At 41.8% G+C, this 72,089-nt stretch overlaps 2 protein-coding genes across 2 annotated transcripts; both read right to left on the bottom strand.

Moving 5' to 3' along the window:
* Window positions 1-25,743: 25,743 nt before the first annotated feature.
* On the bottom strand, window positions 25,744-46,685 carry RRAGC (Ras related GTP binding C). Its single transcript, XM_065421731.1, has 7 exons — window positions 46,422-46,685; window positions 37,212-37,415; window positions 35,441-35,640; window positions 34,358-34,472; window positions 32,374-32,516; window positions 28,871-29,019; window positions 25,744-27,418 (listed from the first exon to the last, which is right to left on the bottom strand). Exons 1-7 carry the CDS (start codon window positions 46,683-46,685, stop codon window positions 27,270-27,272), a joined length of 1,224 nt encoding a protein of 407 aa, XP_065277803.1. The 3' UTR covers window positions 25,744-27,269.
* A 2,253-nt stretch (window positions 46,686-48,938) lies between these two features.
* Window positions 48,939-63,886, bottom strand: MYCBP (MYC binding protein). The gene is made up of 6 exons (XM_065421679.1): window positions 63,863-63,886; window positions 63,389-63,471; window positions 63,123-63,195; window positions 54,655-54,703; window positions 53,827-53,956; window positions 48,939-49,031 (listed from the first exon to the last, which is right to left on the bottom strand). Exons 2-6 carry the CDS (start codon window positions 63,401-63,403, stop codon window positions 48,987-48,989), a joined length of 312 nt encoding a protein of 103 aa, XP_065277751.1. The 5' UTR covers window positions 63,404-63,471; window positions 63,863-63,886; the 3' UTR covers window positions 48,939-48,986.
* Between the last annotated feature and the right edge of the window lie 8,203 nt (window positions 63,887-72,089).

The following is a 72,089-nucleotide window of genomic DNA, read 5'->3' as shown; positions in this document are numbered from 1 at the left end:
CTTTTATTTGTACTCACCAACCATGTGACTTACAGAAGGTTAGGAAGCCAAGATCTAGGCCAAAAGCCTCAAAAGTAGAGACCTAAAGTTAAGCTCCTAAATCCTTATTTAGGCACGTGGGGGAAAGTAAAACCACAGAAGTTAAAAAGCTTAACATTTTTAACTTAAAAAGCTTAACTTCATTTAAGGCTTAATCAACCATAAAGCATAAGTAAAGCAAACTGATCATAAAGCTATCCTGCTCTTTACCCAGTTCTGGGGCGCAAACAGGCTGTTTCTATCTTCATCAACTCCATGTTGGTTTGATCTGGTGAGGGGCCTGCATTGCTCCACAACTCCTCCTTTTTTAAACAAGCATCCTTTATATATCTTGTTTCGCAACATCACACTGGTGCAAATTATGAAAACTACCTAATCTATAAATATTCTATTCAAGATATATTTTCATACACACTAACCCAAAATCCTTTTAACGGATGCATTTTTAGTTATCCTGATAAAACTCTAATTGGTACCTCCCTATCTTTATTAGTCATTGCTATCCTCCTCTTTACTCATTTTCATTGCTTTCATGTATTTCATTATTTCTTACAACAGTTGTCTTATTCTTACTTATCTGTTTCTTATTTGCAGTGTTGTTGTAACTGTATTGGCCGCAGGTTATTAGAGAGAAAGTGGGTGAGGCGATATCTTTTATTGGACCAGCTTCTGTTGGTGGAAGAGACAATCTATGACCTTGAAGTTACTGGCTGACTAGTTCTGCACAGTCAATATCCATCCTCCTTAATCTGTCAGACCAGTGAGATCTACACCTGGCTATTAAATCACACATTTGTCCGATTTGTTTTGCCCTGTTAATTACACAAAGATAAGCACAAACCAACTCTCTGATTTTTACAACATTTGAAATTGTTTTAGCAGAGTTTTAAAAGCTGTGTCAACAAACACTTACAGACAGCAGAAAAGTTCTCTTTTATATTTTCTTATAGCACTCTTAAATATATATCTACTTCTCTAACATTATTTAATATACATTTATTTTAGGGCTGTCAAATTATTTTAAAAAATCGCAATTAATCACAAGATTAAAAAATAGTCACACTTAATCACAGTTTTAATTGCACTGTTAAACAATAATAGAATACCAATTTAAATGTATTATAAATATTTTTGGATGTTTTTCTACATTTTCATATATATTGATTTCAATTACAAGAATACAAAGTTTACAATGCTCACTTTATATTATTATTTTTTATTTAAAATATTTGCACTGTAAAAAGATAAACAAAAGAAATAGTATTTTTCAATTCACCTCATACAAGTCCACTGGGTCCTAGTTCTTGTTCAGCCAATTGTTAAGACAATCAAGTTTGTTTTCATTTACGGGAGATAATGCTGCCAGCTTCTTATTTACAATGACACCTGAAAGAAAGAACAGGCATTCGTGTGGCACTGTTGTAGTCAGCGTTGTAAGGTATTTACGTGCCAGATATGTTAAACATTTGTATGCCCCTTCATGCTTTGACTTGTAGGCTCTAAAGTTTTTGTTTTGGGTTTGAGTGCAGTTATGTTAAAAAAATGCTACATTTGTAAATTGCACTTTCACAATAAAGAGATTGCACTACAGTACTTGTATGAGCTGAATTAAAAAATACTATTTCTTTTATCTTCTTTTACAGTGCAAATATTTTAAATAAAAAGTAATATAAAGTGAGTACTGCACACTTTGTATTTTGTGTTGTAATTGAAATCAATATATGTAGAAAAACATTCAAAAATATTTATAATATATTTAAATCGGTATTTTTATTAACAGTGCTATTAATCACAACTATTTTTTAAATCTAGTTAATTTGTTTTGCATTAATCACATGCATTAACTGCGATTAATTGATACCCCTAATCTATACCTCTACCTCCATATAACACTGTCCTCAGGAGCCAAAAAATCTTATCGCGTTATAGGTGAAACCGTGTTATATCGAACTTGCTTTGATCCGCCAGAGTGTGCAGCCCCCTCCCCCCCCCGAGCGCTGCTTTACCGCGTTATATCAGAATTCGTGTTATATGGGGTCGCGATATATCGGGGTAGAGGTGTATTTAACACAGTTCATTAAACATATCTTTACACACATAAAAAAAGGCTGATTTTCAAAGTGCTGAGCAGCCAGAAGCTCCCACTCATTGCACTTTTGACAATGAGGCCCATTACTTTCTGTGCCTAAATAAGGACTTAGGCTCCTAACTTTACACTCCATTTTTTAGAATTTTGGCCAGGGCTTTATACCAGGCTCATCACCTATGACTCTGGTACCTGCTCCATAAAGCTCACCACATAAACAGCAGTTGTATCTAAATGTGTGTAGTACAGTCCTCCCCCTTAAGAGATATTTCCACACAGTCAGAGGTCTTTGCTTAGGGAACGGGAGCAGACTGGGAGTTGGCAGATGGCGATACACATTGTCCCCCTATAATCCTGTATAAACTGGAAAAGATAATAGAGCTCCAACAAGGGCGCATGTCACTCTGGGACTGACATGCTTTGAGGACTTGGACAGGTCACAACTGCTGTTCTTCATTCTCACCATCGATAAAACACACATAGTGATATTTAGATATCCATCTACTGCACAGAGGCGTTGTGAGGATTCATTAGTTAAAGCATGAAATAAGTGCTAAATGTTATTATAAGCACTTAAATACCAAGGTGATCAGTGCCTTAGTAATACCCATAACATATGTAGTCACAACAGCTCTGTAGTGTGGCTCTGAAACCACTGGCTCTTTTCATATAAACTCTTGAATCATACTTCTCTTAAACCTTCTTAAAGATCTATTTAGGGTACAACAATCACCCTCTAAGAGATCATTGGTGATAGACAAATGTCCACAGGAATCAAGAGTTAATTTAAACCTCATATTTGCAAAATCAAGCCAGAAATCTTGTGAGAAAATATTCTGGGACCTCCTGTTTCAGACTGAACTAGAAATATTGCAAAAACAATCTCTCATGGTATTTTTTTCCATTTCCAGTCAGAGCTAGAAAAGGCAGATGAAGGGAAAAAAATAATGAGAGGGAAGGAGGTTAAGTAAACTAAACTTATCTAAACTACAAAAAGGTTCAATTTTAATGTAGGTTCAGGTAAGTTTTATTCTACATGACGTGGGCTCCCCCATCCAAAGTCTACGTGGGATGCTTTGCCGATTTTCCTATAACCGACAACCACATCCAGAGGGTCCCCTTGAAGATGTGTATTTGTTCTATGGTCTGCATTAATTTTAAGTGGTACAATAATATTTTGTTGAAAATTAAATCCAAATGTTTTAAAGTAACATTCACTATCAACTTTATAGTTAAAACTGTTTACAGATTTGGCAATATTTTCTCTTTTTTGTTCTAGGTTACATTATATCCATGAGATAGATGGAAACATCTAATATAGAAAATTAGGGTGACCAGACATCCCGATAAAATCGGGACTGTCTCGATATTGAGCAGTTTGTCCCGCATCCCGACTGAAGTACGGTTGGGACGCCATTTATCCCGATATTTTGTTTCGGGCGCAGCGGCCTGTTTTTATTTTGTTGTTGTTGCTTAGGCGGCGATGAGAGGCAGGGGGAGCACCTTTTCAATTGTTACACTCACCTGGCACGTCCGTGTCTTCAGCGGCATTTCAGCAGCGGGTACTTCTTTGGCGGCAAGATGTATTACCCGCCGCCGAAATGCCACCGAAGACCGTCAGCGACTGAAGGACCCGCTGCTGGAGTGCCGCCGAAGACCCGGACGTGGTGAGTGTAACAATTGAAAAGGTGCTTCCCCTGCGGCGGTCCCGATAGTTTGAAGTTATCATCTGGTCACCCTATAGAAAATCCTGAAGAAACTTATTTTTTTATTTTGTTTGTTATCAGGAAACAGTCATTGCCTGGAAAGAGAGGCTTTTAGATGGAATTGGAGATGACACAATGATTAATTCATCACTCTTTGAGCTATGAAGAACCAGGTTCGAATCGGTCTGAGATTCCAAATAAACTATGGTTGGCGGTCTCTGCAGTTTTTGGCAGCAAGAACATTAAGCCAATGACTAAAGGGGACAATATTCCCACTGACAGAAAGCTTTTGTATAATTTAAATCCAAGAGAAGAGGAATTCTATAAGAATACAGCCTCACTGCTTACAACAGGTGAGGCTGTATTCATTCATACATACCAGGCCCTTGGTCCAGCCTTACACAGTACAGGCCTAGCTTCACGTAAGTGACTTGCCTCATTTCTCAGTGCACATAATTGGGAAGGTTAAATTGTAAATAGGGGCCTGACAAATGGTACACTGGAGTCAGGCTGTCTGTGCTAAGATAAACAGCAACACCCTGATGCTAGGGACTATGGACAAGATAAACCTGGAATGTAAAGATCAAGTTCCATGTGAATGGCACATGGACAGAGCATGCTGTACAGGGATTGGTTCCTGCAGAGTGACCAAGCCAATTCAAAAACGTGTGATTTAACCTATAGAAAATGCAATGTAGTGTGTAAATGTATATAAAGCAACAGGTTGTCTGTGTAACTTTGGATGTGTGGTACACCCGATACCCACACCCTAAGTTTGAGTCTGATCAACTCAGTGTAGGTTTGCTGTATGCCAAATAAAGTAACCTGAGTGATGAAATCCAGAGTCGAACTGAGTGTTTTGGATCCCAGAACTGGACAAGGTGTTCTGGATAAGCTGAGTGGCGAAGGTCTCAGAGGAAATCCCAACACACAGTTTAGCAGAGTTGCCAAGCTGCTCCAATTTGTGTCTCCAGATAAAGAGAAGAATTTCTTAACACTTGGATGAAGAAGTATTACCGCAGTTGTCCAGGTTGTTAGAACCATATTTTTGATCCTGGATTAACAGTTGCCCATTTTCATTATTGTCATAGAGTCAGCCACCACCAGAGCACCCTCTTGTGGCCTGAGGTTGCTCTGCAGGCCCACTGCTGTCAATCTTCCTCCTTTTCAGGGCTCCCCAACTAAACTCAACACAGATCAGTTTCTCGGGGCCTTCATCTCTGCCCTCAGAAGTGTCTCCTCCAAACTACTGCCAGGCTTCCTGTCTCTGGCAATCCCTCCCTTTCTCTGCAGTTCCTCCCAATCTCTGAGCTCCACTCATCACTTCCACTTCCTGCTACTATTTACAGGGAGACTTGGGTGTGCCTCTTTGGTAACCAGGGTTGGCTGGGCCAAGGGCTTTGGCCATAAAAGGTACAATTACAAGTACTGTTACAATTATCATCACTGAAAACATACTTAAAAAACAGAAAACATTTTAAATTCTACAGTGCTAGGTAGGGCTTTCCCCTGAGTAGTGACACACACAGGGCATATCTGCTGACATCTGTCCTCAGCAAGGTTACAATGGCATGGTCACACATACTATATATTCTTATTTGTTGTAAAGATGTGGATGGCTAGAAACTTATCTCTGGCCCTACTATCCTATGTAAAACAACTTTGCCTAATACACTATGAGAAGAGAACAAGACAGCCATCTAGAGGGCAAGCAAAGGAAATTATCATCCTCCCTAAATCACAAGTGATCCCATTAGGACAGTGGCCCTCAAGTTACACCTCACTTAAAACCTACTTGCTTACAAAATCTGACATAAAAACACAAAAATGTCACAGCAAACTATTACTGAAAAATTGTTTACTTTTTCATTTTTACCATCTAATTATAAAATAAATCAATTGGAATATAAAATATTGTACTTACATTTCAGTCTATAGTATATAGAGCAGTATAAAGTTATTGTCTGCATGAAATTTTAGTTTCATACTGACTTCGCTAGTGCTTTTTAGGTAGCCTGTTGTAAAACTAGGCAAATATCTAGATGAGTTGATGTACCCCCGGAAGACCTCTGAGTACCCCCAAGGGTATGTGTACCCTGATTGAGAACCACAGCAATAGGAGCCCAATTCACAACTGAAAAAGATTAACAAGACTAAGCAGAAACAGCATTCATGTGCTAATCCCATTTGAAAGATTTTAAGAGGAATCCTACAAGTCTTTTTTTTCCCTTTTTAATAGAAGTTAAGGTAAACAACTTTCAAGCTGCCAGTATCTTTCTATTTCATTTTACAAACCTTATCTGCTATGTTTAAATAAATTGTTTGATACCTCTCAGTATACGTGTTAAAAGTCGAACTACAAAGTAATTGCAGAAAACCTAGTTTGAAATATTTAGACCTATAATTGTACACATTATAAAATACTGTGGAAGAAAAAATAAAGATCCAACAAAAAGAAATATGAGGGAATTCACTCAGCTTTGGTGTCCATTTTTAAAAGTGTGTAAGAGAATAGAAAATTTAAAGAATATCATCATTAGCTATACAAATTGAAGTAATTTCTAAATGATCTTGACAGATTCCCTAAATAAACACTTAACATTAAGACTTTTGCACATTATTAAACACTTTTTAAAACAACTCAAACATTTTAAACAAGCTTAATTAGTATACAAAAGTGAGTAGATGCTCCACAATCAATGGCTCTAGGAATTATCATAAAAATACTGAACATTTTTAATTAGATGCTTTACTATCTTTTTTTGGATTCCCCTCAGCACTTCTGCACCAACCCCAGTAAGAGGACTACTTAGTAGTACATGACTCTTCTAAAATAATCTGCAGCAAAACCTTGCCATTAATCCATCCCAGTGATGCATCTCAAAATATTGGGGCCCACATGTCTAAGGGTTCACGGCTTGGAAGACAGTGTCAGTAACCAAATAATAATTTCAACAGGTCATAGCGAGGTGTGTAAAACGGTTCTTTGTAGCATTCAACCATCAAGAAAACATTAAATCAGATTTACACAAAAGCTTGCAAACCTATACATAGTTTAAAAACATATGCACATTGCTGGGAAGGAGAATTGTACATTGACGTTTTAAAGATTTATTTGCATTTAGTTAGTAATGTATAAGGATAGTAAGAAAAAACAGATTATATATAATGAACATAAGGAAGAATTTTTCAGCTTTCACTCACAGGTCGTTTATTGTAAAAAAAAGCAACTGGATCCCTGGATGATCACCTCAGCAGAGAGGTTACAGGCTTAATAGGCTAAGTGCTGAAACCCCAGGTCACTGCAGAGCTGAAATGAAGCACAGCGCTGGTGGCAGTGGCAGGTGTATGGGAATCTTCACAGCTGCTTTCTATGCTTACCTATCCAGTCTACCAGACTGTTAATTTGGCACCCTTCAAACAGGATTAAATCAATTGAATTTCATTTATTTAAATGAGAAGATTCTTCTCTCTCATTTACTGGTAAATTGTAGAAAACAGATTGTTCAGGAAATGGTTTCTTTGGGTAATATTTAAATGCAAGATAAACTGTCATCAAAAAGGAAAAAACCTAAAAAATACCCACTTAACCCTATATAATTACCTGCTCAGGTGCCAAAAACCTTAAATTTCTAAAACAGTGTTGTCCTCACATGGACAATTATAATGGGTTTAACACTATTTGAGCCAAAGTGCTGTGGCTCTCTCTCAGAGAGAGAATGTTTTAACAGATAGTCTCCAAAGGAGGCAGCCAAACTGAATACAGTAAAAAACAGCTTCATAAAGGCTCTGACAGACACACATCCATGTAATGGACGACACTTGGCAAACAAAAAACAAATTATAAAAAAGAAACTGTGATCCAGTGGTGTAAAGTGAAATGATAGGCATCTGACTGAAAAGGATGTTAGAGTAATACTTTACACACACAATAAAAAACCTCACTTATGTGCGCATTATGTATGTGCATGTAAGATTTTAACCTGTTAGTCATTAAACAGAGCAAACTGGGTTATGCTTCTCAGTTAATTAATGCTCCTTTAAATCTTATTTTAATAAATACCTGTAATGCCTTTTTAAAAATACGGAACATAAAAGGTACCTTTCAAGTTACTTTCCAAGGTAATCTTTTGCTTGTCCAGAGTTTGTGACCTATGGTTCCCCTTCGCCTAGCACATTTGGGGCTCATTTTAAGTTCATTTCATGTACACTAATCACATTTGTTACACTTGACAGTAGTTTACTAGAAAATGTATAGTCCCATGGATTAAAATTATATTTATAATTCTTAGTTTTTAATCCACACTATACAAATATTTAGTTTACATTTGAAATAAATTATTGATAGAATGATCTAATTTCCCTATCAAAACTGAAAAAAGCAAACTACAGAACAGCTGGTGAACTCTGATATGGCATTTGTTTGAATGGGACACCTCAAAAACAAATCATACATATATAGAGACCTGTGCAACCATAATGCCAATCTTTCTTTGCAAATACAATTTTTAAAAGATAATAAAAATCTTAAAAACCCATTGTATTAATCACTGCTTTATATAGTAAGTTGTGTTTGTCAAATGCATAACTTGCATTTAGTTTCTCACTGATGTTATTGCATGAGAATCTAAACTTTCATTCAATAATACGTGGGGGTGGAGTGGGGTGCGGGATTTCTAGCCCTCATGGTGGTAGAGAAAATCTTGAAAACTATGAAACTAAAAGACAAATTAAAAGAGCACCTCATTTATATATTTATTTTAATGTGATTTTTAGGACCTAACTCACGACCTTTGAACAGCTGGTTTTGGCAGTGCTGACATTACTGCTGCTGAAGTGTCACCCATGCTTTGTAAACATATGGTACATATATGTCCTCATAATTTTTAGAGAGTACATTTTACCTTAAAAACAGTTAATGAACAATGCACTAATTCCAGACATTCAGACGGGAGATTAAATTTTATAAAACAACAATGCACTTAAATCATCAACCAAAATGCTAATCAAACCCAACCCTTTTATGAAATTCACAGTAGTATGGCTAACTCTTACCTGTTAATGTCATGCACTTTCACCTCCTGGGCAAACCAGGAAATGCAAACATATAAGCTGATCTACTGTGAGAGTGGCTCTTTTGAAGAATTTCTGGTACATTCAGAACAAGAAAGTTCACGTGAATCAAAGGGATGCAGGGAAGCACCATCTAATTTCTTGTGAATTTATATAAGCCAAAACTTTCTAAACTATTTAAGTTCACCCATCCCCAGTATTAATCTACTAATCAGTATTGAAAAGAAAATACTAAGATCAAAAGAAAATTTTAACATACAATCAGTAAATTACAATCCAACACAATTTTCACATGAAGTTTTCCCTGCTCATAGAAAACAGTTGAATTTAATCAAAAGTATGTCAAAATCCTATACTGTATTGCATAATCCAAGAAGACATGATCATTAACAGAAGATTAAATAAGTCATAACAAAACACACCTTTGCAGAGATATGAAATTAAAAAAGAACACCAATTTTGTTTGTCTCCCCCTATAAAAACACTTCCACTCAGTCTTCTGGATCTATGTGAATTTTTTTAGTTCTCTTATTTTTATTTTTTTTAAAACCTTACCCTTTCCAAAAAGAAGTACATCACTGTATTCAGGAAATTAAGAGCTACAATTAAGAGTTATAACTTGCAAGACAGCATCAGCTATTTTTCAGATTCTACATTTGGATTTAAATGAACATGTTGCATGTTCATTCAAAATCACATTTTAGTTTATTTTTATTAAGTTAGTTACATGTTTCTAGGAAAACTTCATGCCTATGTATTAAAGTTCAATTTGTAATATTATACACTTTGACAAGGGGTCTTATACATTCTAGAAGCTACCTGACTCAAGGGAAAGGTGAGAAAAAGGCATACAAAATAAGGGACTCAATTCTATTCTCAATTTCTCCAAACGCCAATTAAAACAAGAAACTTAAGAGGAATATATAATAAGGTCATTGTTCTATTATTTGTTTATTAACTCACAGCTGGAGGTGGTAGTTTTATGTTGGTAAAACTAATACTTTTAAAAACTAATTCAAAATGTGTCACATTTAGATAAGGGGAATGTTCCAACCTACTATACTGACAAATGAAGATTTTAAAGGACAAAACCCTTCAGGCCTTACTCAGTCTGAACTCTCAGACATGTCAGCAGGAGCCTTGACTCGGTAAGAACTGAAGGTTCAGACCCATAATTAGGAACAAAGCAATCTGTGGTATCAGTAACACAAATATGTTGGTCATCCGTTCCCAGTTCTCTAGTACTGGCACTGGTGCACAACAAAATACAGCACAAGAAGAGACATAACTACAAGGAGAGTGAGCTTCCCAGTCACAGTACTCTAAAAGACCAACTGTGGCTTTAGTTCCTCTAGGCAGCTCATTAGTAATATGATGCATAAACCATAAAGTAGCTCATAGGGGTAGGAGCTATGACTTGTGCAATTTATGCATGCAAGTGACCACTGTCACATTTCTTGCTGGTGAGATCCAGAATTACAGTCCTAGTAATGAGTAGCTATTTCTAGACACATCAGAGAACTGGACAGTTTTAGGGGCTAGTGGCCTTTGGGAAGGGAACACTGTGTAAAATTTTCTGCTCATGCCCCCAGATCAATTGCTGGCATTATGGAAGCTTAGTGTAATTTTATTGGTATTGCTGCTTTCAAGCAGATGTTACAGACCAATAAATAAAATGAGGAGATGGAAAAGAAAAAAATTATTAGTCCCACAGAGTATGGAGAGAACTTCTCTAGAGTCTGATATCAGATTTAGAACTTGCTTGACCTGCCAAGACCAGAAACATTCACAAGTTTTTTCTTGTTCCCAGCAAGTTTCCCTTTTTTTTGCTCTCACTTTCTCTTCACCTACTATCTTTTCAGACAGCTAAAAGTTCTAAAAATAGTGAGAACATTGTGGCTACTGCAAACTCTGTGTTTTGAGCTTACTGCAGGTACCCAGCCCATTTCTTATTTTTAAAGGTGTAAGGTCAAATATATATGCAAACTCTCTTACTTCTCATGCCATTTCCATAACACTGACAAAAGAATTTATAAAAACAAATTCCTATTATATAGTCCAGAATAAAAGAATAATGTATAGAAGATTGTATTCATTCTGAAGTAAGTATTTCCCTTAATTTCTGGATTCCTGTATGAAGCTAAAGCATGCTTCCTGCCTTGCCTTTGTTTCATTTCAGAGAGCTGAAACATATAGGGTCTGCTTACTGATACTAGCAAGATATAATTGTTGCACTAAGCCCAGAAATGCTTTTTAAAAGCTTCTTTTCACTGATCTTCTAATGATGACCTCTTCCTTAAATTTGTGATGGTTTCAACTGGCTTTTCGATCTTCTCTGTAGCTATAAAAGGCAAACCACCTCCTCCTAACCCCATTAGGATGAAAGCTGAGGATTTTATTATTCAATTTTAATAGGAAGAAGCTAAAACTCCCTTAAGAAGTGTAAAAGGTAGGTTCTTGATATATCAGATACTGAGAGGTTGCTACAAAGTCACGCCTTTCATAGGCAGTCTGATAAAGAGCATACTTTGTAAGAGAAAGAGAGAGGTTGTCTTTTTTTCCCTCGTTTTTAAACAAAAAATAATTAAATTTCAATTTGATAGGCCTAGTTTTATTCACTCTTATTAGTCTGCTGGACAGTATTTAAACAGAGGATGTACCATCAACCTAAAATACAGCAAAGTGTTCAGGCCAAGACATTGTCTCATGATAACTATCTATTAAACAGTAACATCACACTACATAAAGGTAACTAAATATAACATATCCCTCCAGCATTCTGTAGTTCATAATTGCAAGAAAACCCCTGCTGCAGAGAGTGTCATTGTCCAAAAGACATTAAAATCAATATTAGTATCAAACACCATCTGACAAAGGAGACTGCAAACTGGAGCAAAAACTAACTGAAAACCTGGTCGGCATAGTGGCTGACTGGCAATAAAAGGAGATTTCAAGAAATGCTGCCCTGTAGCTGTTATGGAAGAGGGCGATGGTCTGAGATGCTGAAGCACAGCATTGTCTGAATCCTTTTTTTCTCAGCCAGGGGTTGCATCCCTCAGGGGAGTCATGAAAGGCATAAGGCACTGAAACTTAAAAATGAATTACAATCTGAAGCAGAAAAAAAAACTCAGTCCCCCCACACACCCTTACCCTTCAAGTATTTTCTGTCATCTTCTTGAAATGCACACAAACAAATTATATAAAAGTATCATTATCATTTGATTCACTTTTTAGTAAGGGTGAGTGAACATTTTTGACTTTGAATAATGGATCACCAACCTGAAAATGTTGAGAAATACTGGCCTAGAGTCAAAGTCACAAGCAGAGTATGGACAAAGCATTAGAGTAGCTTAATCTCTTCATGTGTGAAAGAAAAAAACAACAGACAAGAAAAAATCAAAGTCTAACTCTACTGACTATTGTTAAATGGCAATTCCATTAACTTAATTATACATAGGCCAATTACAATTTTATCAAAGAAAACATATAGATTAACAACACCATTGCTAAATAGTTACAAAAATGTGTGCCTACATTTAGCTCCATACATGCATACTAGGCACATAACTAAGTGGCCTAGTTTTCATAAGCCCCGAGTACCCAGTAGCTCCCATTAACTGCAGTGATCAGTCAGGGGAGGTGCTTGAGCCGGAGACCTTCGCTGTAAGGAAGAGGTTTTTGGAAGGCCATTCTCCAAGAAGGCTCTATGAGTCTGAAACCCACTTCTCCCCTTGGTTCACCATAGCCTATAATCCAGTCACGTTATCTGGTTATGTCCCAGGCATTTGAGAAGGGGATGATCTGTAGGAGCCTAGGGGCAGAGAGGAAACAAGCAGTCATTGTTATATGGGACAGAGTTGGGAAACCGCCAATGTCAATTGTTGTTTGCAGTGTTGTTATAGCCATGCTGGTCCAGGTTATTAGAGAGACAAGGTGGGTGAGGTAATATCTTTTATTGGATCAACTTCTGCGGGTGAAAGAGACAAGCTTTCAAGCTCCTTCTCCAGATGAGCTTCAAAAGAGCTCTGTGTAACTTGAAAGCTTGTCTCTGTCATCAGCAGAAGTTGATTCACCCAACGCACAGTCAACCTGTGGAACTCCTTGCCAGAGGATGTTGTGAAGGCCAAGACTATAACAGGGTTCAAAAAAGAACTAGATAAGTTCATGGAGGATACATCCATCAATGGCTATTAGCCGGGATGGGCAGGGATGGTGTCCCTAGCCTCTGTTTGCCAGAAGCTGGGAATGGGCAACAAAGGATGGATCAATTGATGATTACCTGTTCTGTTCATTCCCTCTGGGGCACCTGGCATTGGCCACTGTCGGAAGACAGGATACTGGGCTAGATGGACCTTTGGTCTGACCCAGTATGGCTTTCTTATGATTCAATAAAAGATATAACTTCACTCACTTTGTCTCTCTAATGTCAATTGTTGTAACGCTGCCCAGCATGCAGGATAGGCCCGTTAATGGAATTACAGTAGAACCTCAGAGTTACGAACTGACCAGTCAACCACACACCTCATTTGGAACCAGAAGTACACAATCAGGCAGCAGCAGAGACAACAAAAAAATAAAAAAGCAAATACAGTACACTGCTGTGTTAAACGTAAACTACTACAAAAATAAAGGGAAAGCTGCATTTTTCTTCTGCATAATAAAGTTTCAAAAGTGTATTAAGTCAATTTTCAGTTGTAAAATTTTGAAAGAACAACCATAACGTTTTGTTCAGAGATACAAACAACCTCCATTCCCAAGGTGTTTGAGGTTCTACTGTACATTGTTTATAAATCTGAAAGAACATATTTAAAAAAGTATCAGTGGCTAGAAGATGGTCAGCAACATCACGAGATTAGGTGGCCTGATACCACGGTGATGGGTACCAAGGAAGAACAGAGAGATCAGACAGAGTATAGCTGAGATTTTCTCTTTTCACTTAGAATTTTTCCATTACGTGGAACTCTCACAACAGTAAGGTGTCAGGCTCCACAGCAGCTCTCACCAAGCATCGCAAACAAGTGAAAAAGAACTTCAAAATGACTGAGTCATACTGTACTCCAAGTTCAGCCACTAAGTGCTGGGAATTCCAAGTGTTAAAAGAGCAGTTTCCCTGTATTCACCCACCCTCCATCACGGCATGTGCTCACGAATATCCAGCAGATAAATATTTTCTGACTGCTACTCAGAAATATTTAGCTCAGTGAACACAGACAATCTTCATGCTATCTGGGATGCATCCAGAATTAGAAAATAGCCTTTTCTTCCCTGTATTTGTACACTACATTGTAGGAAGTATTTCATAATTTGTTGTGTCACTAAACATTGGGCTATATTTCATTTGTTCTACTTATTTAATACAGCTGACATTTTCATTCTGAGATCAATATGGTCATAACTATGTTGAAAATTATGCTGCAAATTATAAACTATAGTAACTTTATTTACTTTTTTTTTTTAAGTACCATAAAAATTATTCTCAGGCAGGACCTAATCAATGTTCTAGACTAAAAATATGCCACTCTGCATGAAGCTATAAAAAGATTAATGTACTTTTTTTTGGCAAGAAATTAGTAGCTTAATGAAGTGGATAAAAACGCTGTCACAATTTTTATTGGCTCTAAATTGCGTAGTAGTGGAGGTACAGTAAGTGCCTAACACATAATGACATAATGAGTCATGACTGGAGCTGGAAGGCTAATTTGCCCTTAACTGACACAAAACCAGGGAATTAACATCACAGTAGTTTCAAGCCAATATAAGATGCATTATTTAATTTCACAGCAGGTTTTAAACAGAACTGTTAAATGTAGGAATATTGATCTATTCTTCTGTGAAATTATGGAATTGGGATTTTTTTTAATGTACATCTTAAATTCTTGCTGCTGCAATGACATTTCTTTTCACAGCATCATGTGTTATAAGTGTATTCAACACGCCAAGTTTGGATATGAACAGTCCCTGTGCATCAGTCATTATTCAGACATAAGAGGGTTTGCTCAAAAACAAAAAACAAACTAATGCTAAATTTATGAAGTGAATACTATCAAATATCCATGAGTCTGTTATAAACAACTTCACGCCAAAGACTATCACTTGAAAGATACCATATGTGAACAAAAGCCCACTTATGAGCAAAAAAGTGATAATTTTCAAAATAAGAAACATCTTGTCGAACAATTGATGAGAGAAGGAAAAACGGACAGCAAAGGAGCTGAACTTCCAAGTAATAAAGCAGCAAGTGACATTTGGTTATATAAACTCTGTCTCAGGCCTCACTGATGTTTCTTATTTAAAACTTCTTTATTCACAAACAATCTACTTCCTAACTGAATCTGGGTCTATGAATATTAAAGCAAGGGTATCTGGATTCTGGATTCATATGTCTATCACAGAGCTATCTTCTGTTTTACAATGGCTGCATCATTATAAAATTGCTATTTATAAAGGTGTACAACTGGAGAGAAAGATACAATAGCTGACACCATATATACATGGATAGTATGGGTTTCATTCAGGACTTATCTGCTACACCAAGTTAAGAACCATTATTTGAGTTTAAATCTGGCTTAAGTCACAAGTAAAATTAGCAGTTTTTTCATCCTAGCACATAGTGGACATTTGTCCACACATAAAATAACCAAATAGTGCAGCATGAGTGGCAATGAAACTCAGGAGTAGTCAAGAACTGGAATGACAAAGGGTTAAACAAGTCCAGACTGAGGTGTGTTAAACATACCTGTGGTTGTGGGGGGAAGAGCTTGACAGATTTACCTTATTCTAGGTAGTATTACAACTTCTATACTTTAAAGAGCATAAAATTCACTCATTTAAAATACTACATATGCATTTTGTACCCTTAGAGAGCCTGATCCTGTAAACACTTGTGCACAGAAGTAACTTTATTCTTGCAAGTAGTCCATGCACTTACTTGTGTCTTCGTTTATGGCCCAGTTATCTCACACTCCTTTGCAGAAAGATGTTTGTTGAATCACTTACAAGGATTCTGACCAAAAAAACCCAAAAAAAACAAAAAAAACACCCCACCCACACAAAAAACACAAAAAACAATAACAGAAGCCTAAATAAAATGGTCCAGAATAACTTACAGAATTATAGACATAACATTAATGTTAATGGGGGAAAACATTTCCGAATACAAATTGTATAGCACAGATCAAATGTCCGTTTCTAATGTGCCCATCATCAAGCTGTCTGGATTCTCTGTCCCCACTGACATTCTCTCTCATTCACAGTTTGTGTTCAGTTCAAATCGCAATAGTGCACCTGCTGTTTATAGAATTTTTTCTTCACTGGTAGCCTTAGAAAAATTTGTTCCCGTTTACACATACAGTAAAAGAGAATAAAAGCTTAAAAGTTATGGCAGATACTTGTAGTTGCAGAACAAGGATGATGAGACATGTTCAGCACAAGGAACTGTGTTGGGATCTCTAGGCCATCTAAATGCTTTGTGTCTCCTTTTATAATGCAGAGTAGAAAAGCCTAACTAAGAAGGAAACTTTCCTTAGGCAAAACTCTATATTAGGGCTGCCAAGCGATTAAAAGGGTCAATCACACAATTAATCGCTCTGTTAAACAATAGAATACCATTTATTTAAATTTTTTTGGATGTTTTCTACATTTTCAAATATATTGATTTCAATTACAACACAGAATACAAAGTGTACAGTGCTCACTTTATATTTTTTATTACAAATATTTGTACTGTAAAAATAAATGGTATTTTTCAAGTCACTTAATACAAGTACTGTAGTGCAATCTCTTTATCATTAAAGTTGAACTTACAAATGTAGACTTATGTACAAAAAAATAACTGCACTCAAAAATAAAACAACGTAAAACTTTGGAGCCCTAAAACTTTAGGGGTCTGCAGCACATGACTTATGAGGAGAGGCTGAGGGAACTGGGATTGTTTAGTTTCCAGAAGAGAAGAATGAGGGGGGATTTGATAGCTGCTTTCAACTACCTGAAGGGGGGTTCCAAAGAGGATGGAGCTCGGCTGTTCTCAGTGGTGACAGATGACAGAACAAGGAGCAGTGGTCTCAAGTTGCAGTGGGGGAGGTCTAGGTTGGATATTAGGAAACACTATTTCACTAGCAGTGTGGTGAAGCACTGGAATGCGTTACCTAGAGAGGTGGTGGAATCTCCTTCCTTGGAGGTTTTTAAGGCCCGGTTTGACAAAGCCCTGGCTGGGATGATTTAGTTGGGAATTGGTCCTGCTTTGAGCAGGGGGTTGGACTAGATGACCTCCTGAGGTCCCTTCCAACCCTGATATTCTATGATTCTATGATTACTTGTTAGGTTCACTCCCTCTGGGGTACCTGGCATTGGCCACTGTCGGTAGACAGGATACTGGGCTGGATGGACCTTTGGTCTGACCCAGTATGGCCGTTCTTTTGTTCTTATTCCAGAGGGCATGTTTCCATGCTGATGATGGGTTCTGCTCAATAACATTCAAAGTAGTGCGCACTGATGCATGTTCATTTTCATCATCTGAGTCAGATGACACCAACAAAAGATTGATTTTCTTTTTTGATGGTTCGGGTTCTGTAGTTTCCGCATCGGACCGGTGCTCTTTTAAGACTTCTGAAAACATGCTCCACACCTCATCCCGCTCAGATTTTGGAAGGCACTTCAGATTCTTAAACCTTGGGTGGAGTGCTGTAGCTATCTTTAGAAATCTCACATTCATACCTTTTTTGCATTTTGTCAAATCTGTAGTGAAAGTGGTGTTAAATCGAACAACATGTGCTGGGTCGTCATCCAAAACTGCCATAACACGAAATATATGGCAGAATGCACGTAAAACAGAGCGGGAGACATACAATTTTCCCCCAAGGAGTTCAGCCACAAATTTAATTAATGCATTATTTTTTAATGAGTGTCATCGGCATGGAAGCACTTCTTCTGGAATGGTGGCCAAAGCATACGAATGTTTAAGATACCTGGCATGTAAATACCTAGCAATGACAGCTACAACAGTGCCATGCAAACACCTGTTCTCATTTTCAGGTGACATTGTCAATAAGAAGCGGGCAGCATTAGCTCCCGTAAATGTAAACAAACTTGTTGGTCTTAGTCATTGTCTGAACAAGAAGTAGGACTGAGTGGACTTGTAGGCTCTAAAGTTTTACATTGTTTTGTTTTTGAGTGCAGTTACGTAACGAGAAAATCTACATTTGTAAATTGCACTTTCAGGATAGAGATTGCACTACAGTACTTGTATGAGGTGAATTGAAAAATACTATTTCTTTTATCATTTTTACAGTGCAAATATTTGTAATAAAAAAATAATATAATGTGAGCACTATACACTTTGTATTCTGTGTTGTAAATTGAAATCAAATATTTGAAAAACATCCCAAATATTTAATACATTTAAATTGGTATTCTATTGTTTAACAGTGCGATTAAAACTGCGATTAATCGTGATTAATTTTTTTAATTGCGATTAATTTTTTAGTTAATCGCAAGTTCTGTGATTAATCAACAGACCTACTTTATATACACGCGCTTGCGATCGTTTCTGACAAAGAAGTCGTCTGTAGCAATGTACGTTGCTATAAGTGATCAAGTGCCATTTCCTCCTTGCCAAATCATGTGAAAGCAAATAATAAAAAGTGCCTACTAATTTCCCAATACTATACATCATAAATTCTTAACCCTTAGAGTGATTTTTCTCCTACCTGAGAGATGACCAACTCTGAAGAGTTTTGTGGAAGCCAGTAAGTGGTATGGGCTGAAGATCATGGAAGACTTCTGGCAAATGGGAGTCAGGCTGGGTAAAGATGCACTACAACACATTCTCAGCTTCCATAAAACCCATCTCTTTCTCTAATCTCCCAAAATGACCCCACACTCCCACCGCCTTTTCTTGCTACCAGATTAGAATCCTCAGGGTGAAAACTTGCCGGAAGGGGGGAAGGGGGGAGGAGAAGTGAGGTGTGCTGGGATTCAGGCCAGTGGATGAGGAGGTACTGGAATGGAAAATAACATCAAGGTGGCAGGGCTAGTGGAGAGCAGCAATAAGCAATTGGGCCAGGGTAGGGAATGAGCAGTAACCAATAACGGTAGAGAAAGGTCCTGGAAATAATTTTATTCAGCTGCACAGTTATAAGGATCAACATATGCACCGAGGAAAACTTACAGACACTGCTGAGCTGATCTTTTGGTACATCAGCTTAGTGTGCAGATGGCACTGAGAAAATCAACTTGATGCAGAAAGCGGAGGAGGACAACTTGAAAAAAAAATTACTGGAAAACTCATAGACATACTACAATCGTGCCATCTAGTGAGAGAACAAGGAACAGCAAGAATAACTCCTCAATCAAAGCAAGTAATAGTGTACAACATCAACTGGAAGTAGTTAGAGAACTTAAGACAAATATTTCCCATCATGGACAAAAACTGGGATTATAAAAGGTTGTATCTGTGATTTTTAAGAATTTGATGGACGGTCTGGGGTATGGAGGGAATGGAAAGTTATATAATCAATATATAAATATCTATATCTACATCTATATATCTATAAATCAAATCTATATCTATAAATCAAAATAAGAACAAGGTCCCTTTGACTTATTATAGAACCAAAGCACAAATTATTTGAAGAGTAGTCATCTATGCCTTTCTGCAGACACACTTAAAGAGATGGGTGGACGGTGAAACAGTGCATTTTTAAAAAATAAGATGAGACAAGGACATGCATTCCAACAAGAGGACTTTGACATATGTTTAGACTATGAAATACTCAGACTGACAGGACCTTTTCAACAGACAACTTTGTAAAGCCAATGAGGTCTTAAACTCAGAACAGGAGGCTAGAACTCTTGAGTTTTAATCCCAGCTCTCACACTGACCAGATGTATGCCTTTAGCAAATCAACTTCTCTGACTCGGTTTCCTTACAAGGGTGAGGGTCCAAACAAGGGTTGGGGTGAAGGCACGGATAGTGAGATACCACATATCTGTCAGGGTGTTGTGAGGATTAAATATTTGTACAATGCTTTGAGCTTGCCAAGTGTGATGTAAGTGATTAGAATTATTAGTAAAATAAACACATATGTGATGGCTGCTACTGTCAAAACTTAAGTGTAAATAGTGCATTTTAGAATTAAGTACTGCAGAAATGGATTAGGATGAATGGCAGCAGTTCTGGCCACCGGATGGCTAAAGCATTTGCTAGAATGCTTTTTTATTTTTATTTTTTTTAATTCTGTATATTAGATTTTAAAAAAAAAATCACAAAATCAGTGCTACAGTAGTAATGACCAATAAATATGTGGGCAACCAACACGCATCAGTCAGAATATACAGGCAGTAAACATATCAGCTATTTTATATCAGCAGCAATAATCATTTAATGCAAGTGCACACAGTATTTAGTGCCCAGACACAAATACATGCCAGATAAGTATATTTGCTCTTTAGACTCCACATAAGGAAAAAGCAAACTGCTGTTTTTTCTAGTTCTTAGTGTTCTTGTTGCAGGTTCCTTTCAGCTTCCTTAGTGAATGCAGGCCCCAAGCACACTCATTTAATTCTCTCTATTAAGTCCTCTCAGTTATGTTTGCTTATAATTTACTGCCAAGAAACAACAATAATTCAGAGTTATGGTTGCCTAACATTGTCTTGTGCCATTCCATAATATGGAGGGTGGCTGAATTTAACTCTCTGAACACCAGAAAATATAATCGTAACTTTGTGTCTCCCACACCCCTTACAACCTCAACTCAACCTCAGCCTTTGAGCAATGCCCAAACCCATGCCTGTCAGATATCACAAGACCATAACTTTCCTAGACTCTTTGTAATATTGGCTGCACTTGAGGTAAAACTTCCTAAAGAAGCCCCTAAAGAAAGCAGGCTGACTGAAGTAATATGCACACCAAATATTCTCAGAAATCTGCCAATGGCAGGACTTTAATTCATACTATTTGGTGGTGCTCAGGTTTGCAGTTTATTGCTTGGTTCTCTAAACCACCGAGTGACTCTGGTAGGGTCTGAATTTCTCTACACCATAAGCTGCTACAACATACCAGACTTGAGAAAGCATATGCACAAAGTGCACATGAAGTCTCAGGGCACATGCACAAATCACTCTGACATGCATCCTAGATGAGTGCCAATTTACAGAGCTGGACAGACCCTCTAATAGCTTCTCTGATGTGAAACTGGATGCTGGGCACTAGCAGAGATCAACGCTAATCAAGTAATCTCAGTTTAGTGTAGATCAGTCCCATAATTTGAGCCACAAGTCTGTGCACCCCTCCCCCCGCCCCAAAAAAAAAGAAAAAAAAGAAAAAAGAATGATACATTTTACTGACAGGTCCTTCTATGTCCGGAACTCCTTGACTAAATGCTGCTAACCCTGCCTGAGATCCTGAGGAGGCACACCAATTTACAAGGCATGTGAATTTAAATTAAAGCACTATGAAAAGTGTTTTAACAAAAAGCTCTGCTCAGTGTTAATTAGAGTTGCTAGCCCTCCTCCATACTTCTGCGACTTCCCTGATATTCCTATACAAGCAGGGCTGCTCCTACAATTTCTGATGCAGTGTAAGGATTTACAGGTATCTGGGAGGAGCCCCACCTCTATAGACTCTACCACTTTTGTCCAAAAACACCTCAGACCTTCCACCTACATTAAAAAGCCTCCACCCCATGCACTTTTCTTAAGACAGGCATCTCTCTCATTCTTGTGTATTGCTACCAACCTCACAGCTGCACTCACTTCAGCCTAAGTACCATGTGTCCAGACTGAAATATGGAGCCATGTTGGTGTTACCTCCCTTCTTCCCAGCCTTTCAATATATTTTTCCACCCCTGCTCACACACCTCAAGCGTACTTTCTTTGACTCCATCCAGCCCCTTTTTGTACTATACACCCTGGTCATCCTGGCTTCAAGACCAGCTGCTCTTGAAGCCTCACCCTCTCCTCTGCCCTAGTAAATGCAAAGCAACAGTGACAACTCACCTTAGAAGCCTGTTTTCATCTTCCTGTCTGGGCAGGCCAGCAAATCTTATTGTCTCTTTCCCATCACTTCCAGCAGGGATGCCTCCTGCCTTAAATCAGTGGGAATCCCCAGGTTAGTGACCAGGCTGCAGACCTGCCAAGATTAGGGCTGCTCCGTCCACGCATGAAGCGGTCTAGGCCCTGAACAGAGGGACCCTGGGCCTATTCCCCACATCCAAGGACGAGAGGCAGGAAGGCCCTTCCACCGGCCCACGGGGAGCCCCCCTCTCGGGAGGCCTCAGGACACGCGGAGGAAGGAGTCTGGGTCTCCTGGCTAGGTGACAGACCTGGGGCCGGTGCTGGGGTGGCTTGGCAAGCAGCTCCCCTCACCTGGTCTGCCTGGGAGCCAACCCAGGAAACAGAGAGCAGGGAGGGGGAGGTCAAGGCAAAGGGACACTTAGTCAATGGCAGAGCAGACTCCCTTCGCCTCTGGCGGTGGGGAGGAGGTACTACAAGCAGGAAGTCCTGATGCCAAAAGCATGGGGATCATACCAGTGTCTGATGCTTGGCATCTCTCCAAGAAGAGCACAAAACGGAGGCACCTTTACATGGCTCGGGGTTATCCAGCGTGCTAAAACACTCAGTGAATTAAAACACTCTGGCCTTGTCTGTGTTGCAGCTTCCCTCACTGGTTACTCCACTGCAGAGACTCACAATTTGCCTGGTGCACAAACCCCTTATGGCTGCTTTGCTTGCAAAACATAGCTCACGGTGTTACTTTCCATGGTGGGTCAAGGGAATGAAGCAGCAGCTCCCTTGGTCTACTTCCTCACTAATGATTCAGGGTGTCAGACTTCTTGTGGGTTAGAATGGCAGTTCCTAAGCACAGCAGGCTGTTTGTTATCTTGCAGAAAGAGAGATGGGAGCTGGAAAACAGAAAGCCAATGAGCAGGGCTGTTAGAGCGAGGGAGGCCCAAAAACCTGCAAACCAAGATGTGAAATAAATTGGCTTAATTTACACTTTGATTGGAGAAGTCCACTGCCTATTTGTAATGTTACAGAAATTGTTGAAGTTTGTATTGCACATTAGTAAAGTGGATAGAAACCATGGAGGAAGGGAAGGATGTGGTACTCTCATGACCAGCCTCTTGCACTAATAGTTCAGGTATGCAGAGTGGGAGACTAGGTTGATCAGCAAGGAGAGCCTAGAATGACCTCAAAAGGCTGACAGCACCCAGCATATTAAACAAATTGGCTCAAGTCAATTTAGAAATGTTATCTGGCCTAACACTGTTAGAAAGAAAATAAACACACTAATGTGAACACTGTAATGGAGGTCTCATGGAAATTAGAGCTGGAGTGTAATCTTATGGATAAGGCACTGGAGTGGGACTCAGGAGATATAGATTAAATTCCCACCTCTGTCAGAGACTGCCTGTTGACCTTAAGCACGTCACTTCACCTCTGTACACACCAGTTCCACATTTATAAAATGGAGAAAAGTATTTTTCTTTCTACCACCCTTTTTCTCTTTTCTCTATTAATCCTATATGGTCTTTGGGGCAGGCACTGTCTCTTACTATTTCTATATGGCACATATCACACTAGGGACTTTAGGCACTAAAGAAAGTTATTAATTCTCAACAGTGGCCTGAATTTTTTTTTTTGTATTTATTTATTTTTGACAGCTCCTCCACCTCTCTCTCCAACCAAGCATTAGATTGAGTCTCAGAGGTTTTTAAAGGTGTCTTACACTGGCGTCTCCTCCTCCTGTCTACCTGCCTTTTCCTCCCTCATGCTCCTCCAGCTGTCCTATCTTCTCCATTTTCCTATTTCCTCTGCTACCCTGTGACTCAATTTAATCCACCTTGCAACAAATTATACACTAGCTCCTCCTAGTTAGTCATTAGAAACCACATGGTCTGAAAACCTCTAAAAGCAGGGCTTGAAATTCAGGAAAAAGGTACCTACCATTAAATACAAAGCAATTAATCACAACAGCAGCATCATTCCACAAACCCAAGGCATCTGTCCCCATGTAGTCTGACTGCTCCATTTTCTCTCTCCCGCCAGCCCCTGTTGAACTTTAGTACTTCTTCCCCCTGCAAGAATCTGCAAATCCTGTTACCCTGCAGTTTCCCTACATGGCATCTGTCAAAGAACTACAATTAGAAAGACAAAACAAAACATGAAGCACAATCCTGGCTTCAGTTTTCTTCCCGTCTCTCCCCCTTCATGCCTGTTTACGTATTTCAGTCCAATTTTTTAATGTATTCTTTCTCACGTTTTTTTGATTGGAGCAGCATCCCAATCCCCTTGTTTTCTGTCACATTGTTCCTCCTCAGGGCTGTTGCTTCCCCACCCTTTGCTCTGCAAGATTTCTCACTGCAGCAAGCCAGTGACGGGGAGAGATGTTGGTTCCCAGAATGGGGGAAATGGAAACCTTTTATTCCTTCACATTGGGGAAGATGTCAGTGCAGGCAGAAAGGCAGACTACTGGCATTATAGCTAAAGAAACTGCAGTTCCAGAAGGAAGCCGGGCAGCCACTTGCTCAGAAGCAATCTTATTAAGCCTGTAGAATTGCTGGACTTGTAGAGTGAGGCTGGGCCTAAGGAAAATACATTCGTGCATTATCTGACAGCAGCAAGAGAACTTTTGGAGCATCTGAGATTGGCACAGGCATAAGCTTTTTGTATATTTTAGCAGGAAAGGGGTGATTTTATTTTCTTTGATACATTTATTATGCCAAACTACATTTCACCATCTTGGCTAATTAAATAGCCGAGTATGTTCAAGAGCTCAATTACAATTCTTACAGCCTAAGGAAAGGGGGACAGGACTAGAGAGCAACAGAATTCTATGTGCAATTTGAGATGTTTTAGTCTTATTAACTCTTTGAGTAAGAGTAAACAAACTGATTTAAGCAACACCTCTGTACTGATAAACATGTTTTAGAAAAGCAACAGAGGGTCCTGTGGCACCTTTAAGACTAACAGAAGTTAGTCTTAAAGGTGCCACAGGACCCTCTGTTGCTTTTTACAGATTCAGACTAACACGGCTACCCCTCTGATATTTTAGAAAGGTTTTGTCAATTATTTTCTTCATTAGTTGTTAATATTAACTCAGAAGTTCAGCACACACAACAGCTCACTCTACATTATATTCCATCCCTAATTAAGATACAAATAATTAAGAACATCCTCTTGCACATAATTCTGTAGGAAACAGTCCTTATCTCTGGAAGCTGCATTTTAGAAATAAAGTATTTCACACTGTTTACTGGGAAAAGCACTAAAGCACCCTTTCTTCTTTATTAGGTCCAGTTAATTTTGACAGTTAACTTTTTTAGTGGAAGCAGTGTTTACCCTCTGTCAAAGGAGGGTGCTAGTGATAAAGTGAGAGATGACAACGAACTTATTTGTGCAGCAAGGTGGAGAGATCAAAGGAGAGAGGTGAAAAACATCTCTCTGATTGCACTGTTGAGAGACCAGCAAACACCCTGGAATGATGTCAGCTACCATGCTCCGTTGCTGGTTAAGTGGGCTGCTAAGCCTGACCGTATGTACACACCACAGTAATACAGATGAAGGATTATGTTGTAGTGCTCTGCTGCCCGTCAAACCACTTACACATTCTTCAGAGTCAACTGCACCCCCACCTAGGCAACTGCAATTCTATTGTCAACATGCACCCAATATGATTTTGGCTGTTTAGAAGCTTACTAATGAGCCTGATCTAAAGCCCATTGACTCCCTCCGTCCCTGATTCGAATGGGCTTTGAAACAGATCCCTTTATAAAAATGCACGCTGGGCGCAACATCCCTGAAGTCATGAGACAAGGTAAACTTCATATGCCAGATAAACACTCACTGGAGTAAAGGCATTTACTTATACACATTTTAAACAGTTCAGGGAAAAGGGGTTCTCTCCCCTTGATAATTTGCAGAAATCATTCAAGTCACACTTAAGTATATAGAACTTCATATATACACATTTTACAGTGGGCAGTTGTATGTTCAAAAGTCACTGGACCAGTTGAGTACACAAGCATTGAGTATTAGGGGGGAAAGAATTGAAGGTAAGAGGGAGAGGGCTTACCACTCATTACATGACAGATAAAGTTACACACTATGGAAGTCTGAAGTTATCAATAAATTAGATTAACAATTCACATATGCTGGTTTTCATACTATGGAAACTGTTGAAAAGATCAAGGAGACACTCAGTATTTAAGTAGGTCTGAGGCAAAAACAGTATCATAAGCTGTTTATTCTGGAGGGGTGTCAATACAGGAAATGCTCAAACTGGCACTGTCATGGTCATTTGTGTCAATGTCATTGGAAATCAATTTTCCATTCCTACATAGATTGTGCTTATCGCCCCATCCTCTAATTTAGAAACGGGATGAACTGTAGAAAATCCACAGACTCCTGACATCAAAAGGTAAAGGATTTAGGTCCCGCCCCCCCCCCGGAAAGTAGCTTTGACAAGTATAAAAATGTTACCCTAAGTGCTAGATATTATGCTAGACATTTATAATTTTACAGTTATTTATTTAATTGCTCTCATCACTGGGACTGAGTAATCAATTCAAGGTTGAGAATGTTTTAGTTTAAGCCTCTTCGGATAAAAGCACAGTGAGAGTTCTTGCTTTTCTTTTCTTTTCAAATATGGTGAGAAATGGTAGCATCATTTTTTCCATCTGAAAGCTAGGAAGGTAACTTGTCTAGAACAAAGCTACAGCTCAGTCTTTTAACTGGACCGGAACACATGAGAGCAGGCAAACCTTGGCTTTACCTCCATTTACCAAGATAAGGAATTTTCTGGGATATTCTGAAGAGCAATGCAAGTATATCAAAGGAATTTTATGGAATGTTTGGGTTTTACTGAAGTTATAGGCCACAGACCTTTACAAAAGCAAAAAGCATGAATTTAAGATGTTTCTACATAGTGTCCACACCACCAACTTCTTTGAAAGGCAAAAGGTTCAACTTAAAGAAAACTGGATATTTTACAGAAAACTAAAAATGAAGATGAGCAACTCACTGCAGTATTCCACATTACACTCAAGCATTTGTAAGCTCCACCAAAAGGGACATTTCTCCCATTTATATTATATCCAGGCTCTTAAAATAGGACTTTGAACAGGAAAAGCCACCATGGTCAGCTGGTTTTCAGTTGACAATTCTAACTCCACTGAACTTCAAATGTTTTACAGTAGTTTCAGTAGTCCAACATCAGTTAACAGGCTGCTCTTCCTAAGTTAGTGTTGCTCTTCTCTTGTGGAACACACACACACCAGACTAAGACAGTATTCTTATCCTGTTCTACAAAGTTAAACTTTGGAGTGAAGAGCTGGTAAAAGTTGGTCCAACCAGTTTTTAATCTTCATCTAGACTGCATTTCTAGGTGTGCCATTGTGAGTCACTGCTTTCACGTTTGGGGTGGTTGCTTGATTGCAGGTTCTATGGGAGACAACACCTACTTCAAAGACTTCATGAATAGCTTTGCGAAAACAATGGAAGTTGTAGTCTATCAAACCTGTGGGGGGTTGGGGGGGGGGGGAGAAAAAAGGTTCTTCAGTTCAGTATCTCAAATACCCAATGAAACTTAAATTAGCATAAAGTAATTGTTTAATTTATTAAGAGATTTCTGAGCAGTGAAAGACTTTGTAGAAATCAAAGGAGTCAGAGGTAAGTTATTGTGCAGAATATTTAATTAAATAGTGCCAATATTTATTTACGCTGTTTCACTTTTTAGTATGTGAAGGCATCTGTTAGGAAAGTATAATAAAATATGCCAAAACAGTAGATCATGATTGAGTCAAGAATCTACCTAAGAATCCTTCAAAGACCTGTTTAAAGCCACTGTCACTTGTAAAGCAGTCTTCCTCACCTATGTTAGATCTGTTTGGTCACTACTTCAGCATTACTATTGGGGGGGGGGGGAGAAGGAGTGTTAGCAGTGATTTTTATCGACTGCTAATAAAAAGATCTTATATGCCACAATTTACAGGCAGCCACAGAGGTGGGATAAAATGAAGATGAACAGTGTAGGAAAAGGAATCATGTAAAATTAAATATGGCCAAAAACAATAGTAAAGTAGAACTTCAGTTACAAAACAGACCAGTCAACCACACACTTCATTTGGAGCTGGAACTATGCAGTCAGGCATCAGCAGAGACCAAAAAAATAAAGGGAGAGTTTAAAAAAGATTTGACAAGGTAAGGAAACTGTTTCTGTGCTTGTTTCATTTAAATTAGGAGGTTAAAAAGCAACATTTTTCTTCTGCATAGTAAAGTTTAAAAGCTGTATTAAGTCAATGTTCAGTTGTAAATGTCTGAAAGAACCATGTTTTGTTCAGAATACCAAACATTTCAGAGTTACGAACATCCATTCCTGAGGTGTTCGTAACTGAGGTTCTACGGTACACTACAATTCCATCCCTAATACTGCTTTTGAACTCCAATTCAGTAAATGATGTGAAAACTGTTTAAATCTAAGTTCAGATCAAAAGGCCCAAATTGAAGAAAGAACAAAGAACCACTAAACATTGTAATTATTTTCTAGCATAAATACCCTTACACTATGAGTGAACATAAACAGTAGCTCCTCCTATTGCTGTTTTTCCTCTGATGTAGTTGTTACAGAGGCAAATTACTCAGCCAAAGTTAGGCTATCCAGCCCTTATATTAGTGGGAGGAGAGATCAGAATTAAAACGGTTTTAATTTATTTCCACATACTGCAGAGAGAATGAGATGTCTTTACATTCATCTCTTTTGGAAGAAAAAAAAAAAGTTAACTCAAAGAATGCAAGGCACAAAGACATCCAAGGTTTATCTTATCTGAAGGAAGGTAATGATGGTCAAGTTGAAAATCCTTTTTAATTAGACCTTCAGTTGCTTCATAAATCAACATAAGATCTTTTAAGTGACAAAATGCTTTTTCCTATATTGAAAAAAGAAAAAAGCTTTTTCAGTCCAAGTGCTTACCTTTGCGCTCAAAGCTTTCTTCTCTAAGAATGCAGACAAGTGCCAGAAACTTTGTCACTTCCTTTAAATATAGGACAGTTGTATTATTGAGTTTGATAATCGCCATAGACTCTTTATCATAAGCACTTCCACTGCCATCTTCCTTTAAACTACAATAATGAAACAAACAACGAACCATTCAATATACACTGACAATTTAGATAGCTTTTCAGAAAAAGAACACTTTGTGAATGCTCTACCCCACATGGCTTTATATGAGAATGAGACATGAAAAGGGGAGAAACTCGGCAGCAAATACATTTAGCAAACCCTGATATTCATATCTCAAACCAGATGTGGGCACAAAATTTCCTTAAGGTCAAATCAGCAACATTGAATCATACCTCCAATCAACATCCAGTTAAGAGAGCAGGTTTGAAGCTAAGCATTTCATTTTACCTTTGTATTAGGGAGATAGGGTGGTCATGTCTCCATAGTTAAGGTTGCCATTCAGATCCATCAGCTACCTGTAACTTTGGCTAGAACTAGTTTGGTATCAAAATTGCTAGTTTCACTTAGTCAAAGAAAATTGGTCAAAATGCAAGTTCAAACATTAAAATATTGAATTTTGTCTCATTGGCTCTTCTCAATCAAAGGCTGCTTGTTACTACCCTTTAAACATACCATTAGTTAAATCTTACACACAGGCTACATTTGAAGAAGTTGTGTGTTGTAATTAAATAATAATTGACATATATAAGTGTGTGGTGACTACAGAAGAGAAGTACAGAGAGGAGAGGTTAAGTTTTAAGACCCTGTGTGGACATGCAGCATTATTTCACTGTCTCACCCTGATAATTAAACCAGATGGGCCTCAGAACCAACACAAGAGAAAGGGCTAAAATGTCCCTGCTTCTAGCTTTCTTGTCTCAGAGCCAAGAAGTCTCAGAGAAAAGTCCTATGAAGAAACTGATTGAGACGACATTTAGGCAAGGATATATGGAGAACTTTTCACAAGTACAGCCCTGCCTCACGACTGCTTCTTACATTTAAGCCATAGAATAAATGCATCTCTCATGAAGGGGTGAAGAAAGGAGTTTGGACAAGACTACTGGAAGTGTGGTATTGGAGTCAGCACAGGACCCCACTTGGTCTGTTAGAATTCCCCCTCCCACCCCCAGCTTATGACATAGGGTCCTTCTACAGTCAAAAGAGCTTCCTTTAGCTCAAGTAGTAGAGGCCTGTGCTTTGAACTGAAATACCAGGGTTTTAACCCTGTATTTACAGAGGATTAAGGTTTGTTAATTTGTAGGAATGAATTCACTGCAGAACAGCATTCAAATGTGTTTTCTTGTATGAGGGGGAAAAAAAAAAAAAAAAAAAAAAAAAAAAAAAAAGAGGACTGTGGGGTTACAGATAATTAAAGGTTACACTCATGGAACTACTCATTAGCAGCCATCACTACAGAGCTGCAACTACAATTCTGTGATAAAGTTCTAATTTAACATCTGCTAATTTATCCCTGGAAAAAAGTATTTTCAGCCATAAAATTGCATATTTGTAACACACTGTATACAGTTAGATCTTAGAAAAATCGAGAGTATAGGCCAACTTAAACTACTAGTGGCTTTGCCATCACAACCTACTTATTTGGTATAGCAAAGCACACTTTAAAGAGTCTTCTGAATATCAGGCCATGTAGCACTGAGCACATCAACTTCACTAGAAACTGCTGGGTGTTGGAAGCTCAGAACTCCTGAAAACCAGACCACTTATTTGGGAGTCTAGATATAGACTTACAAAATTAATATTAGATCCTTGTTTCTGGAACTCTTGTGCCTATATTATGGAAAGACAGTTAAGGGAAGGAAGATGAAGATATTCAAGTATTTAGCTACCTTAAAATGGCAATTTAATTAGTTAAAGGAGCTGAAATGGAGAAGGTGTAACGTGTTGATACATTAGAATTATAATGAAGCCTGGATGTCAATTTAAAGGCACGTGATTAAGAAAGCTGCAGTTAAGTAAGTTTTAGTTGTGTGTACTTTTACCCCTTAGTGTTTAATAACAGCATGTATGTACTCCAGAATATACTTCATTTGCTCTTTTCTCTGTTGAAAGTATTTAGAGCAGTGGTGTCCTCCACCTAGCCCACTCGCTGTATCTATATGTGGCCTTGCATGACAAATTCGGGTTCTACAATATCTCACTTTTAATTTAAAAGCAGGGAAGTCTCTTGTCAAAGAAACACCCGTGTCAAATTTGGGAGGTTAACTCATGCAACACTGTCTTCCTGGTTGTGTAATAACTAAGAAAGTGAACACCCCTGCCCAACAGTTAGTCTTGTGTATTAACTTTTAAGTCTATTGAAAACATAAAAAGCCAAGAACTAACTAACTATTTAACTGCTTCACTGTTGAGTGGATGGAATGGGTAGGGAGTAGGAATCTGGAGTTGTGGCATGGAAGGAAATCCAAAGGGGAAGAAGAAGAAGAAAAAAAAAAAAAGAGCGAAGAAACAGGAGAGAGGATGTAGAAGAAAGGAAAGAGGGGCAGAAACAGTGGTCCTATTTGTGAGCCCATTTTCCCATAAATGATGCTGAATGTAATAAGGTACTGAAAGAAATACTATATTCTACTCGATCTACATAAAACTTCACATTGATATCGGAGGAAGATCCATCAAGGATTGACAATGTTATTTATACCTCACCCCTTGGGTCATAATTAAGAATGGAATTCAGCCTTCTCCATGAGTTTGACACCTTTGAGTGAGAGGGTATTTCCAAGCAGATATCAATACAGACTAAAAAGACATCCTATCCGTAATTGCATTAGGGCCATATTCTGGTTGTGAGTCAAGAGAAGCTGAAGCACACACTGCAGCAGTATATGTTCCACCTCTGGAGGAAAGAATGAACCTTCTTATTGCTCTAGCAACCACTCTGAGGCAGTGCGACATCCATTAGATACCACTTAGATGGGGAGCTTAGACTAGGCTGCAGAGGAAACAGTGTTCAGTCTGCCTCCATCAGAAAGGTGTTAACCAAGGCGGAGCCTGGCCTGCTCAAAAAGTAACTTCCCCCAGGCAGTCAGAACATTTTGAATCAGTGTAGTTTCACTGCATTGTTAATTAATGCTCATTAGGAAAGTGCATAAGAACAGGGGTGGATGGTATTGAATTTGTAGGCCTTTGTACAGCACTCACAGATATTAATGGATTTACACTCAACACCACTAAGGCAAAAATGTATTATTCACATTTTAAGGCAGAAGCTGGGGCTTAGAGAAGTTAAGGTCAGAGAGGTCTGTTGCAGACTGAAAAATCTCTTATCTGCACAACCCAGTCCTGTTGCTGAACCAGAATACCATCTTTCCTCTTTAAAAGGACCAGAGAAGAAGCTCTATAGTCCACCTCAGCCTGTAGCTAAGGGGGCTGACATGTTTACATGAAGCTTGCAGCTCTCATCTGCCATTTTATAGAGCTTATCTTAAGCCAACTCTCTAAAAGGATTTGTCACTTACCCATATATACAAGACACATCAATCACTACATCGATCATGTCACAGCACAGCTCATATGACTGCATGTCCACAGGGGAACTGTCTGTCGCAATGTAGATTTTGCTGACTACATCAAAGAGAAAGGCTTTTTCAATGCCTGAATTCTTCAAAAAGAAAGAATTGGAGATGCATACTGAGTCATCAGAACATCTAAATTTTAAGAAGTCTTATGTAGAATTCATAGTTTCACATTTTTAAGAGCATAAAAATAAACAGAATTTCAATTACTCAAAAGGACCAAAATGGGAATAGGTTTGAATAGTTTCCATAGTCTCCAGAGATTCTGTACAGGGCACTGCATCAGCCTGGAAACCTGTTAGCAAAATGCAGCTAGCTAACTGAATCATCAATGTTGCAGTTTAGCTGATAGAAAATTTAATGATGAATGAATTATTTGCCATAAAAGGCCATTATATAAGCTACCGAAAAAATTTAGAAGGCAACATTTTAAAACCCCCACTACCGATCAGTTCATGAGTTTTTGTGGTTAATAAAGACTAAATTTCACTACAATTTCCCCAAGGACCTAATTGACAATTACTTCTCTACCTTCTATAGAATTTTTCCTCTTAGCTGCACATGTGCAGCTGCCAATAAACTAGCCCTATCCACGAAATGAATTCAGTAATGAAAGGTGAAGGACAAGTATTACTATGAACAAATTATATGCAACGGAGTTGTGGCGTGTCAGTCCCAGGGTATCAGAGAAACAAGGTGAGAGAGGTAATCTCTTATTGGACCAACTTCTGTTGGTGAAAGAGACAAGCTTTTCTCTGTAGGTAGCAATCACACCATAAGTAGCCCAAATGATGTAGGGAATGGACATTCTGATGGGAAAGAGGGCAATTAAAATCAGCTACCATATTTGTGATTGCATGAAGAGTATCAGATATTATAGAAGCTAACAACATCAGAGGACACTGAAGCGATCACATGTCCTCCTTAACAGTCACTTCTTTGAGAATATTCTGACTGGATGACCTAGGGTGCATGTACGCATACTGAAAGTCCACCAAATGCCTACCACTGGCAGTAAACAGGTTCAAATGAGTGCAATATAGATTTCAGTCAGAATCTCTATTTATGAACCAAAATAAGTGTTTATTGTAGCCTTTCCCCAGGTGGTTTGTATACCACATCTTCCCAATTTGGGAACGTATCCAGGACATCTCTCTGAAGATTATTCACTGGCCACTTCCTTATTAAGTTTATACGCCATGTTCTATTCTTCAATGTGTTACACAGCTCCGTTCCAACCTACCACTTCCATTTTTATCCCTTTATCTGGCTAGGTTCCTACAGAGTCATATCAACAGGATATCCAAGCACTTCCTTGTCTCCTGCTATACAGCATGAATAAGTGAGCACACACACCCTTCACTCATTTCCTTATCAGAAGGGCTTTTTTCAAGTTGCACCTATGATAACAACGACCTCTTAATGTTTGCCATACACAGTCTTCCTCATCCAAACCCTTCTGTCATCTTTCAACTCTACTATTCTGCTTCCTCTCACCAGAGGATATTTTCAGGAAATTAAAAATAAATTTCAGTGTAATCAACAGAAAACAGCAACACTACCTCTAGCAAGTAATGCTCTCAATGAGCAGTTTTCCCTTCCTGACACTGTGCAATTATCTGTAATTGACTAAAACCAGGTCTATACTGTAAACTTTCACCAGCATAGTTATGTCAGTGAGGAGTATAATGAGATGCAGTTTATGACTAACATAGCTGTGCCAGTAAAAACCCATAGTGTAGATGCAGTTATACCATCAGTGTGCTTTTGCTGGTACAGCTTATTTCACTGGCAAGGGTGCAAGAGGAGCCTGGAATATGCTAAATCCGCAAAAAGCACAATTTTGCCAGTATAAACTATTTTTAAATATATGCTGTAATGTATTTTTAAACTAAGTTTAGTAACTAAAAAGTAATATTGCACTTACTGATATAAAGATATTTAGTAGGTTTTCCAAGGTTGGCAGTTGTGGAATGAGTTTTTGTACAACCTTACTGAAGGCTTCAAATATTGAATGGTCATAGATACTGGTCAAATAAAAGCTGTGGGTTTAAAAACAAAAAAATCCAATCAGAAAAGTTAAGTGTAAATCAGTGCTGCAATAAATTGTCAAAGTTAAAAATCCTAACATTTGAACTCTATTGTTTTATCCAAGTTCTACTGGTACAACACCACTCTGCTGCTACAGAAATCAGGAGGCATTTACAGAATTGTTGGAGTAAGCATAGGATAATCTCCCTCGAAAGCAGGAGAGAGAGAGAAAGAGACAGAGACGGAGACAAAGAAGTTTGGGCATGGTTTTCACAGTACCTTTTGCTAGCAGTACCACAACCTCTGGCAGAGAGCTATTAAAAATGTATTTAAAAGGCCCAGGCCATTCCCTTTCAGAGATTTAAATTTTATAAAACTTCCTGTTTTCTGCCACTTCCACTTCAGTCATGTCTACACTGAGTGGTGTTAGAACCAGTGGCAATTTTTTTAAGATTTCCCCAGAGTAGAGATGGGGAAAGAAAGAAAAATAGACATTGACCCCAATGTACTCTCAGGCAGAACAATTTAAACAATTAAATATCAATAAGCAAATGACAGCCCATCAACCATGGCTAGTTAGCGCTGACCATGAGTAAAGAAGAAAGAAAAAGTGAGTTACACAGACACTAAAAAATGCTTTAATACTTGATGGAGCCAAACTTGCAATGTGCAATACAATATAAATTTAAATTAGCATGGAATTGGCAAACAAAATAAAGCCAGGATCATGTATCACAAATTATATTTTCTTTTTTGACAACTCATTTAATTTTAATTAATGCTTAGTTCTATACTAGTGAATGTTCTACGGTATATTTTGGTAAGACTGAAGAAGTCTTTGTAATCTTAGTATCAAAGTGTGGACGAGACCTCATTAAAGTCCCTTGTATTAAATCTGATGAGAAATTAAAGAAAAAAAGTCACCAGTTTCATGTATACAGTTGTGAGATTGATAGAAATTTTGACATGTAACACTCACCTAAGATGAAGTTTTTCAAGCCCAGCATCTGCAAGATCATCATTAGCTCTCTGATGAATATCCCTTTGAGTTTCTATTTTATGGTCATCTGACAGACCATCAACTTTATGAATAAAAACCTCAAAGTTCATTTCTGGATTGACTTTGTAGGCTTTAGAAACTGTAATGTGGAGTCTTGTTAAAGCTTCCATGTAGTCATCCTGTATATCAGTGTAGACAGGGGTTAATGTCACACCTGTCAGCCAATTAACTGATCTTTCTTTGCTATCCCCCTTCTATTCCACTCTTTGCACACGTATAAACAATAGCGAAATGAAAACAAATTTTATTTCCACCTTTGAATAGAAGTGTGGAAGAAACAAGCAGGTTTGGAAAAACAGAAATCCAGGTAGTAAGTTCTAAATCCTGTCCTGTCACCTTTAAAGAGAATTAGATCTCATTCACAACATAAATGCACTCACTTAAAAACAAACAAACCAGAGATATAAACCCTACTCCTGGGGGAATTCTGCGCCACTGCGCATGAGCACAATTTATGTCCCCTGCAGATTTCTTTGCTTCCCCATAGAAAAATTACTTTCTGATGGGGAAGCAAAGGGAAGCCACAAGAGCAGTTATGCAACCCTCCACAATAGTACGTTTCAGGGGTCCAGGGCAGCCAGCAAAGGTAAATCACTGTGGGGCAGGGGGCGGGAAGACCTGGCTGGTGGCTCCTACCCTGTGCCGGGCTCAGCTGCTAGTCCCAGCTGGATTGGGGAGGATGGGACTTCCTCTTCCCCTGCACAGCATCCGGGGCCATGTCAGACCCACCCCCAGATTTCTCCCCCAGCTGCAGGAATCTCTGCAAACCTCCTCCCCCCCCCCCCCCCATGAGCCCCACTCTCCCTGCACCTGGACCAACCCAACAAGCCACCTGCACCTGGATCTCCACCCCACTGAGCCCTATTTCCCCAGCATCTGGACCCCCCCATACCCAGATGCCCCGCCCCTGCTGAGCCCCAGCCACCTTCACCCAGACCCCCCTGCAGTCGCTCATTACTGTTGCACCCAGAACAGTCCAACAAACCCCTGTGCAGCCAGATCCCACTCCTGCACTTGGCGATCCCCCACTGAGCCACCCACACCCAGATTGCCCCACACAGAACCCTCTCAACCCACACCTGTATCCCCCCACACTAGGATTCTGCCTTGCTGAGCCTGCCTGCCTACACCTGGCAAAGAAGGGCAGGGTCCTGGGGTGTTTCTGGGGCAGGCCCAGTCCTTGTGCTTTGTCAGGGTTGAGTGCAGCCTCTCTGCTGAGTCCATGTCCCAGGGGGCAGCTGCACTGTGATCTCCCATCTCTGTGAAGCTAGTGGCCTGTGCTCCCCAATGCCATGCTGGAGCCTCCACATTTATTTGACTAATAAAATTTGCAGAACTTTACAGAATTTTAAAATATTGTGCACAGATTTTTTAATTTTTTAGCACAGAATGCCCCCAGAAGTAAAACGCTCAAAGGTGTCAGCCAAACACTAAGAACTAAGACAGAGGATACTGGACTATATGGACTCTCTGGTTTGATCTAGTACAACAATTCCTATATCCATTAAAGCGGCTAAGCTATGATACTGGCCCCTTACGTTTCAAAGTAAGCTCAGGTTTAAAAAAAAAAGTTATTGGTTCTAGCCAGTGTTAGATTTTAATTTGTAAGAAAGGTTTTTAAACAGTCACCAGTCGCCTCCACCTCAAATAGCAAGAAAACGCTCCACCGTTATTTGCTATTTATATCTACCTGTGCATCAATTACATATATCAGTGCCCCTGTGCCTCTGAAAATCATCTCATAATCAAATGTTGGGTCAAAAAAGTCCATTTGTCCAGGAAAGTCCCATATCTGGAAATTCACGAAGGAACTGTTGGATATGTCATCTTTGTAAATCTTGTTGGTACTCTCCAAAAACAGGGTCTCATTGGGAGACATTTTATGAAACACCACCTGTTAAAGGGAAAGTGAAGACTAATTGGCTTTTGAAGATTTGACAAAAATCATCAAGTTAAGAATGCTGCCTTTTTCTCTCAGAATGAACAGAAAAAGTAATAATGACCAGAGGATAAAGTCACGCAGTCAGTATGCTACTTGCCAGTGAAATACAAGTCTCGGAATGGAAGAAAAACTTTAAAAACACATAGCAAACATTGTTTATTTTATCTGATGAAGGAAATTAACCTCAAGTTAAGTAGCACTAAATAGTTTTCAATTATGTGGATTTTACAAGTCTGAATTATCCCATCCCCCACTCAGCAAAAGACAAGTTGCTTCTTTTCCCATGGTATTAGTGTAATACAGTGCCCTGAGGTCATCTGTGTACTACCACAATAACTAACTGGGAAGCTATAACCAGTCTTGTGGTTGTGGCCATGTAGTATTACAAGTTCCCTAAGTGTTCACACTTTCCATTTCAGTGGGATAATTAAAACTTGGGCACCTTAACTAAGGTGTTACTACCACTCCAGGATGAACTTTACAAAGTCAGAAACAACCTGTTCTAAAGCTGCGATAAAAGTTAAGAAAATTTTAACAGATTTCCCAGTTTTAGAGACACCCCCCCCCCCCAAAAAAAATCACAAGAACTGTAGTTAGTCTAACTGAAATAGGGTTAGGACAACAACACCACAACAAATCATTTGCTTTGCTTACTGACAAATTTGAGAACTGCTGGACCCATTCCCTTCAAGAATGGGTCTAGAACAAACATCTGAAAGAGAAGGGGGCAATTTTCAAGTTGCAGTTAGTGAAAAATAATAATATTTTTATTATTATTATTAAACAACGTAGTGACAGCACTAGTAGTAATTATTTACGCTATGGTAATCCCCAAAGACCCCCAACTGGGATGGGAGTCCCAAATATAGGTAGTGCTGTATGAACTGAAAAGAAACATTCCCTGCCCCGAGATAGCGTACAGTTAGAGACAGCAGCTCTAGTAGCACAAATTATATGCCACAACTGCATATTCAACCCCACAAGTAATTTATAACTGAACAATTAAGTGGCTTAATAGTTAAGTATAGGAAAAAGAATATGGATTTATATAGCACCTTTTGCAAGAGTCAAGATTTTTTTGAACGAGCTTCACCCACCTCCAAAAATGAGCCATCTCTGGGGCAGAATACAGCAACCACTGTTACAGAACCAATACCACAACACAATAGCTTCAGGACAAGTTAAGAACAGCATGTTTAATTGCTACACAGCGCAATTTAGGTGGGTACAAGTAATTACTGAAGTTAAGATTTGAGATCATTGGAATTAAAGCCTGCTCTTTCAGAAACAGCCAGGAGAACCTTAAATACCAAGAGCAGACAGGGCCAACCTTCAGCCTTGAAAGGTAGGCCTTTTATCAGCATGATGCCCCACGCAGGCAATGTAAGGGTGTTGGTTCAGTGCTGACCCAGAGACCTGGTCCTGGAATGGAAAAGACATCTAAAAAAAGCTGGTACCACAGAAGTACCATCACATACTAGAACAGGGAACTTTCAGTCAGAAGACCTGAATTTTATTCCTACTACTGACTTGACATGTGACACTTGACAAGCCACCTAAACTCCAGCTCATTTTACCCAATACCGGTATAACAGTAGTTATCCAAATATTCAAAGTGTGGCAAGAATTTTGAAAAAATTTACATCGTCACAAAGAGTGGAAAGTTACATAAATCTATCACAAGATTTCTGCAATCTTGGGCCAATCTCTCTCAAAACAGATATTTTTGTGAGATTTCAAGACAAAATATGAAAATAGGCCCCTTTTCAGTTTTAGATACAGTCCAGAACTAGAAAATTTAAAGTTACAATTCCAAGATAGGAACTCAGGGACGTGGCAAAATTTGCAGAAAGCAAGGCCTGGTCTACATTACAGAGTTAGGTCAATGTAAGGCAGCTTACATCAACCTAACTCTAAGCGTCTACACTACAACATTACTCCTGCCAATAGAAGTTGCCTATGACACCAACTTAAAAACTGCATCTTCATGACAGGAGTAGTGCTTAGGTTGAGGTAGTTAAGGCAAATGAGTGTTTGTGTAGACACTGCATTACTCCTTACATTGCCTGTTGGCTGTCAGCTCACGGCTGGAGGAGCCTCCCCGCCCTGAGCTGTCAGCCTCCCACATGACCCCACTTAAATCAGTGCAAACACTGCTTGTAAGGATGCACACCACTTGCAGAAGGAGGGTAGTATGGACATAAAAAAACCCCCCCACAGGTTTCAGAGTAGCAGCCGCGTTAGTCTGTATCCGCAAAAAGAACAGGAGTACTTGTGGCACCCTTAGAGACTAACAAATTTATTTGAGCATAAGCTTTCGTGGGCTACAGCCCACTTCATCAGATACAATTTTACTATATGTTCCATTCTATGCATGTTATGTATGTATATATACATATACACACACACATATATATACACACACACACACACACACACACACACACACAGAGAGAGAGAGAGAGAGAGAGAGAACATGAAAAGGTGTGAGTTGCCCAAGAGGCTAATTAATTAAGAAAAAAAAAAAAAAACTTTTGTAGTGATAATCATGATAGCCCATTTCAGACAGTTTGACAAGGTGTGAGGATACTTAACATGGGGAAATAGATTCAATGTGGCTCAGCCATTCCCCGTTTCTACTCAAGCCTAAATTAATGGTATCTAGCTTGCATATTAATTCAAGTTCAGCAGTTTCTTTTTAGAGTCTGTTTCTGAAGCTTATCTGTTGCGAAATTGCCACCTTTAAGTCTGTTACTGAGTGACCAGAGAGGTTGAAGTGTTCTCCTACTGGTTTTTGAATGTTATGATTCCTGATGTCAGACTTGTGTCCATTTATTCTTTTGCGTAGAGACTCTCTGGTTTGGCCAATGTACATGGCAGAGGGGCACTGCTGGCACATGATGGCATATATCACATTAGTAGATGTGCAGGTGAACGAGCCTCTGATGGCATGGCTGATGTGATTAGGTACTATGATGGTATCACTTGAATAGATATGTGGACAGAGTTGGCATCAGGCTTTGTTGCAAGGATAGGTTCCTGGGTTAGTGTTTTTTGTTGTGTGGTGTGTGGTTGCTGGTGAGTATTTGCTTCAGGTTGGGGGCGGTCTGTAAGCAAGGACAGGTCTGTCTCCCAAGATCTGTGAGAGTGAGGGATAATCTTTCAGGATAGGTTGTAGATCTTTGATGATGCGCTGGAGAGGTTTTAGTTGGGGGCTGAAGGTGACGGCTAGTGGCGTTCTGTTATTTTCTTTGTTGGGCCTGTCCTGTAGTAGGTGACTTCTGGGTACTCTTCTAGCTCTGTCAATCTGTTTTTTCACTTCAGCAGGTGGGTATTGTAGTTTTAAGAACACTTGATGGAGATCTTGTAGGTGCTGGTCTCTGTCTGAGGGATTGGAGTAAATGCGGTTGTATCTTAGAGCTTGGCTGTAGACAATGGATTGTGTGGTGTGTCCTGGATGGAAGCTGGAGGCATAGCGGTCAGTAGGTTTCTGGTATAGGGTGGTATTTGTGTGACCATTGCTTATTAGCACAGTGGTGTCCAGGAAATGGACCGCTTGTGTGGATTGGTCTAGGCTGAGGTTGATGGAAATTGTTGAAATCATGGTGGAATTCCTCAAGGGCTTCTTTCCCATGGGTCCAGATGATGAAGATGTCATCAATGTAGTGCAAGTAGAGTAGGGGTGTTAGGGGACGAGAGCTAAGAAAGCGTTGTTCTAAGTCAGCCATAAAAATGTTGGCATACTGTGGGGCCATGCGGATACCCATAGCAGTGCTGCTGACTTGAAGGTATATATTGTCCCCAAATGTGAAATAGTTGTGGGTGAGGACAAAGTCAAAGTTCAGCCACCAGGTTTGCCGTGACATTATCGGGGATACTGTTCCTGATAGTTTGTAGTCCATCTGTGTGTGGAATGTTGGTGTAGAGGGCTTCTACATCCATAGTGGCCATGGTGGTGTTTTCTGGAAGATCACCAATGGATTGTAGTTTCCTCAGGAAGTCAGTGGGGTCTCGAAGATAGCTGGGAGTGCTGGTAGCGTAGGGCCTGAGGAGAGAGTCCACATAGCCAGACAATCCTGCTGCTAGGGTGCCAATGCCCGAGATGATTGGGCGTCCAGGATTTCCAGGTTTATGGACTTTGGGTAGCAAATAGAATACCCCTGGTCGGGGTTCTAGGCATGTGTCTGTACAGATCTGTTCCTGTGCTTTTTCAGGGAGTTTCTTGAGCAGATGGTGTAGTTTCTTTTGGTAATCCTCAGTGGGATCAGAGGATAATGGCCTGTAGAATGTGGTGTTAGAGAGCTGCCTAGCAGCCTCTTGTTTATATTCCAACTTATTCATGAAGACAACAGCACCTCCTTTGTCAGCCTTTTTGATTATGATGTCAGAGTTGTTCCTGAGGCCGTTGATGGCGTTGTGTTCACCACGGCTAAGGTTATGGGGCAAGTGATATTGCTTTTCCGCAATTTCAGCCCGTGCACATTGACGGAAGCAATCTATGTAGAAGTCCAGTCTGTTGTTTCGACTTTCAGGAGGAGTCCATGCAGAATCCTTTTTTTCTTAATGCTGGTACGGAGGATTCTGTGGGTTAGTATGTTGTTCAGAGGTGGGTTGGAAATATTCTTTGAGTCAGAGACGTCGAAAGTAGGATTCTAGGTCACCGCAGAACTGTATCATGTTCGTGGGTCTGGAGGGACAAAAGGAGAGGCCCCAAGATAGAACAGACTCTTCTGCCGGGTTAAGAGTATAGCTGGAAAGATTAACAACACAGTGATTACTGCGGTGGCTATATATCGACCTAACTAAGGTCGACTTAATTTTGTAGTCGAGACAAGCCCCAAGATTACTCAGGTTAATCGAGTCTGGAGAAAACTGACAAGCTTCAGAGGGACCTGACAACAGTGACCTAACAGGAAAGCAGTTTAAATTCATTGTTAACAAATGCAAAGCAATGGATATTGGAAGGAATCATTTGAATGATTTATACACCTTACTGAGCTACAAGTTAACAACAACTCAGGAAAAGAGGACTTGGGTATCACTGTGGGCAGTTCAATGAAGATTTGATAGATATGCATCACCAGTCAAAATGCAGCAAACAAATGGGCAACAAAAATGACTCAGACAACTAAAACTTAGGAAAAAACTTTCATAGGAAGAGATGGGGACTGTTTAGAGTTAAGATGAATGAGAGGACACAACAATGGTAAACAAGGTAAACAATGTCAGAGAAAGCAAGCTGAACAGCAGTGCCTGATAGTTTACATAAAAAAAAAAAAAAAAAAAAAAAGGGGGATAATTAAATTGATCAAAACAAATAATTTCACACAGTTCACAATTTACCTACGTCACTCACAACCACAAGATACTGATAGGTCCAAGTACTTAGTAGGGTTCACAAACAGACTGAATGGTTATACAGATAACAATATCATCCAGTTATAGTAGCAAGAAATTAGAGAGTTTTGGAAAGAATCTATCTTCTAAGTATTGGAGGTTAGGACAAAGCTTTTCTTCTGGATAGATTATTCCATAACTGCCTACTGGAGGGTTTCTTGCATCTTCCTCAAAAGCATTACATATCAGCCACTGCTAGATACATGGACTAGACTGTGCTGACAACACAGGTATGGCAACTCCTATCAAGAAAACTATCATTGGGCCACAGCCAACAGAAGGAGCAGCACTAGCTATATATTAAGACTAGATATCCAATTCATCAGGGAATACCACTAGCTATAAGCAATGCTCCAAAGAATATGGCTGTCCACAATTTCAAGGAGTCCAGAGCTGGCTTTTGTCTATTGATTCTTATTGTGCTTCTCAGCAGCCATCCACAACCTTTTCTTCTAGTTTCTTGGGCCCCCCTGTACCACAACACAGAGTTTGAAAAATCCACTTGCCCACATCAAGTAGGAATCTTTTCCAAGCAACAGTCATCAGCTTGTCTACAATTTGTGGAAGGCCCCTGCTGGCAATGCTACCCCACACCAGCAGAGGGCTCTGCATATGTGTGAGCCCCTGCGAATTCTACCCCAACACTCCATAAGGCAGTGGTTTAAAAAAAAAAAAAAAAAAAAAAAAAAATTATTTCTGGGGACCCAGTTGAAGAAAATTGTTGATGCGACCCAACGGAGCTGGGGATGAGGGGTTTGGGTGTGGGAGGGGGCTCTGGGCTAAGGCAGGGAGTTGGGGTGCAGGAGGGGATCAGGGCTCTGGGGTGGGGCCAAGGCTGAGGGGTTTGGGGTACAGGAGGGGGTTTCGGGAGCTCAGGGCTGAGGCTGGGGATTGGGGCGCAAACTTACCTCCGGTGGCTCCTGGTCAGTGGCGCAGCCAGGGTGCAGAGGCAGGCTTCCCACCTGTCCTGGCACTGCAGCCCATGCTGCACCCTGGAAGCGGCAAGCAGCAGGTCCAATTCCTTGGCAGAGGTGCGCAAGCGGCTCCGCACAGCTCTCGCCCGCAGGCGTTCCAGTCAGTGGTGCTGACAAGAGTGACCCAGTGCCTTATATGCTGCGACCCAGTACTGGATCGCAACCTGAACTTTGAAAAACACCACCAGAAGGCTTATTAGATCCTTCCATATACAGCACTCGGCTGGATGGCGTGGTACTGGGGGATTCCCAGTACAAGAGTCCTCTGCTAGGGTGGCAGGTAGAGACCTTCTCTGGTCTTCAAGCAGTTCAGCTCCATGTTTCCTGTTTATTGAGCAGGCTAGGAGCCACAAGCAGAGGACTGTATGGGGGACAAATGACCTCCTCCCACTCCAGCAGAGAGCAGCGCTGTGTGAGGCCCAGTATGAATACTATTGCCAGACAAGCATTCAGAAGTCATGAGTCAAGCCCCCCCAAAATCATGAGATTAGTTTAATCATGAGATTTAAAATAATACATTTGGAGGATTTTTTTAATCTTCCTTCTGGACTTATCTTTAGGTTTCACTTTTTCCAGTATTTCTCCACAACCATGAGTCAGAAACTTTTGTTAAAAACTCCAAATGACCTCCAAGTCCAGGGCTTTAAACAAGAAAGACTCATGACAATAAAATTGTGAACGTTTACATATCTGGTGACAGCAGCATTATTTTGGAGCTCCGAGCTGAGTCTGTGTCTGACTGAGGTTATCATCATCATCGGCAATCCCTCAATTCAGGGATTATCTGTACCACAGATTTACAAAAGGGTCCTGAGATGACTCAGGAGTCCCATCCTGGAACCACAGATCCACCCACAGTAGGTACAGACATTTCTTGGTGGGTCAGCTGCCTGCTGGGAGAAAGTTTTTTCTTTTTCCTTCCTGCTCTCTTTCAGCTTTGAGGAGAAGACGCTTCTTCCCAAAGCGGGCCACTGCCTGATGGAGAATATGGCGCCATTGAGATCTGTTGGTGGCTTGCTCTTCCCAGCTTCTGATGTCCACATCAGTTTTCTTGAGATGCATTGTCAGTGTGTCTTTGTAGCATTTCTTCTGACCACCATGGGATCTCTGACCATGGGGCAAGCTGAAAGTAGAGGACTTGTTTTGGGAAGTGAAAGCCTGGCATCCGCACACAATGTCAAGCCTAGCAGAGTTGGTGCATGAGGTTATACGGTCACCCCAGCACTTGAGATGGAGGAGAAAGGAAATAAACCCAGGGGAGTAGGCAGAAAGAAGGGTGGCCCAGCAGACCACTGAATTTCATGCTGTTAGGAAGGCTTGTCCCTTTGGCTAACAGACATTGAGAACTGTTAACAAGGCTTGACCAGAAAAATCAGGTTATTGCTGAGATTGCTTCTGCCGTGGCAATGCTCTACACTGCGATACTCTGACACCGCTTTACACAGTGGGGGGGAGGGGGTCACAGAAAAGGGCTTAGCAAGGAAAGCTATGTGTAGACTCTGAAGACCTGCAGGCAAGACTTGAGGATCACTGTAACACCGCTGCATTTTTCTAAAATTAGATTTCTATTTTGAAGCTCATCACAATGACCTTGATGGGCAGAATGCCCTAGCAGCCCTATGAAGCCTAACAGCAAGTCTAACACATTGTTGTCATTTGTTGATGTATTCACCATCCAAAAGTGTCCATCTTTCTCTTTGCCTCAAAGAAGCAAATCACCCAGAAGATCTAATTATGCTTTTGCCCCCACAGATAATGAAATCGGAGTAGCTCCCAAAAATGTTAAAAAGAACTGAAGGCTTGTCTGAATTGGCAATTTTAGTCACAACAATGCAGATTCATCACGCTGGTGTGGCTTACCCTATTTTCAAATCAACAAGTAGATAAAAATCTCAGAAACATCTGCCTGTTTCATTTCCTGAGACACACCTTGGTTTTGGGGAGAAGACACCTGGTTTTGGAGAGAAGACACCTGTGCATCAGGAATAAAAAAGGCTGTAGCCCAAACTCAAAGTGAAGCATACATCTCTGCAGACAGAAAATGCATTTTTGGGAAATAAGAACCTTCTTGTTCAACTTCTCTATATGCTGCTGCTTTAAAAAGAAGAAGTTGCCTACTAACCCATACAAAGCGGAGAGAGGAGCTCTCGTTAGAAACAAGCCACATAGAGGATTCAAGACAGTGCAGGTGGCACTTACCCCTCAGCCAGAGGGGCAAGCAGCAGCGCCACCCTCCCGCCCGCCGGCCTGCTAAATACCCCTGCCCTAGGCAGCTTACCACACAATTTACTGCGAAGATAAGGAAACCGGAGGACCAAGCAAGCTCAGGGCCCATTTCAATGCACAAGGACAACTACACTAGAGGTGCCTATATAACCAGTATCAAGGCCTTAACTGCTGCTCAGAGAAGGGTTCTTCTCAAGATTCGGGTGCCTCATTTATGGTGCGGGATATAAAGGGGGAAGGCGAGAGTAGAAGTGAAGGTACAAATACAGCAGCTACATCTTAGCCCCCGCACCCCTTGGCCACCCCCTGGAGCCCTCTATCCACGAAGAGCCCCTGTATACTCCCGCTTCCCCGGCCTCACCTTCTGGATAGACGATTTCCCGCTGCGCCGCAATCCCATGAGTAGAATGCGAGGCTTGGAATCCGCACCGCCCGGGCCGCCCCCAGCCACGCCCGGGACGCCACTGCTTCCACCAGGGCCGGAGCCCCCGTCCAGTTCCGCCTCCTCCTCTTCTCCGTAGCCGAAGTCCTTGGGGAACGAATCCGACGCGCCAAAACTGCCCCCGATTAAAGCCGGCTCCTCCGTCCCCCCCACCGAGCCCGGCCCCCCAAACTGCAGCGCCATCCCCACAGACCGCCCGCTCCAGCACTACCGACCCCACGAACCCTCGCTCTCACTCCGCCTAGGGCGGGCTGGAAGGAATCCCCGAGTCCTGCCGCGTTAATGCAACCTAACTTGCCTCCGCGCCGATTGGCCTAACCTGACAATCGTGAGTTTTGATTGGCTGGGGCCAGCAGGGTAGGCTGACTGGGATCAGGTGATGAGTCACCTGATTATACCGCTTCACGTGACGGAGGGAGGTCGGAAGGGGCCAAGTAGCTGGGATTCCATTCCTCGGGGGGACACGCCCCACGGAGAAGGACCACTCCCTGCATGGGAGGAGGCGGTGCCTGGATGGGGGTCAGATGAGGGTTGCCCCTCACGACTGCGATGGGTGCACAAAAATCCCGGAGCCTGGCCGAGCGGACCCGTGAGGCAGGGGAACCTAGAAGCGGAGCCCGAGACTCGCTTTCCGCTGCTAGGTAAGGATGGGAGGGTTGTGATAGCTGCCAACTTGGGGGCTAGAGTGGTACAAGGTACAACACTCCTCCCAACAATCCAGTCTAAGGAGACCTGCTACCTGAACACCTCTGCTCCCTCCCCGACCTTATGAACAGTGAACGAAATCACCCTCTTAATGTAGAAGTAGTTTAGGGTTGCCAACCCTCTAAGATTGTCCTGGAGTCTCCATGATTTAAAGATTAATGTTTAATTAAAGACTGTCATGTGATTAAATCTCCAGGAATTTATCCAAAGTTGGCAACTTTACAGTGAATACCAGCAATATCTCAGCTCTGATTTACCTAATGAACTGCCACCCTAAATCATTTGTCAGCCAGATAAAAGTGATAGCACGTGTGGTAAAGGGATGACAATCCCAGCCTATAATTTGGTGTAGCCATGGAGACTGCCAGCATTTATCACCTTAACTTCATCCATTCCTCACATCTTGTCCTTTAGCATATAGTTCATTAAACATATATTTATAGATCTTCAGTGGTGGGTTTTTGCTGTGCAATGTAATCAATCCTCACATTTGTAAATAGCAAGGAATAGAACTCACCTTTCAGATATGAAAAACAATATTTAATCTTAATACAATTTAACTCATTTTTAATACTGGTACTGAAATTATCCACTGTACTTCAGGCACTTTGTGCTAGATGAGTCTGAATGTTAGCCTGTTCTGAAAGGTATAACATTCACATCAGATGAGTTAACTCCTTCAAAAAAGCTTATAAAAAGTTAGGTTTAGAACTCTACAGAAGAATGTTTGCAGATTACCTTAAGAATCATAAGGCCTGTTTTCATAGAATTGTAGAACTGGAAGGGACCTTGAGAGGTCATTGAGTCCAGTCTCCTGCACTCATGGCAAGACTAAGTATTATCTAGACCAGTGGTCCTAGAAGATCTCCCAGTCGATAGCCATCTCGGGGGGCTGACTCCCTACCCTGGTGCACTGCTCCCACCTGCAAGCACCACCCCCGCAGCTCCCATTGGCCAGGGGAGCTGCAGGCAAAGTGCTTGCAGAGGGGCAGTGCACAGAGCCACATTCCCCCACCCCCAGGGGCACGTTGGCCCCTTCTGGGAGCAGTGTGGAGCCAGGGAGCCTGCCTTAGCCTCACTGCGCTCGCCACCGATCAGAAGCCACTGCAGGTAACTGCTGCCCAGTGGGAGGCTGTACCTCAACCCCCAGCCCTGACCCCCCCCCCGAGCCAGCACCCCATATCCCCTCCTGCACCCCAGCCCTGACCCTCCCAGAGCCAGCACCATGTACCCCCTCCAGTACCCCAACATTCTGCCCCAGCCTGGAGCTCCCTCCTGCACCTAAACTCCCTCCCAGAGCCTGCACCCCAACACTCTGCCCCACGCTCAGCACAGAGCACCCTCCCACACTGCGAACCCCTCAGCCCCAGCCCAGAACCCACACCCCCTCCTGAACCCCAACCCCCTACCCCAGCCCAGTGAAAGTGAGTGAGGGTGGGGATGGAATGAGTGGGGCAGGGCTTTGGGGAAGGGGCAGGGCCTCAGGGAATGGGCGGGGTAGATCCTGGGTTGCCCTTAGATTCAAAAAGTGATCTTGGGCATAAAAAAGTTGGAGACCACTGATCTAGGCCATCCTTGACAGGTGTTTGTCTAACCTGCTCTTAAAAATCTCCAAGGATGGAGATTCCACAACTTCCCTAGGCAATTCATGTAGTTGTAAGATGATTACCAACATATTGCATAAAATGTTTCAAGATATTTATATCCAAAAAAAGTCAAGACAGTAAACTTCTGATGAAGCCCTTTATTCAGTTAAGTAACCAAAAGGTGAAAGCATTCTTATTCACCACGCTTCTCTTCTGGAGGTGGTTCATACTGAGACAGCTGTAGAATTAAAAAGGAGTGATTTTGTTAGCTATAGAACGTTAAAAAAAACAAACAAAAAACCCTGAAGGCATATTTTACCCCAACAGGAGAGAGGACTAATAGTTTTATAGCAAGCTTTATTCTACAAATAGGTCCACTTATTTTCAAAGACAACAAACATGCCCGATAAACCTTTTTTTTTTTGTGGGGGTGAGGGGGAAGGGAGAATGCAATGTATTGTGCAAAAATGCAGCTATAAGAGAGAGGCTTTTAAAGGTGCAGGGCAGGATTTTCAAAAGTTCTTAAGTGACTTATAAAGTCAGGAGATTTCAGCACACAAGATCCATTAAATGCTTTTGACAGTTTTTCCCCCCACTGACAAATATTTAATTTCTTACTTTAAAGAAGAGAGGGTTTTACATTGTGATTGCCCAATACTGGCTACTCTTGAGTTAGTATTGGGAAGAATGGGTGTCCTACATTCTTGTATGCTGTACTGAAATATGCTGGAGTAAAATGGTCTGACTGCCACCACTAGAATGGGTATTAGCTATTCATGAGACTATTCCAAGGAGTAAAGTTTAAAATAGAGGACAAACCTACCATCAGAACCTTAGATCAAAAATTCACACTGATTTAGTGATAATTTGGCCACTTAAAATACACCCTGAATTCTCCAATTATAGATACATATGTATAAAAATTAAGTAGCTGAAGACCAAGTAGATTTCACCAGAGCCTTTGAAAAGAATCCCAGACATAGGTAAGGTTAATAAAGTAAATATTAGAATATCTAGAATCTGCCACTCAGTTTTAATTTTGCATTTAAAACGTTTCTCATTTATGGGTTAGAAATTCCTAGCCTGATCGAAATATTCATCTGGCATTTACAATAATGTTGGATTAAATTTATCACAGTGTGCTGCCAGCAACAGTTGCTGAAAAGGTGCTCCATGGCTTTTGCACACCAAGCTAGCTACAAAATAAAATGTCTGGACTGTATGAGTGGATCTTAGTCAAGTTTTGCTTTTCAGTTAATTACATGTACTGTTCTTCTGCCCATAACAAGATAATCAGATTAGCAGGTTTTCCCCTGTGCAGAGAGGTCTTTACGGAGGCACCCAGCTGAAAAGGGAAACTTACTAGTTACTTAAACTTGCTACAGTACTTAATGGAAAGAGAAAATAAATGTTTCCTCTTTAATGCTCTGCATGCTAAAAGAGTAATGAAGGAAGTTGATTAGAGTACAATTTTGCTCACAATCCTCTCATCTAAAAGTTGTTCTGCTGCCTTTCAGAAACCCAACAAAACTCAAAGACCCAGGGGAATGGGTGACTGTGCAGGACAAAAAAGACAGATGGAACAAAAGAGGTAAAGTGCATAAACAGTAGATAAGAGAGGAGAAGAGAGAGTACTAATCAATAAGGAGAAAAATTTCAGAGATACAGAGGGAGGAGAGATACAAGGAAATGAGAGCAGGAAAATTGGTGGTCCTAATGACACTCAATCATTCCTGATTTCCCCAACAAACTTGGTTACTGCCTGAGGGCAGACAGACTCTTGCACCTTTTCACAGAGTTGTGGCATATGGCCCAAAACTCTAACTCTGGCCCACACACTAAGGTATAATTCAGCCCTCATTACCAAATGAGTTGATCAGATCTCTTAGACCACTTTCATAGAAAAGTCCCCCTTCTTCTAAAGTCAGATTACTCTCATTTTAAGCCATCCGTGACAAAAAAAAATGCCTGCAAGATGCAATAACTGCATCCATGCTCCCACCACAACCCATCTAATTTTTTCCCCTCAAGGAAGCATTCCCATTTTAACCCAAGCCAGGACCATTTAGATAAGCATGACAGCTTGACTCAGCAGAATGTTCAAGTCAAATACTTATAGTCTTTTTACTGTAAAACAAATGTGGACAAGAGTGATCAAGTGGATATAGTGTACTTGAACTTTCAAAAAGCCTCTGACCTGGTCCCTTATCAAAGGCTCTTAAGCAAACTAAGCAGTCATGGGATAAGAGGAAAGGTCCTCTCATGGATCAGCAACTGGTTAAAAGGCAGATAAAGGATAGGAATAAATGGCCAGTTTTCAGAATGGAGAGAGGTAAATAGTGGCATCCTCCTCCCACTCCCCCTCCTCCAGTGACCATTACTGGGACCAGTGCTGTTCAACATATTCATCAATGATTTGGAAAAAGGAGTAAACAGTGAGGCAGCAACATTTGCACGATACAAAATTACTCACGATAGTTAAGTCCAAAGCCAACTGTGAAGAGTTACAAAGGCCTCTCACAAAACTGGGTGAGTGGGCAACAAAATGACATGACATTCAGAGCACATAAATACAAAGTAATGCATATTGGAAAACAATCCCAACTATACATACAAATCCATGGAGTCCAAATTAGCTGCTGCCACTCAAGAAAGTCATTGTGGATAGGTCTCTGAAAATATCACTCCATGTTCAGCAGCAGCAAAAAAAAAAAAAAAAAAAAAAAACACTAACAGAATACTAGGAACCGTTAGGAAAGGGAAAAATAAGACAGAAAATATAACACCACTATAAAAATCCATGGTACACCCAGACCTTGAATACTGTTGCAGTTCTGGTTGCCCCATCTCAAAGAAGATATTGAAGAAATAGAAAAAGCAACAAAAATGATTAAGGGTATGGGACAGCTTTCATATGAAGAGAGATTAAGAAGACGGATTGTTCAGCTTGGAAAAGACAACTAAGGGGGGATATGATAGAGGTCTATAAAATCATGAATGGTGTGAAGAAAGTGAATTGGGAAGTGTTATTTACCCCTTCACATAACACAAGAACCTGGGGTCACCTGAGGAATTTGTAGGCAGCAGGTTTAAAACAAACCAAAGGAAGTACTTCTTCATACAACACAGAGTCAACCTCTGGAACTTGTTGCCACGGGATGTTGTGAAGGCCAAAAGTATAACTAAGTTAAAAAAAAATTCAGTAAGTTGATGGAGAATAGGTCCATCAATGGCTATTAGCCAATGGTCGGGGATGCAACCCCATGCTCTGGATGTCCCTAAGCCCCTGACTGCCAGATGTTGGGACTGGACAACAGGGGATAGGTCATTTGATAATTGCTCTGTTCATTTCCTTGGTGGCATCTGGCATTGGCCACTGTCAGAAGACAAGATACTGGTCTAGATGGATCACTAGTCTGACCCAGTGTGGCCATTCTTATGCATATATGTCTTGACAGGGCCGGTGCAAGGAAGTTTCGTGTCCTAGGCAAAACTTCCACCTTGCGCCCCCCCCTCCACCCTGAGGCTCCCCCCACCCCCCGCGGCAGCTCTCCCTCCCCCGGGGAGCCGTGCGGCAGCTCCCCACCCCAGCTCACCTCTGCTCCGCCTCCTCCCCGAGCACACCGCCCCCGCTCTAATTCTCCTCCCCCCCCAGGCTTGCGGCGCCAAACAGCTGATTGGCGGGGGGAGGAGCTGCCGCAGGGCTCCCCACCCCAGCTCACCTCTGCTACGCCCCCTCCCCGAGCACGCCACCCCCGCCGGCAATGAGAACAATTGCATGGAGCGGCCGCTGCGCTGGGAGAGGGAGCCTGAGTCGCATGTGTCAGTGCGCCGCCGGCAGCCCAGCCCAGGAACGCTGTAAAAAAAATTTGGGGGCACCGCTTTTTGGTGCCCCCAAATCTTGGCACCCTAGGCAATCGCCTAGTTTGCCTTAATGGTAGCACTGGCCCTGTGTCTTGACAGCAAATTTAATGGAGAGATCATTAATTTGACCAATGAGTTTATTGTTAAGTAGGTGTTTTAATGGACAAATAGTGCCTTTGTTCTATTGTGGAACTACCACTGATAATATATGGTGTCTACTAAGATAGCAGTTTGCAGGATTCAGGCCTCTTTGTGGGCAGTCCCATAATCCATGTAGAAAAGCTTGCATGATCAAAAGTTGTAGAAGGTAAAACATAGTATGTAGTAACTAGTCATTTGGTAAGTAAAGTTACTGTAGCAAACAGCATCACTCCGTGGGAGAAAGTATGTCACACACTTTCAGAACCATCACTGTTTCTACCCCTCGTTTATGTGGCTATTTGCATGTGCAGTTATGGATCAGTATAACTATGGTAACTGTACAATGAGTTATTTGAAAATCTGTCTCAAATATAATTTGGTTTAAGAACAGATGCCCTACTGAGATAGCTGAGAGGTGCAGGCAGTCTGTATACCCAAAACAATGACTCTGCCTTAGTTTACACTCAGGTTCCATTCGGAAGGTTTTCACAGTCAGAGAACTAGAGGTATTTTAAACTAGAGTTAAACGTTGTATTTTGCATACAGAGAAAGGCCTCCAATGGGTCAGATCCTATGAGGTGTTGATCCCACTGACCTAATAGGTCTCTTCCACCTTGAATTTATATTCTCTAAGAAGCCTTTGCAGTTAGCGTCTTTAAAATGTTGTAATCTGTTTGGGAATTATCATCTAGGTTGATTTTTAACCCATTTTTTAAGAAGTTAATTCTATCGTTTCCACTCAATTTTACTTAAGTTTGGTACTTGTACTGGTTTCCCATGGCTTTTAAAGAACGTTAAGAAAAAGAAACTGAATGGTTAGTCATATTAGAACATGAAAAGTGTTCTTTTCAATTGAGTGACCCCTCACCAAGAGCCTATCAGGCTTCCTCTTGTTCTGAGACTTGCACAAAGTGACACTGCATTATCACTGATGAATATTGACTATTGATACAGTAACTAATACCAGTGTATTTGTCTTTTATTTACATTTTAAGAATATACAGCAATGGAGACTCTTAAATATTTACCTTTGCTTTTAGTTTTTTGTTTTCTTCCAACACAGCTTCATATTTTTCTTTCATCTCTGCCACTTCCAGCCGAAGGGCCTCTACTTCTGGATTTTCTGGAGCTGCGGCTCCTATATGATGCTTCAGAAAGCTAATAAAAGTTAAGTGTTTCTTCACTTAAAAATGATAGCCTGAATTTGAATAAACTATAACACTGGTAGAGCAAGACATAATGGCAGACTGACAAGATACACCAGATGTGTCAGTTAAGAAAAAAGCCAAACAGAATTTTTTTTAAACAGAAGGTGGCAACATGGCTGTCTGCAGGCCCTTTAAAAACACAAGGAAGAACAGCAAGGTTTACTTAGCTTGTAAAGAAGACTGAGAAGGGCACGGTTATAAAATAGTATAAAATAAAAGCTGAAAGATGCTCCTTTTACCCTCTCCCACAACATAAGAACAAGAGAATACTAAACTGTAAGGCAGAAAATTTTAGACAGTAAATACTTGTGTAATAAGCCCTCATAATTCACTGAGGCAGGAGGTCAAACAAAACAAAACAAAACACAAAAAACAACAACAAAAACCCTGGGTTAGATAAGCCAAAAGCCTCAGGCTGTTGGTGGAAAGGACTTTATCATCAAGAGTTAAATTTCCAGTTCTCTATTGTACTTGGTTGACTGAGTGCCATTTCCCTAAAATTGCTGCTGCTATTATTTAATATGGAAATAAAATATTTTGTTTACGCTATATAATATGGAGACAAACTAGTATCTGCCTTGGACTATGCTTCCATTTTTTGCCTCACATCTGTCTGAAATCAATTCACAGAAGGAAGAAAAAGGATACTCCAGTGCACTATTTGGTTTCTCTGGCTCTTCATATAGGGCTACCAACACTGTAAATAAAAAGCATCCAACAGTTGAAGCAGAAAACACCCCAAATTGTTCAATTTCTTAAATGTGCACCAATAGTCAAATCTAATACATATGAGACATAAAAAGGATTACTTCCAGATTAGTATTCTAAAGGTGATGTTTCACTAATTTAAACATTCACACACAAAGATAATTTTTGACTATAATAAAAGCTAGGACAATGAACAGGTATTAGTGATTATACAGAGTATTACTGAGAGACTCATGTGCATCCAACATAAGCTTTGACAGTTATATAGCTGGAATTATTCTGAATAAGCTTTTTTTCAACAATTCTTTAATGAACTGTAAAGCTAAATATTTGCACTAAATTCTGCATTTACATAAACACAAACATTGCAAGTGAATTTCAAGCAGTTATATTTTTCCATAAACTGATCAAATTAATAGCTATTTAATAAAGGTTCCAGGATATATACATTCTCTACCAGTAAAGTAATTGCCTATCATATTTGTTACTTATCTTGTAACAAAGGTAATCTGAAGTAGTCTACACTACAGCTTAAAATCAACATAAATTATGTTGCTCAGGGGAGTGAATTAGCCACCCCGCAAGCAACATAACTTATGCCCATTTAAGCGCTGGTGTGGACAGCACTATGTCAGCCAGAGAGCTTCTCCTACTGATATAGCTACCACCACTTGCGAGGGATGGAGTAATTAAGCCAACGGGAGACCTCTCTCCCGTCATCTTAGAGCAGCTACATTAGAGACCTTACAGTGGTGCAGCTGCGCCACTGCAAGCTCTCTAGTGTAGCCAAAGACAGAATCTCCTTTACTAAGTTTGGAAAACTCAATATTCTCCTCCATCACCAGGCCTCCTTTACTGGGGGGCCAGGGGGAACAAACAAATCGCACCCACCTGCTGCTTTGCTTCTAGAGTGGAAGCAAGAATCCTAAATGGTGTCTCAAGACTGCAGTTGCACTCTTACAGTCCCACACTTGGCTCCTCCATCATCCATCTATTGTTGTGCTCATCTCCAGGGGCACTCAGAGTGTTACATTGAGTATAGTACACCTCTACCTCGATATAACGCTGTCCTCGGGAGCCAAAAAAAAAATCTTACTGCGTTATAGGTGAAACCGTGTTATATCGAACTTGCTTTGATCCGCCGGAGTGCGCAGCCCCCCCCCCCCCCCCGGGAGCACTGCTTTACCGCGTTATATCCAAATTCGTGTTATATCGGGTCGCGTTATATCGGGGTAGAGGTGTACTCAATAACTAATATTTTGAGTTAACACAGATGTGCACCAAAGACAGCCACACGGCACGAACTTCTGAAGTATTCATTGTTCAACACTTTGTTGACTGAATCCTCAAAAGAGCCTGAGCCACCACTTCTCCTGTTGATTAATTAATACTTAGATTTCTGGACTTGGAATGAAGCCAAAATGAATACGATTTATCACTGTCAGTATGTCCGCACTTGAAGATTTTTTGTTTTTAAACTGATCTGTGACTGGGAATAGAACACCATTGTTGTAGGTACCAAGTTAATGTATTGTCAATTTAGCCAACACATCTTAGCTTGCTAGCCTGGACACTCCCAACACTTGTTCATGTAATTTTGGACTCCGAAACTTCCCTTCCAGGACAACTGTGTTAGCTACTAGAGTTCACTGTCAGTTAACTGAAGAGTAGCTACATCCTTTTAGACTAGTTTGTTAGTGAGCAACAACAGCTTTAGAGCCACCAAATGGAGCACATTGATTTATCTGAAAGTGGCAAAAAGACTGACTTCAGCTAAACTTACCCACATTAAAAAGACTGCATGTGGAGTGAAGTGTCCTTCACACTCTAAATATGTATTCACCATGGAGTAGTGAAAGTGAGTAAAAGTAAGCTGATCTGCACTCATAACACGTTTCTTAAATGAAAAGACTGAATGTATGTGCAACTTAACTCCATTCTAAAACATTCACTATCATCTGAAACTTGGTACAGTGGTAGAATATCCCTACCAACTGTGGGACAAACCAAAGTGTGATACCTGTATTGAGTCTCCAGATGCTCCATTTTACGGAATAGTTTTGACCTAAAAGCTATGGCAGCACTTCATAAAGCAATTAAACAGAGATTACTTGCTTTCATTTTCATTCAAGGAGAAAATATAAGCTAGCTAAAAATATATAAAACAAATGTTTAATATATTAGAAACAAAAAATAAAGAATGGAAAGGTATGAGAACACTTTCTATAATACCCTTTGAATTAGTGTATATATCCCATCCAAAAAGAACAACAAGAATGTTAAGGTTGCACAATTTAACTTTCAACCTTGACTGTCTGCTTGTGAAAATGTATTATGACGCAGCCTGTAATTACTTAACAGACTATTCCTGAAACTCAAGATACCATATGTTTTCTACAAGCTTAAGTATGCACATGCAGCATTTTGTGATACATTTTCATTAGCATTGTCAAGGCTGTATCCCCACTTTGAACTTTAGGGTACAACTGTGGGGGCCTGCATGAAGACTTCTAAGCTTAATTACCAGCTTAGATCTGGTCCGCTGCCACCATTCCCAAAGACTAATTCCCTTCCCTGGGAAGTCTTGAGAAACCTTTCACCAATTCCCTGGTGAATACAGATCCAAACCCCTTGGATCTTAAGACAAGGAGAAATTGACCATCCCCCTCCTTTCTCCCACCAACTCCTGGTGAATACAGATCCAAACCCCCTTGGATCTAAAACAAGGAAAAATCAATCAGGTTCTTAAAAGAAGGCTTTTAATTAAAGAAAAAGGTAAAAATCATCTCTGTAAAATCAGTATGGAAAATAACTTTACAGGGTAATCAAACTTAAAGAGCTCAGAGGACTCCCCTCTAGTTTGATACGGTACCGCATGAGGAATTATTGGTTAAATTGGAAAAGATGGGGATCGATATGAAAATCCAGGGGTGGATAAAGAACTGGTTAAAGGGGAGACTGCAGCGGGTCGTACTGAAAGGTGAACTGTCAGATTGGAGGGAGGTTACCAGTGGAGTTCCTCAAGGTTCGGTTTTGGGTCCGATTTTATTTAATCTATTTATTACTGACCTCGGAACCGAATGTAGAAGTGGGCTGATAAAGTTTGCGGATGACACAAAGTTGGGAGGTATTGCCAATTCGGAGAAGGATCGGGATATCCTGCAGGGAGACTTGGATGACCTGGGAAACTGGAGTAATAGTAATAGGATGAAATTGAATAGTGAGAAGTGTAAGGTGATGCATTTAGGGATGACTAACAAGAATTTTAGTTATAAGCTGGGGACGCATCGGTTGGAAGTGACGGAAGAGGAGAAGGACCTCGGAGTCCTGGTTGATCGCAGGATGACTATGAGTCGGCAATGTGACGTGGCCGTGAAAAAAGCTAATGCGGTCTTGGGATGCGTTAGGCGAGGTATTTCTAGTAGGGATAAGGAGGTGCTGCTTCCGTTATACAAGGCGCTGGTGAGACCTCATTTGGAGTACTGTGTGCAGTTCTGGTCTCCCATGTTTAAAAAGGATGAACTCAAACTGGAACGGGTGCAGAGAAGGGCCACTAGGATGATCTGAGGAATGGAAAACCTGTCATATGAAAGGAGACTCGAGGAGCTCGGTTTGTTTACCCTAACCAAAAGGAAGCTGAGGGGGGATATGATTGCTCTCTTTAAATATATCAGAGGGATAAATACCAGGGAGGGAGAGGAATTATTTCAGCTTAGTACTAATGTGGACACGAGAACAAATGGATATAAACTGGCCGTCGGGAAGTTTAGGCTTGAAATTAGACGATGGTTTCTAACCGTCAGAGGGGTGAAGTTCTGGAATAGCCTTCCGAGGGAAACGGTGGGGGCGAAAGACCTCTCTGGCTTTAAGATTAAGCTTGATAAGTTTATGGAGGGGATGGTTTGATGGGATAACGTGATTTTAGTCAATAAGTCAATAACGTGCCATCGCTGGTAATTAGTATCAATGGTCAATGTGGGTCTGGCTGGAGAATCTTGCCCAAATGCTCGGGGTTCTGCTGATCGCCATATTTGGGGTCGGGAAGGAATTTTCCTCCAGGGTAGATTGGCAGAGGCCCTGGAGGTTTTTCGCCTTCCTCCGCAGCATGGGGCAGGGGTCGCTTGCTGGAGGATTCTCTGCGACTTAAAGTCTTTAAATCATGATTTGGGGACTTCAACAGCTGAGTCAAGGGAGAGACTTATTCCAGGAGTGGGTGGGTCAGATTTTGTGGCCTGCATCATGCAGGAGGTCAGACTAGATGATCATAATGGTCCCTTCTGACCTTAAAGTCTATGAGTCTAGTCTTAGGTTCAAAGTACAGCAAACAAAGATAAACACTCTAGTAAAAGGTACATTTACAAGTTGAGAAAACAAAGTAAAACTAAGACGCCTTGCCTGGCTTTTTACTTACAAGTTTGAAATATGAGAGACTTGTTTAGAAAGATGGGGAGAACCTGGATTGATGTCTGGTCCCTCTCAGTCCCAAGAGCGAACCACCCCTTAAACAAAGAGCACAAACAAAAGCCTTCCCCCCCCTCCCCCAGATTTGAAAGTATCTTGTCCCCTTATTGGTCCTTTGGGTCAGGTGTCAGCCAGGTTACCCGAGCTTCTTAACCCTTTACAGGTAAAAGGATTGTGGAGTCTCTGGCCAGGAGGGATTTTATAGTACTGTACACAGGAGAGCTGTTACCCTTCCCTTTATAGTTATGACAAGCATAATGCCTATTTTCTCTCTGACAAACTTTTGTTATGCACCACTATATTTGCATAGTCTTTTCACTAGGCACTTATGACAAAAATAAGAGGAGAGGGGAGAAGCATTAGGACTAATTTTGCCATTACCAACACAACCCCCTCCCCCCCCCCCAAACAAACAAACAAAAAAAACATGCATGATTTATAGGCTAAGGAACAGCTGAGGAAGTGGATATTTATGCAATTACAAAACTAAAAAGTATATAGAAATATTTAATTGTCTCTCTCTCTTGAGTTCTTTGTATATTGTTTGACTTTCTTAGATTGTGAGCTATACATGTAGGGACCTTTGATGAGGGCAGGATAAAAACCAACAAAGAATTTCTACTGAAGTTGTCAGATTTTCTGTTTGTTCATTCAGTATTTAACCCAGTGGTGTCCCAATCCAGATATGGGGATTTGGGTTCTTCCAAAACACAGATTATAGCCAGCTCTGGTAATTAGACCTATGGGTAAGGTTGCTTAATATTTTCCATTGAGAGAGACTGTTTGGTCAAAAACTATTAAGTTAAAAGTAACTACATTTGGACTGAAGTTTTACATACATGCCATGTGCATGCCTCATGCTGAAATTTTTGGAAAGTTGTACCCAACAGTTCAGCTGTTTCCAAGAATGAGATTAATGCAAAAAAGTTGTTTTGCCCATGTTAAAAATTCTTACGGCCATTTGACTAAGAATCTCTGGTGCTTCTATGCTTCGCGCATGGATGGCCTTTGTTTCAGGAGTATGCCTTTTGCCATCCCCATTACAAGTCTGCCCAAATTACAGAGATCCAAGAAATTGCTCAGCAGAGGTATGTTACACTTGTTAGCTAAATTTCTCCCAAATTCAGTCTGCTCTGAGCCTGCTCAGGACTTTTCTTGAAATTGCTCCTCCTAGTTGCTGGGGGCCCACATGTAGTGCTGGGCACAAGAACTGAGAGCAGGGAGACTCTCTCCTGTGCTCTCTATTCTGCACCTGCTACACCCAGGCAACCTGAATATATGAAATAATGAAGCCATCAATTTGCAAACATCTAGAAGATAATAAGGTCGTAAGTGACAGTCAACATGGATTTGTCAAAAACAAATCGTGTCAAACCAACCTGATAACTTTCTTTGACAGGGTAACAAGTCTTGTGGATGGGGGGCAGAGGGGAGCAGTATATTTTGACTTTAGTAAAGCTTTTGATACTGCCTTGCATGACCTTCTCATAAAGAAACTAAGGGCTGGTCTACACTGGGGGGGGGGGGGGGGGGGAAATCGATCCAAGATATGCAACTTCAGCTACGCGAATAGTCGAAGTATCTTGGATCGAATTACCTGGGGTCCACACGGCGTGGGATCGACGGCCGCGGCTCCCCCATCGACTGAGCTACCGCCGCTCGCTCTGGAGGAGTTCCGGAGTCGACGGTGAGCGCGTTTGGGGATCGATATATCCCGTCTTAACGAGACGCGATATATCGATCCCGGATAAATAGATTGCTACCCGCCGATACGGCGGGTAGTGAAGACGTACCCTAGGGAAATGCAACCTAGATGGAGCTACTATAAGGTGGGAGCAAAACTGGTTGGAAAACCATTCCCAGAGTATTTATCAGTGGTTCACAGTCATGCTGGAAGGGCATAACGAGTGGGGCCCCGCAGGGATTGGTTCTGGGTCCGGTTCTGTTCAATATCTTCATCAATGATTTAGATCAGTGGTCTCGAACCTTTTTACGCACAAGATCACTTTTTGAATTTAAGATCAACCCAGGATCTACCCTGCCCCTTCCCCAAAGCCCCGTCCCTTCCCCGAAGCCCCACCCTGTTCACTCCATTCCCCCCTCCCTCTATCACTCACTCTCCCCCACCCTCACTCACTTTCAACAGGCTGGGGCAAGGGGTTGGGGTGCAGGCTCTGGGCTGGGGGGTTCGGAGGCAGGCATGGCCCGGCCCCTGATCCGCCTCCCCCCCCCCCCCGCGCTTCTCGCCCCTGATGGCCCCCCGGGACTCCTGCCCCATCCAACCCCCCTGCTCCCTGTCCCCAGACCGCCCCCGGACCTCCTGCCCCCGCCGCCCCATCCAACCCTCCTCTCCTTCCTGACTGCCCTCCCCCGGGACCCCTGCCCATCCAACCACCCCTAACTTCCCCCCACCCCTAACTGCCCCATCCAACACCCCCTCTCCTTCCTGACTCTCCCTCCCCAGGACTCCTGCCCCATCCAACCACCCCTTCTCCCTAACCACCCCTGGAACTCCTACCTCCATTCAATCCTCCCGTTCCCCACCCTCTGACCACCCCGACCCCTATCCACACCCCTGGCCCCCGACCACCCCCCGAACTCCCCTGCCCTCTATCCAACCCCCTTCTCCCACTCCTTGCCCCCTTACCGCGCTGCCTGGAGCACCGGTGGCTGGCGGCACGGCTACACCATGACAGGTAACCACACCGCCTGGCTGGAGCCAGCCACGCACCACAGAGCACGGGTCAGGCCGGGCTCTGCAGCTGTGCTGCCCCAGGAGCTCGCCGCCCCGCCACCCAGAGCATTGCGCCAGTGGCACAGTGAGCTGAGGCTGCGGGGGAGGGGGAACAGCAGGGGAGGGGCCAGGCTCCCGGGCCAGGAGCTTAGGGGCCGGGGAGAACAGTCCCACGGGCCGTAGTTTGCCCACCTCTGACCTAGAGGTCACAAACCTGCTAACAATCCATATGAGGATCAATATGATTCCACAAGATGGAATTTGGTCAGTTTTTGTTTCTAAATGTGTAATTAAATAAAAAATGTGAAAGGAATATTCTGGTTGCAGAGAAGTGTGAGGATTAAGGCTGCTTGTGCCCCCTTTTTGCATGTGCATGACACTCTTTAGTTACATGATCACCTACTTTTTTTCACCCTACAGGACTTCTGACTCATTCAGTGCACCAGGAATCAAACAGAACTGTGTAGTGAATGTGGCTTTTGTCTACAAGAACCCTGCCTCCTTTGTTGTAGAGACTAGATGTTGTGTAGCAAATAAAGCAGAGAATTATAGGGAGAAAAGGGATAGTCGCATGGTTACAGACCTTGAATGCCACCCTGAAGAACTGAATGTTATACCTGCTTCTTGCAATGCTGAACAAGTCACTTAAATCAAAACTCACAGGTGCCCACAATGTGGAGTGAGTACCAGGGATCAGGGGCCAACGGCTCAGAGTTGCAGAAGTGGGGTGTGCTCAACACTACAACTGAAATCAAGTGGAACTCTGCTTTGAACATATAAAGTGCTACAGAAATAGTAAAAAGAACAGGAGTACTTGTGGCACCTTAGAGACTAACAAATTTATTAGAGCATGCTCTAATAAATTTGTTAGTCTCTAAGGTGCCACAAGTACTCCTGTTCTATTTGTGGATACAGACTAAAACGGCTGCTACTCTGAAACCTGACAGAAATAGTAAGTACTCTGAAAAAATAAGACCTCAAGTATCTTAAGTCTTGACCCACAGGATTCTCAACAAGGGCTACTGGTCACCTGCCACCTGACAATACCGGGCGGCGAGGGTGCGTGGAGAGCAGCTGCTAGAGAAAGGGCCCTGCCACCACTTGGCGTGGGCACAAGGGCAAGAAAACACGGACCTTTGCTCCCCGCGCGGGGCGGTGGGGGGGGGGCATTTACCTTCCCCCACGCTGGGGGCAGCGGCTCGGAGCTATTTACCTTTGGTGAGCGTGTCCAGCACCCCGGATTTCTCCAGGTAGCGGCGGAACTGCTCTCGCTTAGAGTCCGCGGCCTGAGGGAAGGATGGGAACAACGTTAGCGCGGGGCAGGGCGGTCCGGGGTCGGCGAGCCGGCTTCGCCCGGGCCTGTACGAGAAGGGCGCAGAGGCCGCGCGGAGGCAGCCAGCGGGATACCGAGACTCCCCGATGGAGGGGAGGGGACCAAGCAAGGGCGGTGGGTTCCGGGAAGAAGTTGCAGTCCCGCACCTTGTAATGCGCCATCCCAACGCTCTCTGCACCGAGCCGCCCTCTCTCCGCTCTGACGACTGCGCTGCGCTTGCGCCCTGGGTCTTTTACCGGAGGGCGGGGAAGACAAGCAGCGTTCCATCAGTTACCATGGAGACGGGAATGCTAGTACACGGCCCCGCCCCCCCCAACTTCTTTTTGGCGTCCTTCTTTGGGCCTTTCCGCGAGCCGTATCTCTTCCGCTCTTCTCACCCCCTTCTCCCGCCTTCCCTCAGGCCCTGCCCAGCCCCCTTCTCCCGCCTTCCCACCGCAGGCCCTGCCCAGCCCAGCCCGCTTCTCCCGCCTTCCCTCAGGCCCTGCCCAGCCCCCTTCTCCCGCCTTCCCACCGCAGGCCCTACCCAGCCCAGCCCCCTGCTCCCGCCTTCCCACCGCAGGCCCAGCCCAGCCCCCCTGCTCCCCGCCTGGCCACTCAGCCCCCTTCTCCCGCCTTCCTACCTCAGGCCCTGTCCTGCCCAGCTCCCTTCTCCCGCCCACTCAGCTCCCTTCTCCCGCCTTCCCTAAGGCCCTGCCCTGCCCAGCCACCTTCTCCCGCCCACTCAGCCCCCTTCTCCCGCCTTCCTACCTCAGGCCCTGTCCTGCCCAGCTCCCTTCTCCCGCCCACTCAGCCCCCTTCTCCCGCCTTCCCACCGCAGGCCCTACCCAGCCCAGCCCCCTGCTCCCCGCCTGGCCACTCAGCCCCCTTCTCCCGCCTTCCTACCTCAGGCCCTGTCCTGCCCAGCTCCCTTCTCCCGCCCACTCAGCTCCCTTCTCCCGCCTTCCCTAAGGCCCTGCCCTGCCCAGCCACCTTCTCCCGCCCACTCAGCCCCCTTCTCCCGCCTTCCTACCTCAGGCCCTGTCCTGCCCAGCTCCCTTCTCCCGCCCACTCAGCTCCGTTCTCCCGCCTTCCCTAAGGCCCTGCCCAGCCCCCTTCTCCCCGCCGCCCGCCTGGCCGCTCAGCTGCCTTCCGCCGAAGCCGTTCCCACCCAGCCACCCGCGTGTTAGCCACTCCACGCTGAGACCACCGTGTGGTCCATGTGGGGCGCTGTGCTCACGGTGCCCCGTGGTTACGCTCGGAGCAGGAAGGCTAGGTGCCGCTCAGTGTAAAAGTAAGTGCTGGGATACAGCGTCATACAGGTTGCTGCACAGCCTCACTGGCTCTGCTGCTACATGGTATGTAAGTCACTGCAGTGGCCAGGGTCTGATAAATGCTCGGTGCTACGCAGTATCTCTGCCAATGTCAGGGAGCCGCCGGCTGCCACTTTGTATCACTGCCATGGCAGGGGCGCAGAAGTTCCTAGCCTTGCCTTCTTTAATGCTTCTTCATGATGGGGAGGAAAGCTACAGTACAGTGATCTGAAAAGAAAAGAAGGCGAGGTCCTGTGTGTTTGCTACGGAGTATCTAACTAGGGTGACCACATGTCCCGATTTTATAGGGACAGTCCCGATATTCAGGACTTTTTCTTATATAGGTGCCTATTACCCCCCATCCCCTGTCCCGATTTTTCACACTTGCTATCTGGTCATGCTATATCTAACGGACATGCTGCTCAGAATATAAACTGCCCACAAGTGGAAAGGGCTTGTCTACACAGGGAAATTATTGCAAAATAAGCTAGAGCAGTGGTTTTCAACCAAGGGTATGCGTACCCCCTGGGGGTACACAGAAGTCTTCCAGGCGGTGTGTCTACTTATCTACATTAGTGTTTCTCAACCTGGGGTGGGGGGGTGCGTCGATGGATTTAGGGGGGCTGCAAGCAAGGCAATTGCCTGGCACCCTACACTACAGGGAGCCCCCTAAAGCTAAGTTATATGCTTTAGCCCCAGGCAGTGGATCTCAGGCTTCAGACTCCTGAAAGGGATACAGTGGTCAGGAAAGGTTGAGATTAGAACCAATGAGCTACAGTGTGAATTTAAAATGCAGTAGCTATTCCATACTAACTCCCTGTGTGGACATTTATTCTTAGGGCCCTACCAAAATTACATCCATGAAAAATGCGTCATGGAAGAATTACTTCTTGTGTTTTGCTTACAGTACTCCTGCTAATACATCCCAGAATGATGTTTGCTTTTTTTGCAACAGCGTTACACTGTTGACTCATATTTAGCTTGTGATCCACTATGATTCCCAGATCCTTTCCGCAGTACTCCTTCCTAGGCAGTCATTTCCCATTTTGTATGTGTGCAACTGATTGTTCCTTCCTAAATGGAGTACTTTGCATTTGTCCTTATTGAATTTCATCCTATTTACTTCAGATAATTTCTCCAGTTTGTCCAGATCATTTTGAATTTTAATACTATCTTTCAAAGCACTTGCAACCCCTCCCAGGTTGGTATCGTCCGCAAACTTTATAAACATACTCTCTATGCCATTATCTAAATCATTGATGAAGATATTGAACAGAATCGGACCCAGAACCAATCCCTGCGGGACCCCACTCGTTATGCCCTTCCAGCATGACTGTGAACCACTGATTTGGTAGTGATGGGGGACTTCAACTATCCAAATATATGTTGGGAAAATAACACAGCGGGGCACAGACTATCCAACAAATTCTTGGACTGCATTGCAGACAACTTTTTATTTCAGAAGGTTGAAAAAGCTACTGGGAGGGGAAGCTGTTCTAGACTTGATTTTAACAAATAGGGAGGAACTCATTGAGAATTTGAAAGTAGAAGGCAGCTTGGGTGAAAGTGATCATGAAATCATAGAGTTTGAAAATCTAAGGAAGGGTAGAAGGGAGTACAGCAAAATAGAGACAGGGGATTTCAGGAAGGCGGATTTTGGTAAGCTCAGAGAGCTGATAGGTAAGGTCCCATGGGAATCAAGACTGAGGGGAAAAACGACTGAGGAGAGTTGGCAGTTTTTCAAAGGGACACTATTAAGGGCCCAAAAGCAAGCTATTCCGCTCGTTAGGAAAGATAGAAAATGTGGCAAAAGACCACCTTGGCTTAACCACGAGATCTTGCATGATCTAAAAAATAAAAAGGAGTCATATAAAAAATGGAAACTAGGACAGATTACAAAGGATGAATATAGGCAAACAACACAGGAATGCAGGGGCAAGATTAGAAAGGCAAAGGCACAAAATGAGCTCAAATTAGCTATGGGAATAAAGGGAAACAAGAAGACTTTTTATCAATACATTAGAAGCAAGAGGAAGACCAAAGACATGGTAGGCCCATTGCTCAGTGAAGAGGGAGTAACAGGAAACTTGGAAATGGCAGAGATGCTTAATGACTTCTTTGTTTCGGTCTTCACTGAGAAGTCTGAAGGAATGCCTAACCTAGTGAATGCTAATGGGAAGGGGGTAGGTTTAGCAGATAAAATAAAAAAAGAACAAGTTAAAAATCACTTAGAAAAGTTAGATGCCTGCAAGTCACCAGGGCCTGATGAAATGCATCCTAGAATACTCAAGGAGCTAATAGAGGCTGAGCCTCTAGCTATTATCTTTGGAAAATCATGGGAGACGGGAGAGATTCCAGAAGACTGGAAAAGGGCAAATATAGTGCCCATCTATAAAAAGGGAAATAAAAACAACCCAGGAAACTACAGACCAGTTAGTTTAACTTCTGTGCCAGGGAAGATAATGAAGCAAGTAATTAAGGAAATCATCTGCAAACACTTGGAAGGTGGTAAGGTGATAGGGAATAGCCAGCATGGATTTGTAAAGAACAAATCGTGTCAAACCAATCTGATAGCTTTCTTTGATAGGATAACGAGCCTTGTGGATAAGGGAGAAGCTGTGGATGTGGTATACCTAGACTTTAGTAAGGCATTTGATATGGTCTCGCATTATATTCTTATCGATAAACTAGGCAAATACAATTTAGATGGGGCTACTATAAGGTGGGTGCATAACTGGCTGGATAACCGTACTCAGAGAGTTGTTATTAATGGTTCCCAATCCTGCTGGAAAGGCATAACAAGTGGGGTTCCGCAGGGGTCTGTTTTGGGACCGGCTCTGTTCAATATCTTCATTAACGACTTAGATATTGGCATAGAAAGCACGCTTATTAAGTTTGCGGATGATACCAAACTGGGAGGGATTGCAACTGCTTTGGAGGACAGGGTCATAATTCAAAATGATCTGGACAAATTGGAGAAATGGTCTGAGGTAAACAGGATGAAGTTTAACAAAGACAAATGCAAAGTGCTCCACTTAGGAAGGAACAATCAGTTTCACACATACAGAATGGGAAGAGACTTTCTAGGAAGGAGTATGGCAGAAAGGGATCTAGGGGTTATAGTGGACCACAAGCTAAATATGAGTCAACAGTGTGATGCTGTTGCAAAAAAAGCAAACATGATTCTGGGATGTATTAACAGGTGTGTTGTGAGCAAGACACGAGAAGTCATTCTTCCGCTCTACTCTGCGCTGGTTAGGCCTCAACTGGAGTATTGTGTCCAGTTCTGGGCACCGCATTTCAAGAAAGATGTGGAGAAATTGGAGAGGGTCCAGAGAAGAGCAACAAGAATGATTAAAGGTCTTGAGAACATGACCTGTGAAGGAAAGCTGAAAGAATTGGGTTTGTTTAGTTTGGAAAAGAGAAGACTGAGAGGGGACATGATAGCAGTTTTCAGGTATCTAAAAGGGTGTCATGAGGAGGAGGGAGAAAACTTGTTCACCTTAGCCTCTAAGGATAGAACAAGAAGCAATGGGGCTTAAACTGCAGCAAGGGAGGTTTAGGTTGGACATTAGGAAAAAGTTCCTAACTGTCAGGGTGGTTAAACACTGGAATAAACTGCCTAGGGAGGTTGTGGAATCTCCATCTCTGGAGATATTTAAGAGTAGGTTAGATAAATGTCTATCAGGGATGGTCTAGACAGTATTTGGTCCTGCCATGAGGGCAGGGGACTGGACTCGATGACCTCTCGAAATCCCTTCCAGTCCTAGAATCTATGAAAACTACTCTCTGGGAATGATTTTCCAACCAGTTATGCACCCACCTCATAGTAGCTCCCTCTAGGTTATATTTCCCTAGTTTGTTTATGAGAAGGTCTTGCGAGACAGTATCAAAAGCCTTACTAAAGTCAAGATATACCACATCTATCGCTTTCCCCCATCCACAAAGCTTGTTACCCTCTCAAAGAAAGCTATCAGGTTGGTTTGACACGATTTGTTCTTGACAAATCCATGCTGACTGTTATTTATCACCTTATCTTCTAGGTGTTTGCAAATTGATTGCTTAATTATTTGCTCCATTATCTTTCCAAGTACAGAAATTAAGCTGACTGGTCTGTAATTCCCTGGGTTGTCCTTATTTCCCTTTTTATAGATGGGCACTATATTTGCCCTTTTTCCGGGCATGTCCTATTTTTTTATCGTCCCTCCATTAAACTTCACTCTGAACCGTTTAGTTACGTTGTTGCATTTAAGACTTAATATTTTACTAACATTGATTTTTAGGCTTTTGTAGGACATCTTTGGATTAAATTGTGGTTCCTATTTTCTGTAGTCATTTATAAATCAGCAATGAACTGAAATGTAAAGAAAACATCAGTAAAAGTAATATTAATGTAAATCATTTTTTAACTAATGGTATAATTAAGGATGCAAAAGTTTTTGAGTAATAATTCCATTTTCACTTACTCATAGTTTTCTCCAGCAGGGCTTAAATTCTTGTAGGATATGTCTACACTGCAGCTGGGAGGTGTGAGTCCCAGCCTGGGTACACAGACTTGAACTAGCTCAGCTCAAGATAACATACTACAAATGGTAGTGTGGACATAGTGGGACGTATTCGTATAGAAGATAAATTATGATTTAATTGGCATCACAGAGGCTTGTGGGATAAGTCTCATGACTGGAATAATGGTATAGAGGGGGACAGCCATTCAGGGAGGATGTGCTGGGGGAAAAAAGGAGGTGGTGTTGCATTATACATCAAGAAGGCAGATCAGCTGAAATTCTTTGGGTAAAAATAAAAGGTGGAGGGGAATAGGGATGACATCATGGTAGAGGCCTGCTATAGACCACCAAATCAGGAAGAGGAGGTGGATGAGGCATTTCTAGAACAAATAACAAATATCCAAAACACAAGAGCTGGTAGTAATGGGGACTTTACCCAGACATCTGCTGAAAAAGTAACACAACAAAACACAGCACTTCCAATAAATTCTTGGAATATATTGAGTCAGCTTCTTGTTTCAGAAAGTGGAAGAAGTAACGTGTGGGACAGCCATTTTAGACTGGACTCTGATCAAGGAGGAATTGGTAGTGAATCTGAAGGTGGAGAGCAATTTGGGTGAAAGTGATCATGAAATGATCGATTTAATGATTCTAAGGAAAGGAAGGAGTGAGATCAGGAGAATAAGGACAACAGACTTCAAAAAAGCAGACTTTAACCAATTTAGAACATTGGTTAGGTAAGGTCTCATGGGAATAAAATTTAAGGGATAAAGGAGTTCATGAGAGCTGTCAGTTTCTCAAGAAGACAGTATTAAAGGCACAAATGCAAACTATCTCAGTGTGAAGGAAAGATAGAAAGAATAGTAAGAGGCCAATATGATTCCATCAGGAGCTCTGAAAATCAAAAAGGAATCCTACAAAAAGTGGAAACATGGACAAATTGCTAAGGAGGATTACAAAAGCGTAGCACAAGCATGTAGGGAACAAAATCAAAAAGGCTAAAGCACAAAATGAGTTACATCTAGCAATGAACATACAGTAAAAGGCAATTTGAAGAGGTTCGTTAAATACATCAGGAGTAAAAGAAAGATGGAGGAAAGTGTAGGTCTTCTATTTAGTGGGGAAGGAGATCTAATAACTGATGATATCAAGCAGGCTGAAGTGTTTAATGTCTATTTTACTTCAGTCTTCAATGAAAAAGTTAGTGGTGACTAGATACTCAACACAATATTAACAACAAGGAGGAAGGATTGCAAGCCAAAATAGGGAAATAACAGGTTAAAGGAAATGTAGATAAATTAGATGTATTCTACCAGGCAGTGCCTGATGAAATTCATCCTAGAGTACTTCAGGAACTAGCTGAATCAATTTCAGTCCCATTAGCCGTTATCTCAGAGAACGCATGGAAGATGGGTGAGGTTCCAAAGGACTGGAGAAGGGCAAACATAGTACCTATCTTTAAAAATTTCCTTCTTTGACATGGTTACTGGCCTAGTGGATAGGGGGAAAACAGTAGACCAGATAGATACTGGTTTTAGTAAGGGCTTTTGACACAGTCCCACATGACATTCTCCTAAGCAAACTAGGGAAATGTGGTCTAGATGAAATAATTACAAGTTGTGTGCACAACTGGTTGAAAAAATCACACTCAAAAAGTATTTATCAACATATTGATGTTTGCTGTCAAACTGAGAAGGCATATCTAGTGGGGTCCCGCAGGGGTCGGTCCTGAGTCCAGTACTATTCCATATTTTCATTAATGACTTGGATAATGAAGTGGAGAGTAGGCTTATAACATTTGCGGATGACACCAAGCTGGGAAGGGTTGCAAGCACTTTGGAGGACAGGATTAGAATTCAAAATGATCTTGAAAAATTGGGGAATTGCTCTGAATTCAACAAGATAACATTCAATAAAGACAAGTGCAAATTTCTTCTCTTAGGAAGGCAAAATCAAATGCAAAACCAGAAAATAGGCAATAACTGGGTAGGTGGTAATACTGCTGAAAAGGATCTGGGGGTTATAGTGGATCACAAATTGAATATAAGTCAACAATGTAATGTTGTTACAAAAAGGCTACTATTCCAGGGTGTATTAACAGAGATGTTGTATCTAAAACACAGAAGGTAATTGTCCCACTCTACTTGGCAGTGGGGAGGCCTCATCTGGAGTACTATACCCAATTCTGGACATAACACACTACAAAATATGTGGACAAATTGGAGAGAGACCAGAGAAGAGCAACAAAAATGATAAAAGGTTTACAAAATCAAAAGAAAACTCAGGGGGAGCTTGATAACAGTTTTCAACTATGTTAAGGGCTGTTATAAAGAGGACTACGATCAATTGTTTTCCATGTCCACTGAAGGTAGGACAAGAAGTAATTGGCTTAATCTGCAGCAAAAAACATTTAGGTTAGATATCAAGAAAAATCTTTTTAAATATAAGGACAGTTAAGCTCTGCAATAGGCTTCCAAGGGATACTCTGGCATCGCCATCATTGGAGGCTTTTAAGAACAGGTTGGACAAACACCTGTTAGGCACAGTCTAGGTTTACTTGGTCCTGCCTCAGCGCTGGGGGCTGGACTAGGTAACCTCTCAAGGTCCCTTTCAGACAGGGCCGGTGTAACCACTAGGCGAACTAGGTGGCCGCCTAGGGCGCCAAGATTTGGGGGCCCCAAAAAGCGGTGCCCCCAATTTTTTTACATTATTGCTCCCGGCAGGGGGATGGGCCGCTCGCAGCCGCGTTAGCACCTACCTCTGCGGGCGTCCTCTGCAACTGCGGGCCCCGCCGCCTCCCTCTGCCACGCCCCACATCACTGCCCACCCGCGCCCCTCCCGCCAGCCTGGATCCGCCTCCTCCCCGAGCTGCCGCATCGCTCCCTAGCCTGCTCCCTCTGGCTCTGGCAGTTCCGGACCCCCTGCTGCAGCAGCGGCTGCTGCCCAAGGGCTGCCGGCTGCAGATCGGAGCGGGTGACAGCCTGCCTGCAGCTGGCCCTATTGACAGCAATGCAGCGGCGGGAGTAGGGGCAAGGAAGAGGAGACCGTGGCCA

This window comes from Emys orbicularis, chromosome 23, assembly GCF_028017835.1.
Source record: "Emys orbicularis isolate rEmyOrb1 chromosome 23, rEmyOrb1.hap1, whole genome shotgun sequence".
Taxonomy (NCBI): Eukaryota; Metazoa; Chordata; order Testudines; family Emydidae; genus Emys; species Emys orbicularis.
Note: the sequence above shows the minus strand (reverse complement) of the source record. Positions and strands in the feature narration are given on the sequence as shown.

What these genes read in the sequence shown, in the direction of transcription:
- RRAGC (XM_065421731.1), bottom strand. Translation starts at nt 46,685, where the DNA reads ATGGCGCTGCAGTTTGGGGGGCCGGGCTCGGTGGGGGGGACGGAGGAG. An exon ending in GGAAATCGTCTATCCAGAAG is followed by an intron (nt 37,416 to 46,421) that starts GTGAGGCCGGGG and finishes TCCCTTTAACAG; the next exon opens with GTGGTGTTTCATAAAATGTC. An exon ending in AGAAAGCTTTGAGCGCAAAG is followed by an intron (nt 27,419 to 28,870) that starts GTAAGCACTTGG and finishes AACCCCCCACAG; the next exon opens with GTTTGATAGACTACAACTTC.
- MYCBP (XM_065421679.1), bottom strand. An exon ending in GCTGGACACGCTCACCAAAG is followed by an intron (nt 54,704 to 63,122) that starts GTAAATAGCTCC and finishes TTTTATTTACAG; the next exon opens with TGTTGGTAGCCCTATATGAA. An exon ending in ACAAAAAACTAAAAGCAAAG is followed by an intron (nt 49,032 to 53,826) that starts GTAAATATTTAA and finishes TTAATTCTACAG; the next exon opens with CTGTCTCAGTATGAACCACC.